Genomic DNA, 65,507 nt, shown 5'->3' with positions numbered 1-65,507 from the left:
AGGCCCTACAGTATCTTTTTACCTGCTTAAATATTCTGAACGGGGGGACGGGACTGGTCCCAATAAATGAGGGAGCATAAGGATTAAACTGACTGATGCGGGTACCGGTTGCTGTCAGAGCTTTTGGCACTTGGTGTTCTGAGCACGGCTGGAGGAGATCAGATTTCTCCTCCTCTTGTTTTGGACTGGGGGGAGACTTTGGAGAGGCCTGCGAGAGGATGGTGGTGGGGCGGGGAATGAAATCTTTTTTTTTTGAAGACAGGATTTGGGGGTACGACCCTATTCGTGCAGCCGTGCTACATTTTTCAAGTTCTCAGGGGCAGAAGAAAGCGCACTGGCTTAGCAATCAATTTTTTTTGAAATATCTTCTTTTGGGGGGGGGGGGGGGGGGGGTGGGGGGGGGGGGGGGAAGCACCAAGAGGGGAAATCAGCTACTGCTTCAGTATTTTTTTTTTTTAAATCAATATTCAGAAAGCCAGTGAGCAGCGATGTTACCTGCATATCCTTATCCTGGTAACTTTAGCAGAGACTTATTCCACTGAACATTCAGATGACCGGAAGGCTCATCTGCATACTGCTCCCAGCATCCCCCGGGAGAGGAGTCCAGAGGTCACCGCGAGCGATCCAGAGGTTGACTTCCACAGCCCAGCTTCCAGAGGCCCCGCAAGGTTTGCAGTAGAGGAGGACCGGAAGCGCGCGCCTAATGGCATGCGAATCTCGAATCCTTCCATTAACTGAGTGAAGATTAATTTAACCGTGGTTTAAGAGGATTGGTAAGTATAGGTTTCAGAAATTTGTGGGCTTATAAAAGTTTGGTGAAATTAAGGGATATATTCTTTAGAGTTTGTGTGTGCCTGAGGTAAAAAGCAATCCTAATATGAAGAAGGAGCAGAGGAAGCACTCCAAAAAGTACAATATCCAATCCACAAGGAGTGCAAACGTGATGAGGTAAAAAGCAAGCCAGAGATAGTTAATTCTAGTGTCTGTCTTTCCCACCACTCAACCCTTGATTTTTAGGCACAAGACACTTTCTCATTAAAAATCAACCAGGATCTTATCTAAAACATAATACTGTACCAGCCCTTATTGAAAGTTTAATCATCCCCTTGTAGGACACTAGCTGATTAAATTTACAGGTGAATTTAGTAATTAAAGTACTCATTCCAACTCCCTTAGTATCCTAAACTTAACTTGGAACTCAATAAAACTAAGATGAAGGCAGCAGTCCAGCAGCAAGAGGGGGGCTTTCCAGTCTTTTGCATTGAGTGTCACATGTATGATTTTTTACCCGCCGGTGAGAGATTGTATGTGTGCACTCGGTGCAAAGAGCTCCTGGCTCTCAGGGAACAAGTCCGATCTCTGGAGGCTAGAGTAGCAGACTTGGAGGAGCTGAAGGAGACAGAAAGGTACATTGACGAGACCTTCAGGGACATAGTAGCCAAGTCCCAAATCCAGTATGGCAGCCCCAGTGCTGCCTTGGATCAGAAAGGTCTCCCAATAGGAGATCATCACCCTGGTGTAGCTGGAAGTGATCCTGTAGCAAGGACCTGCTCTCCAGGTGATGTATTGTCCTCTCGCACTGAGGACAAATCTCCCAGGGCTACTGCCCAGGAGGGAAGGGTTAGGCCGGCCATCATAGTTGGTGATTCGATTATTAGAAATGTAGATAGCTGGGTGGCTGGTGGGCGTGAGGATCGCCTGGTAACTTGCCTGCCTGGTGCGAAGGTGGCAGACCTCACGCGTCACCTAGATAGGATTATAGACAGTGCTGGGGAGGAGCCGGCTGTCGTGGTACATGTGGGCACCAACGACAAAGGAAAATGTGGGAGAGAAGTTCTGGAAGCCAAATTTAGAATTTTAGGAAGGAAGCTGAAATCCAGAACCTCCAGGGTGGCATTCTCTGAAATGCTTCCTGTTCCACGTGCAGGTCCCCAGAGGCAGGCAGAGCTCCAGAGTTTTAATGCGTGGATGAGACGATGGTGCAGGGAAGAGGGATTCAGTTTTGTAAGGAACTGGGAAAGGGGAGACTTTTCCGAAAGGATGGGTTCCACCTTAACCAGAGTGGAACCAAGCTGCTGGCACTAACTTTCAAAAAGGAGATAGAGCAGCTTTTAAACTAGAACAAGGGGGAAAGCCGACAGTCACTCAGCAGTGCATGGTTCGGAAAAATGTATCCTTGAAGGATACTAATGAAACAGGAGAGTTAGGGCATCCCAACAGAGAGGTTCCATTAAATGCAAACATAGTTCATATACCTATATGTAAAAAATCACCGAAGCTAATGATTTCCGAATTATCCCAAACAACTGAAAAGCAGGTTGTTAAAACAAGCAAAACACACACTTTGAAATGTCTGTATGCCAATGCCAGAAGTCTAAGTAGTAAGATGGGAGAGTTAGAGTGTATAGCAGCAAATGATGAGATTGACATAATTGGCATCACAAAGACTTGGTGGAAGGAGGATAACCAATGGGACAGTGCTATATCAGGGTACAAATTATATCGCAATGATAGGGAGGATCAACTTGGTGGGGGTGTGGCACTTTATGTCCGGGAGGGTATAGAGTCCAACAGGATAAAGATCATACAAGAGACTAAATGCTCAGTAGAATCTATATGGGTAGAAATCCCATGTGTGTTGGGTAAGAGTATAAAGATAGGAGTATACTACCGTCCACCTGACCAAAATGGTCAGACAGATGATGAAATGCTTAGAGAAATCAGGGAAGCAAACCAATTTGGCAGTGCAATAATAATGGGAGATTTCAATTACCCCAATATTGACTGGGTAAATGTAACATCAGGACTTGCTAGAGACATAAAGTTCCTGGATGTAATAAATGATTGCTTCATGGAGCAATTGGTGCAGGAACCAACAAGAGAGGGAGCTATTTTAGATTTAATTCTTAGTGGAACGCAAGATTTGGTGAGAGAAGTAACAACAGTGGTGGGGCCACTTGGCAACAGTGATCATAACATGATCAAATTTAAACTAATAACTGGAAGGGGGACAATAAGTAAATCTGCAGCTCTAACACAATTTTAAAAAGGGAAACTTTGATAAAATGAGAAAAATAGTTAGAAAAAAGGTGCAGCTGCAAAGGTTAAAAGTGTTCAACAGGCATGGACATTGTTTAAAAATACAATCCTAGAGGCGCAGTCCATATGTATTCCGCACATTAAGAAAGGTGGAAGGAAAAACGATTACTGTCATGGTTAAAAGGTGAGGTGAAAGAGGCTATTTTAGCCAAAAAAAACATCCTTCAAAAATTGGAAGAAGGATCCATCTGAAGAAATAGGATAAAACATAAGCATTGTCAAGCTAAGTGTAAAACATTGGTAAGACAGGCGAAGAGAGAATTTGAAATGAAATTGGCCATAGAGGCAAAAACTCATAATAAAAACTTTTTTAAATATATCCAAAGCAAGAAACCTGTGAGGGAGTTGGTTGGACCATTAGAAGACAGAGGGGTTAAAGGGGCTCTTAGGGAAGATAAGGCCATTGCAGAAAGACTAAATTAATTCTTTGCCTCCGTGTTTACAAATGAGGATGTTGGGGAGATACCAGTTCCGGAGATGGTTTTCAGGGGTGATGAGTCAGACGAACTGAACGAAATCACTGTGAACCTGGAAGATGTAGTAGGCCAGATTGACAAACTAAAGAGTAGCAAATCACCTGGACCGGATGGTATGCATCCTAGGGTACTGAAGGAACTAAAAAATGAAATTTCTGATCTATTAGTTAAAATTTGTAACCTATCATTAAAATCATCCATTGTACCTGAAGACTGGAGAGTGGCCAATGTAACCCCAATATTTAAAAAAGGTTCCAGGGGCGATCCAGGTAACTATAGACCAGTGAGCCTGGAAAAATAGTGGAAACTATTCTCAAGAACAAAATTGTAAAGCATATAGAAAGACATGATTTAATGGAACATAGTCAACATGGATTTAGCCAAGGGAAGTCTTGTCTAACAAATCTGCTTCATTTTTTTGAAGGAGTTGATAAACATGTGGATAAAGGTGAACCGGTAGATGTAGTGTATTTGGATTTTCAGAAGGCGTTTGACAAAGTCCCTCATGAGAGGCTTCTACGTAAACTAAAAAGTCATGTGATAGGAGGCAATGTCCTTTCGTGGATTACAAACTGGTTAAAAGACAGGAAACAGAGAGTAGGATTAAATGGTCAATTTTCTCAGTGGAAAAGGGTAAACAGTGGAGTGCCTCAGGGATCTGTACTTGGACCGGTGCTTTTCAATATATATATATAAATGATCTGGAAAGGAATACGACGAGTGAGGTTATCAAATTTGCAGAGGATACAAAATTATTTAGAGTAGTTAAATCACAAGCAGACTGTGATACATTGCAGGAGGACCTTGCAAGACTTGAAGATTGGGCATCCAAATGGCAGATGAAATTTAATGTGGACAAGTGCAAGGTGTTGTATATAGGGAAAAATAACCGTTGCTGTAGTTACACGATGTTAGGTTCCATATTAGGAGCTACTACCCAGGAAAAAGATCTAGGCATCATAGTGGATAATACTTTAAAATAGTCAGCTCAGTGTGCTGCAGCAGTCAAAAGAGCAAATAGAATGTTAGGAATTATTAAGAAGGGAATGGTTAATAGAACGGAAAATGTCATAATGCCTCTGTATCGCTCCATGGTGAGACCACACCTTGAATACTGTGTACAATTCTGGTCGCCGCATCTCAAAAAAGATATAGTTGCGATGGAGAAGGTACAGAGAAGGGCAACCAAAATGATAAAGGGGATGGAACAGCTTCCCTATGAGGATAGGCTGAAGAGATTAGGGCTGTTCAGCTTGGAGAAGAGACAGCTGAGGGGGGATATGATAGAGATCTTTAAGATCATGAGAGGTCTGGAACGAGTAGATGTGACTCGGTTATTTTCACTTTCGAATAATAGAAGGACTAGGGGGCATTCCATGAAGTTAGCAAGTAGCACATTTAAGACTAATCGGAGAAAATTCTTTTTCACTCAACGCACAATAAAGCTCTGGAATTTGTTGCCAGAGGATGTGGTTAGTGCAGTTAGTGTAGCTGGGTTCAAAAAAGGTTTGGATAAGTTCTTGGAGGAGAAGTCCATTAATGGCTATTAATCAATTTTACTTAGGGAATAGCCACTGCTATTAATTGCATCAGTAGCATGGGATCTTCTTAGTGTTTGGGTAATTGCCAGGTTCTTGTGGCCTGGTTTTGGCCTCTGTTGGAAACAGGATGCTGGGCTTGATGGACCCTTGGTCTGACACAGCATGGCAATTTCTTATGTTCTTATCCAATTAACTTAAGCCAGGTAACTTGCCACGCACCAGCCTAATGAGTCTTAGCCTCCGAGTCTCTCTTAAGGCCTTTTAGGCGAGTACTAAAGTGTTTGATTATTTTAAACTTCAAAAGTCTTAACATTCCTTGATTCTTCTGAATTAACTCCCGCTACTTCTTATTTCCATAGCACTACTGGATGTATACAGCACTACACAGAAGCATGTAAGAGACAGTCCCTGCTCCATGGAGCTTACAATCCAACTAAGAAAAGTTTTTAATTTACCCTTTAATACCCTGATTATATGGGCACTGAGTCAGTGCTCTGGTCCCAAAAAAATGTTCCCCCTGGGCAGGTGGTATCCTGCTCTTTTTTGGGCTGTGTAATAATGGATTTGGAGTTACTCCATCTTTCCAACTCCAAGCCCAAGGTGAGTTACAACTTGGGTATAATAGTTCTAGTGTATCTGTGTAGATGTATTCTTCTCTTTATCCTTTGGACTGTTTTTCTAACATAGCATTGCCACACGGAATAATATACACTACATTACAGAAGGAGCTCGAGTACGATCCCCTTATGCTGATCATTCCCATATGGGAAACTGTAGTATCCTATGATATGCACAGGCACAGTGTGCAACATGTGATAGTGGAGGAGTTTGTACCATTAGCTTCAGTCTGAGTTTATTAGTAGATTGCTTCTTACTAATTTTTTTTTTGGATTAAGTGGCTGTGGAAGATTAATATCAGTGCCGCAGGAATTAATTTTTTTTCAGCAACTCAGGCTTCAGGGGTGGATGAAGGGAAAGATGGTGAAATGCAAACAAAAATTAAGAAAGGTAACGAAATAGACAAAACAATGATAATGGGAGCTTTCAATGCTCACAATACTGTTTGAGTAAATGGCTTGTCGGGACATGGTAAGGAGGTAAAGTTTCTAAATGCTATAAAATGATTGCTTCCTGGAACAGATGGGAGTGAGGAATACTCTAGATTTAATCATCACTTTCATGCTGGATCTTTTGGTACAAAACAGTGGTGGAACTGCTTGTCAACAGCAATCATAATCAAAATTTATCATCATTAAAAGGACATTATGGAAAACTACTGCAGTAGCATTTTTTTTTAAGGTAGAAACTATGACAAAATAAGGAAATTAGTTAGTAAAATAAAACCCCTAAAACTAAAAAGAGCACTTAAGGTTTGCATGCAACTTGGACACTGTTTAAAAACACCATCTTGGAAGCCCAAGCTAAATGTTTTCTATGCATTAAAAAGGGTAAAAAGACGACGAAATGATTGCCAGCATGGATCAACAGAGAGGTGAGAGAGAGCCTATTAAAGCCAAAAGGATGTCTTTCAAAAACTGGAAAGTTGATCCAAATGAAGAAGATATGAAAAAGCATAAGCACTGGCAAGATAGCGATTAAGCATTAATAAGGCAGGTCAAAAGAAGCATGACAGCAAGAGAAAAACTCAAAACATCTTTTTCAAGTAGATTCAGTGAAGAGTCAGTTGGACAGCTAGATGAGCGAGGGGGTAACATTTATTTATTTTATTTAAAATTGCTTGTAGCCTATCACAGCAACCAGTCACCTAAGCAGGCACTTAGCGAATACAAGACCAGAGCAGAAAAATTAAATGAGTTCTTTGCTTCGGTCTTTACTCAGGATTGTCATGAAAAGATACCTACATTGGACACAGGAACTGAAGCAAAGTATGGTGAACTAGGAAGATGTAATAGAACAAACTAAAGAATCACAAAATCACAGAGACCGGCTCATATACACTCCAGAATTCTGAACGACCTCAATGAAATTGCAGACATTAATATCAATCTATAACTTTTCATTAAAATAAGGCCTAGTTTCTGAGGACTGAAAAGTGGCCAATGAGACACCCATCTTTAAAAAGGGCTTCAGGGATGGAGTGGGAAACTACAGCCTGGTGAGCCTGACAATAGTGCTGAGCAAAAAGGGTAGAAGCTAATCTGAAGAACAGAAAAACTAAGCATCTGAATTTATTTGATTTAGATCCCACTTTTGGACAGATTAATGTGGCAAAACCACCATGGATTTAGCAAAGTCAAAAATTTTTTTTTTTAAGAGGTTAATAAATAGATGGAGAAGGTTGAGTCTGTTGATATAATTTATGGGGATTTTCAGAAGGCATTTGACAAAGTCCCTCAGGAAAAACTCATGGGATAGGAGGCAACATATGGTGGATTGGTGATGGGCTAAAAGATAGGAAACAGAGTAGAACCGAATGGTCACTGCTCTCAATAAAGAAAGGTAAATAGTGGAGTGTACCAGGGATCTATACTAGGATGGGAGTTGTTTAATTAATTTACCAATGATCTGGAAAAGGCGGTGAAGAGGGATCAAATTAATAGATGATTCAAATTTGTCAGAGCATAGGATTGTGATCGAGAGAAATTTCAAGAGACCAGGGGATTGAACATCTAAATGGCAGATGAAATTTAAGACAGACAAATGCAAAGTGATGCATGGAGGGAAAAAGGATAGGAAAAAGATCTTGCATTGTGTAGAGTACTTTGAAAACAGCAACTCACTATGCAGCAGCAGCCATCAAAAAAAGCAAACAGAATGTTAGGAATTGTATGAAATTCTGATCATCTCGTCTCAAAAAAAAGACATGGCAGAGAAAGGTGACAAAAATGATACAGGGAATGGAATATCTCACCTATGAGGAAAGGTTAAACAAGTTAGGGCTCTTCAGACTGAAGAAGAGATGGTTAAAGAGGAAATATGCTAGAGGTCTATAAAATCATGAGTGGGGTAAATAAGGAAGTTAATTACCCTTTCAAATAGTGCTAGAACAAGAGGAAACTCCATGGAGCTAGCAGGTAGCACACATTCAAAATCACAGAAAGTATTTTTTTTCACCCTGCATTCAAACTGTGGAATTTGTTACCAGAGGATGTGGTGAAAACAGTCAACCTAGCTGGGGGTAAAAATGGCTTAGATAAGTTCTTGGAAGAAAAAAAAATCCATAAACCAATATTAGCCATATAGACTTGGGAAAGCCACTGCTTATCCCTTATGAGCAAAGAGGAGTGGGTCTATTCTTTGGGATCCTGCTGGGTACTTGCTAGCTGGATTGGCTACTGTCAGAGATAGGATACCGGGCTTGATGGACCTTCGGTCTGACCCAGTATGGCAGGTCTTAGATTTCTTACTATAAACCATGCTTTATGCACACAAATATATTTGTGCACAGCAAGCACATTCAAAATCTTGTGCGCACAAAAAAATGATATTCCTGCACGTTGTGTACATAAAACGTGTTCCACACACCCTCCTTCCAACATATTTTGGTATTGCCACACATTTTTAATGCTGCAGTAATTTGCAAGCCATTAGTTTACTGCAGTTTTTTTTTGTTTTTTTTAGCACATGCATAAGGAAAATGGGTGCTGAACTTCAGCACCTCTTACCACTGTGAGTTCCACTAATTGATTCAATTTATAACTAATGAAATGACAAACTCTGGCCAGATCTTTCTTCCCCACAAGTTTGATAAAGAAAGTTAGGGTTGATTACTTACATACTTTAGTATAATCTAGGAATTCAGCTCTGTTGATGCTATCAGCCATGCCTTAAGGCCTATAATATTAGCTCTGTATGTGTAGTCAATAAGAACCAGACCATCTTCAGCTCATGAGCTGTAGTCTTAGCCTACATTGGTTGTTACAGATTAGCAGGTGGGCATGGAAGTGTTTCCTGAGTTGAGGTATTTCTGGCAGCAGTATGGATCTTCTGGTGAGCTTTTAAATTTGATTTCTTATTAAAGCTTTTACCACATTCTGGACACTTAAATGGTTTCTCTCCCATATGAATCATCTGGTGTGCTTTTAAATCTGACTTCTGCGTAAAGCGCTTACCACAATCTGTACATGCAAATGGTTTTTCTCCAGTATGGATCCTGTAGTGTTTTTTTAAATTTGATTTCCAATTAAAGCCTTTACCACACTCCATACATACATATGGATTCTCCCCCATATGAACTCTCTGATGGGCTCTTAAAAATGATTTCTGATAAAAGCTTTTACCACAATCTGGACATGTAAAGGGTTTCTCTCCTGTATGGATCCTCTGGTGTGTTTTTAAATATGATTTCTCATTAAAGCTTTTACCACAATCTGCACATGAAAATGGTTTCTCTCCATAATGGATCCTTTGGTGTGCATCTAAATCGGATTGCTGACTAAATATTTTGCCACAATCCAAACATAAATGTGGATTCTCTACCAAATGGATTCTCTGGTGTGATTTCAAATTAGATTTACGGTAAAAGCTTTTACCACAATCTGGACACGTATATGGTTTTTCACCTGTATGTATCCTCTGATGCACTTTTAAGTTCGATTTTTCATTAAAGCTTTTGCCACAGTCTGGACATGAAAATGGTTTCTCACCTGTGTGTATCCTCTGGTGAGTTTTTAAATATGATTTCTGATTAAAGCTTTTACCACAATCCAAACATGTAAATCGGATCCTTCCTGGATAGAGGGTCTGTTCTGCTTTTAAATCTAACTGCTGATTAATTTCTCCTTCCATACACAAATGGCCATTATCTCCTGCACGGATCCTCTGGTGAACTTTTAAATCCGATTCCTGAGTAAATCTTTCACCACAACCTGCACATGCAAATGGTTTTTCTACAATATGGATCTGGTAGTGTTTTTTTAGATTTGATTTCCGAGTAAAGCTTTTACCACACTCCACACAAGTGTGTGAATTCTCTCCCATATGAGTCCTCTCGTGGGCTTTTAAAAGCGATTTCTGATAAAAGCTTTTATCACAATGTAGACATGCAAATGGCTTCTCTCCACTGTGGATTTTCTGGTGCGTTTTTAAATTTGATTTCTGATTAAAGATTTTACCACATTCCCCACACATATGTGGATTCTCTCCTGTATGGATCCTCTGGTGCGATTGCAAATTTAGTTTTCGATAAAAGCTTTTACCACAATCTGGACATGTGAATGGTTTCTCCCCCGTATGGATCATCTGATGTGATTTCAAATTTGATTTCTGGTTAAAGCTTTTACCACAGTCTGCGCATGTATATGGCTTTTCTCCAGTATGGATCCTCAAGTGGGTTTTTAAATTTGATTTCTGATTAAAGCTTTTTCCACACACCATACATAAATGTGGACTCTCTCCACTGTTGGCCTTTGTATTAAACTTTCTCCCCCAGGCTCTTCCCTCCTCTGAGCCTTGGAGAAATATTCCTTCCTCTTTCTCTGGGAGGATCTTGTGGGTTTCCTGGTTTCCAGTACATTCCGCCTGGTGTTTCTTATTTTCATGATTGATCCCATAACCTGCTGGGTAAGAGAGAAAGTGCAGACATTATTTCTTAATCTGGGGGCACAGGTAAAAGGTCTCCTGCTCCATATTCAGACTCTCAGAGTTGGCTGTACAATGGAGAGCTAAGGGCACATGTTTAATCTGACAGTTTTCAGAAGGAAATTACATTTTCAACAGGCAAACCATTAAATCCAGTGTAGTCACGATTGTATAATAGGGAGGAGATTAATGACAAATTTAAGATCTAGTCAAACTGAATTCAGATGACTTGCTTCTTTATGTGATGATATCTTGTAGTAATAATGCATAATGTGATTGGTGTATCTGGATAGGACAGTGTAAGGAGTCTGCTAATGAGATTTACAGGCAAGTCTCAGAGATGCAGCCTTGGAGAATCAGTTAACCCTTTCCTTTAGCTGCAGCCTGTGATGATTCAAGGACAAAAATAAAAACTGTCTGCACTGGGTTAAATGCCTCAGGCTTTATTCATTTCTAATTCATGCTCACCTTGTCCCTATATAGATTAGTAAATGTGTGACACTCCCTTGCAACCCTTCCCATTTCTTTGTCACACTCGCCTCCATCTTCCCAACTCTCCTAAACTCTCTACTCAGACTATGACTGATTTCTTCCATGAAAAGATTCATGATTAATTTTGTCAATGTTTTACCAGACCGCTGCCTCCACCCCTGCCTAATTCCTCTCTCCTTCTTTTGGCCCCGGCCAAACTACCTTCCCTTTCTGAAATCATACAGGAGGATACAGCCCATCTTTTCTCCTTCTCCAAGCTTACCATTTGGAGCTTCGACTCCCACCCTCACCTGCAATCATCCCCCTCCCTGTGTCAAATCCTCCGTCAAATTGCTTGCCATCGTGACCGGGCCCCCCTCTTCCTTCACTCTATGATCATACCACTCCTCAAAAACAACCCTCACTGGAGCCTGCCTGTCCTGCTAACTAATTAGCAGTCGGATCAAACATAACTGATAAGACTGGTTTGTGGATTTTCACCTGGTGGATATACAGTATGAAGATAGGGCTTCAAAATTAAGGTGACCACCAGTCTATCATGTTCCACTCTACTGCAGACTGCAGTCAGTTTTTATCATCCTTGCTCTTACTGTTTTTTCATTCCGTTCTATTCATGCAATGTCTGGCGTTCCTTGTGAGGTACATCACTTTGGGAGATTTAGCATGATCTGTAAGGCAATTTATAAAAGTGTTCCTAAATAATCTCATCCAGGCCCAGCTTTAGAAATAGGCAACAGCCTCCTGTGCCAAATTGTGATCGGTGCTGGAGCGCTGCTGCTGCTATGCCTCTGTCCGGGCCTGCCAGCTGCTTGTTACCTAAAAGCAGTAGCAGCGGATAACTAATCCGGCAGCAGCAGAAACAACTTTGAAGAAGAAATTCATTTTGAGGCCTCCAGCTGCCCAATCCACACTCACGACCCTGAGGCAGTCCAGCCCCAGCTATTATTTAGAGATCTGGTAGATAGGAGGGAAGTGGTTGTGCCTTGAGGATCTGCCTCAATCAGCTTTCTACCATGGGAAGCTGAACTCCTGCTCTGACCTAGCAGTTTAATTTTCCACAACTGAAAAAGGCACACTAGGCAGCCTCCCCTACAGTGCACCTCGCTGCATTGCAGGGTCACCCATAAGCTTAGTACATTGCAGTTGGCACAGAGACTGCTTAAACTTATGGTGAGTTTTATTCCCGCTTTAACGCATGTTTTTTTCCTGTGCTAAAGCCCCCTATTACATACCAGGGTTATGTTAATGCAGAAACACCCCATGCTTGAAACAGGATTAAAAACCTGCATGAGAAATAGCTCCGTTTATTACATCGGCCCCTTTCCAAACATGCTAGGAAAATGCCCATCCATTCTTTTATCGCCTCCTGCTTAAACTACTGCAAGTTATTCAGTGGAGGCCTCCCCACTGAGCCCTCTCTATCTCCAGTGTAATCTATTCAAAAATTCAGCTGCACGGCTTATTTTATTTCCCACCTATATCAGCCAATCTGGGCAGGTTACAGAATACAACATTCATAAAATTTACACAATAAAAGCAAAGAAATAACGACTGCATAGTAGTCCTAACAGTGTAACCTGCCTAAAACATGCAGTTTAGAAAACTTCCTGCGGCCAGATGAACCACCACAGGTAGGAAGAAGGGTGCTGAAATGAAGAGGTTTGTGACCTAGCTCACTATAGCACCCATTACAAGAAGGACAAGAGATACCAATTGATGCATGAGAAATAAGTTAACAAGATATTGTACGAATCTCAATTCAACATACAGAAACATATGTGAAATGTATTTTGTCTTTGTACCTCACGTCTTATGTCCTTGATCTTTAATTAATATGTACTTGAACAATTCAATTGATAGATGTTAATTAATGCCTGTTTATGAATACTTCCTATGTATCCCACAGTTAATCACTGATTTATACCTATAAATGTCCTCTTTGTAAACCGTTGTGATCTTTACTTGGAATGATGATATATAAAATGTCTAAATAAATAAATAAATAAATACCCCCAAATTCTTGGGTAAAACAAGAGAGCCTTGAGCTTTTTCCTTAAAAAATAGACAAACAAAACACACGACTTCAAACCTGGCTGTGTCCTTAAAATCAGCTGGCAAGGCATCCCACCACCCTGGAGGTGGTGTCTCCTCCTTAAGTCTGAACAGAGGGATTCTCCACAAGGCTCTCCCGTGCAGATCACAATGAAGGAGATGGAACTCAAGGCCTTTGAAGCAGAGGCAATGCAAGCTGAACTCTCATTAGGCAGGGCCCTAGACATCAGAGCTAAAACATCCCGTGCAAGCTGTCCCACCGCCAGGGCCTTTCTATGTTATATTTTCCTCGAGGGTTGTTCGGTCACAGCACAGCTGTGCACCCTGCTGCTATGAACTGTGTTTTTTTCCCTTTGTAGACCCAACCATAGACACCATTTGGAGTTCCTCATCCCTCCTTGGATGAATGACCATGCTCAAGTGGCAAACATCTGGGGCACTGTTTCCCAGCCACCTCCTGGAGGCACACCCAGGAGTTTTCAGGATCACCACAATGAATATGCATAAAGGAAAATTAGTTTCTTACCTGATAATTTTCGTTCCTGTAGTACCAAGGATCAGTCCAGGACACCTGGGTTGTGACTCCGCACCAGTAGATGGAGACAGACTAAAACTTGTGGGCGGAGCATATATGCCCCTGTGCCAGTCACAGCCCCTCAGTCATACGTAATGTCAAAGTAGACAAAGCCAAAAGGCAACCATAGCTAACCATACAACTTGGTAGGGAAAAGAAAACCAACACCCCTACAGGAACCAGACTCCCCAACCGGGAGAGCGAATGGATCAGCGTACTGAAAAACACAATAATGAGCGGACTCTCCGTTACTATAACGCAACACTGCGGGCGGGATCCTGGACTGATCCTTGGTACTACAGGAACGAAAATTATCAGGTAAGAAACTAATTTTCCTTTCCCTGTACGTACCAGGATCAGTCCAGGACACCTGGGATGTACCAGAGCTAACTTACCGAGGGTGGGAAGCAGAGAGTCCCGCTCGGAGTACCCTCTCTCCAAAACCCCCAGCTTCAGTAGCCTGAACATCCAACCGGCAATGTTTAATGAAGGTATGCAACGACTTCCAGGTATCCGCCCTGCAAAGCGTGTCGAATGAGCCCGAAGACCCACCGGCGGCGATTTTCCACGCCGAATGTACGCAGAACCAATGGCTTCCTTGAGCCAACGGGCAATTGCCGTGCGGGACGCCGCAGCACCTTTCTTTGGACCCGAAGTTAACACAAACAGATGATCCGTCACCCGAAACGGATTAGTAACCTCCAGATAGCGAAGCCGGGACCTCCGCACATCTAGTTTTCTCAAGTCTTTTGTTTTCGGGTCCGAAGACTCCGCAACCGAGAAAGTGGGAAGTTCAATTGACTGATTCAAATGGAACGACGACACGACCTTAGGAAGGAAGGAGGTAACCGTCCGCAAGGAGACCACCGAATCGGAGATGCGCAAGAAGGTCTCCCTACAGGACAACGCCTGTAATTCTGAAAACACGACGGGCCGATGCAATCGCCACTAGGAATACGGTCTTCAAGGTGAAATCCTTGAGCGTAGAACGTTTCAGGGGCTCAAAACGGCACTGAGCATAAGGCTGAGAGTACCCAGTTGAGGTTCCAAGACGGGCAAGGGGGCCGCAACGGAGGACGGAGGTGCTTAGCCCCCCTAAGAAAGCGGGAGATATCCGGGTGGAGAGCCAGAGAGATCCCCCGGACCTTACCACGCAAACAGCCAAGCGCCGCCACTTGAACCCGAAGGGAATTACACTCTAAACCTTCGGCGAGCCCCGCCTGGAAAAAAAGCCAGAATATCGGGAATAGAAGCGGAAGTGGGGTCTAGGCCCCACTCCATGCACCATTCCTCAAAAACTACCCAGACCCGAACATAAGCTAGGGACGTAGACTGTTTTCTGGATCTCAGCAACGTAGCAACGACCGCATCCGAATAGCCTTTTCTCTTCAACCGATACCTCTCAAAAACCATGCTGCGAGACAAAAGTGAGCCACATCCTCCAAACAGACGGGGCCCTGACGAAGGAACCCCGGGAATCCCTGTAGACGAAGGGGTGCGGCCACTGACAGCTGGACCAGGTCCGCAAACCACGGACGGCGTGGCCACTCCAGCGCCACCATGATCACATTGGATGGATGCGATTCTATGCGCCGTAGGATCTTTCCGATCATGGGCCACGGTGGGAACACATAGAGAAGCACATCCACCGGCCAGGGAAGCACCAACGCGTCGACTCCTTCTGCTCCCCTTTCGCGACGTCGACTGTAAAATCGCGGAGCCTTCGCGTCGTGCCAGGTGGCCATCAGATCCATGTGGGGCATTCCCCAAGTCCGGCGAATGAAGAGAAACGCCTCGTCCGCCAACTCCCACTCTCCGGGATCCAAGCGGTGACGACTGAGAAAATTTGCCTGGACGTTGTCGATTCCCACTATGTGGGAAGCCACGAGATGGCTGAGATGCCGTTCTGCCCAGAGCATCAAGAGCCGCGCCTCCTCCGCCACTAGAGGACTTCTTGTCCCTCCCTGGCGATTGATGTAAGCCACGGTGGTAGCGTTGTCCGACCATACCCGGACCGCCTGTCCGCGCACGAGGGGTAGAAAAGCTTGCAGCGCCAGACGGACCGCTCTGGTCTCCAGCCGGTTGATAGACCACCGGGTCTGCGACTCTGACCACAGACCCTGAACCGACTTCCAGCTCAGGCTGGATCGCGCCTGCCCCTCGAGAGGTAGAGGTAGATAGAAATCCTCGGAAACCGGTTTCCAGCGGGAAAGCAATGAGGACTGCAGCGGCCATAGATGAGCGAACGCCCAAGGGACTAACGCCAGCTTGGATGCCATAGACCCCAGAACCGTCAGGTAATCGCAGACTCGTGGCCGGTGTAGCGACAAAAAACGTAGCACCTGAGACTGCAGTTTGCATATCCGGTCCTGCGAGAGAATCACACTGCCTCGCTACGTGTCGAACAGGGCTCCAAGATATTCCAAGGACTGAGAGGGTTCGAGATAACTCTTGTTGAAGTTGACCACCCAGCCCAGGGACTGCAAGAGCTGTAACACCCTGGCCACCGCCTGCCGACACAGACTCTGAGACTTCGCCCGGCTCAGCCAATCGTCGAGGTAAGGGTGAACCAGCAGGCCTTCCCGCCGCAACTGCGCCGCCACGACCACCATCACTTTCGTGAATGTCCGAGGCGCTGTCGCCAGGCCGAACGGAAGCGCCCGGAACTGGAAGTGCCTGCCCAGAATGCCAAACCTCAGAAACCGCTGAAACACTGGTTGAATTTCCACATGAAGGTATGCTTCTGTGAGATCTAGGGACGCCAGGAATTCGCCGGGACGCACTGACGCGATCACTGACCGAATGGTCTCCATTTTGAAGTGAGGGACTCGAAGGCATCTGTTGACTCCTTTCAGATCCAGAATTGGGCGGAAAGTGCCGTCTCTCTTGGGGACTAAGAAGTAAATGGAGTACCGGCCCTTGCCGTACTGAGCGGCCGGAACCGGCGAGATGGCTCCCAGTCTTTCTAGTCTTTGGATGGTATCTAGCACCGCCGCCTTCTTCTTGGGATCCTTGCAGGGTGAGACCAGGAATTTGTCCGTTGGGATGCGAGCCAAATCTAACTCGTAGCCATGTTTTATCACGTCGAGGACCCATTGATCCGATGTCACGCTGGCCCATTCCTCGAGGAATAAGGATAGACGCGTCCCCACGTTTGGAACAGCGTGCCGAGGACGCGACGAGGGATGGGCCGGCCGAACTTCATTGCGAAGGCTTGGACCCCGCACCCGACGGGGCCCCTCCTTGCCGGTCAAAACGTTTGCCCCGAAAGGACTGCTGCCACTGGGTGTACCGAGAGGAAGACGGCCTAGGGTCCAGAGGATCTTTGTGGCCTAGACTTCCTGGGCCCCCTGAACCGGGCTCTGCCTGAAAAGGAAAATCTCGACCGGGTCCTATCCTCCGGCAGCTTAAACGCTCGGTTCTCCCCCAGGTAAACCATCAAATCGTCCAACTCCTTGCCGAACAGCAATGTCCCCTTAAAAAGCAAAGCCCCGAGGTGAGCCTTGGAAGAGCCATCCGCTGCCCAATTGCGCAGCCAAAGGAGACGACGTGCCGACACCGCTGCCACCATGGACCTAGCTGAGGTGCGCAAAAGATCATGGAATGCATCCGCGCCATAGGCAATGGCCGCCTCCAATCTGTCAGCTTGGGAAGCCTCCTCTGAAGAGAGACCCGCATTCGCCTGCAGGACTTGAGTCCAGCGCAGACTAGCACGCATAGCAAAATTTGTGCAACTGGCGGCACGCACCCCTAGGGCAGAAACCTCAAAAATATTTTGAGTTGAACCTCCAACGTACGGTCTTGAATATCCCGGAGGGCTGTCGCTCCCGTGACCGGGATGGTAGACCTCTTCGTGACAGCTGACACTGCCGAATCCACCTTTGGGAGTCGGAGGAGCTCTAGCGCGTCCTCCGGCAAAGGGTAAAGTTTGTCCATGGCCTTGCTGACCTTCAGACCTAACTCCGGAGTATCCCATTCCTTGAAGAGGATATCCGTGGACGAAAAAATGAAAAACGACCGCCGGCCCTGTGAACCCAATCAGAACAGGATCCATATTTGCCTCCTGGCGGACCACCACCGGAGGAGCCTCAATCCCCAGCTCCTGGAGGATGGCCGGAATGAGTGGCGACAGTTCCTCTCTGCGGAACAGACGCACCACCTTTGGGTCATCCCCGTCGACGGCCTGCGCTCCTTTACCTGTACTGGGCTGCGCCGAGCCATCTGCTGCTGCCGTCCCGGCCCCAGGCAGGGGCTCCTCGGAGGCCTCTGCGTCCGCCCCGGAGGTATCTTCGGAATCCGAGTTCTGCGGCACCCCTCGGGGAAGCCGTTTGCCCCAGGCCGCTCTCTGGGTGGTCTTCGCCACCCTCCTTGCCATCTTCTTCTGCGGCGGGGCCCGGTGGACCCTTGAACGCGAGGCGTCCCCCCGTCTGCGCTTGCTGCGCTTATAACGGCGCAGCCAAAGCGCCAAATCTTCAGAAAACTTGCCCGAATCCGTTGCGTTGCTTTCCGAATGCCCCCGGGACTGGGGCCCCTCTGAAGGGACCTCCACCGCTGCACCCCGCTGCGGGGAAAGCGTAGGAGGTAAAACCGAGGCCCCCACCGTTTCCCGCGAAGCTACCCGGCCGGTAGACAAAATGGCCGCCATTCCCGCGCTGACCAGGAACGGGTCAGGAGGCCTATCAGGGGGACCCCCCCCTTGCGACGGCGAACGGGCCCCCCGAGGAGCCGCCGACGATCCCTCGTCTCCCGGGACGCAGGCCGAGCAAAGCCCGTCCTGGGAGAGACGCGCGCGCGCCGAGTCGCAGGCCCTGCACTGCGAGCCGCGCGGCCCTGCAAAAAAACCGCGGGAAACCAAAGACGCGCCGAAAAGCACTGAGGGACGCCGAATAAACACAAAAATTCAACGCGGCGAAAATCGGCGACCTCCCCCCTGCCGAAGACGCCCCCCCTCGAGCGGAACGGAGCGCAACGCCAGGGAACGGAGAGCCGACTGAAAACAAAAGTAAAAACACTTTTTTTTTTTTTTTTTTTTTTTAAAATAAGAAAAAACGCTGTCCCAGGTGCTGAAAAGCCCTATGTCCTGCAGGGGTGAGTGAACCGGGCTCCCCGGTGTCACCCCTGACGCTGCTACTAGTCCAGCCGGGTCCTCAACCCTAGCAGCGGCCTCAACCTGGGGAGGGTAGTCCCCTCAGGACCTCTCAACTCCCCAGGGAGGCAGGACAACTGGGACTAGAATTAAACAAGATTAAATAAAACCCAATTTGAAGAAAAAAACCAAGTTAGGCCTAATAAAATCAACCACAAAAGCGAACCTGACTAACCACACAGAATCAGGCCCGACAGGGCTGTGACCAGACCTGCACCACCTACTGGAGACAGAGTAAGACTGAGGGGCTGTGACTGGCACAGGGGCATATATGCTCCGCCCACAAGTTTTAGTCTGTCTCCATCTACTGGTGCGGAGTCACAACCCAGGTGTCCTGGACTGATCCTGGTACGTACAGGGAAGAAAGATTTGCATACACCGGGCCTCCAATGCATGCAATTCTATCTCCTACATATTCAGTACGGATGTTCTGAAAACCAAACCAGTTCTAGACTGCCTGGGTTGCTTGAGAATGGATTTGACCACCACTAATGAGCAGCTGCTGCTGCTTCTCAAATCCGGGATCTGTCTGGACACAGTATCTCTCATCCATCTTCTTATCAAATCAGAGCTACAGAGAGGAGGCTCTCCCACATTCATCTGTGCCTCCTAAAGGACCTCATGGATGAGCACAGCTACAATATCCATTGGGGATTCACAAACTGGAGGATATAATGTACCTATGGCCTAGGCTCCTCCTCCTCCTGCAATGTAGATAAAATGGCCTCCACCATTCTCTTAAAATCAGCAAAGGAAAGGAGCTCTGAGGGAGATGATCTCCTTTCCTGTACAGGAGGGTGGTCCAAGAGGAGACCTACTGACATTTCCTGATCAAAGTCCTCAGATCCTAACCATACTCTTAGGAGTATTCAGCGTCCAAGCCTGACTGGAATGAGGGGGACATGAACCCGGACCTCATCTGGCTAGCAGACAAGACCTCGGAGAGGGCAACACTTGTTTATTGGGTCCTAGATCCTGATGAACTCTTGCATCTCTTCCTTCCATGATGGGCTGAGATTCCTAATATTGACTCTCCTTCAAGAACAGGCCTCATGACTCTTCCACTGGGTGCCAGGATGGGTTCCAGCAACAGCTAGACGCTTGTCTGCAGAGACACAGATGCCAGTATACTGATGCTCTGTAACTTAGGATCCAGGTCCTCCTCAAAAACTGCTAACGCCTGGGAAGCAGAAGCAGCAACCATGTCCTTCCTAGGATACCCGAAGTGTATTGGTGGCGGACACCTGAACCCTGGAGAAAGCATGATGGTAGAGTTCTCCTCCCCATGAGGATGCTTGAAGGGATTCGAGCTGCCACCAGGAATGTCCTCGCTCCCGGCATCACACGTCAACAGAGACCAATACCAACGCACGTCATCGGAACTCCACGGTGCCAATTCCAAAAAGAGAGGAAGAAACCCTTTAAGGTGCATAAACATTAGCACCTGTATGTATAGAAGGGCATGTATGCGAGTGCATGCTATTTGAAAAATAACATACCTACAGGAATCAGGAAACTTACGTGCATTAAAAGAAGAAAAAAGGGGAGGGGGTGGGCAGGGGCATTCCGGAGCAGAGCCAACGTTTCTGTGCATGAGTTGCCATTTCACAACTGCCAAAGTGATGTGCACCTGTCTTTTACTTGCGGATATTTACTCCTGCTCAATGTTACGAACGTTTGATATTCCACTTCTTGCCAGGTTTGGTCTCCAAGTGGACTACAGAAATTAAAGATGTCAAGCTGTGTGCAAAGACTGCCCCTCCTGTTTGTCCTCGGAGAAAAACAGGTTCTAGCCAGCAAGGAGACCAGAAACAATGACCGCCACTGCCTGATACCTGCAGATGTCCTTTTGGAACCTTGTGATTTTATTTTAGTACAATAGAATGTCGCTCTTTTCTAACTACTTTGTACATGTGTCTTTGTAAAAGTACCAAACAGTCAGATCAATTTTCCTGAATCTGAGAGCTGACAGGAGATTCATAACCAGTGAAAGAGACACACAGGTGGCCAGAAATTGATGACAGAGAGAGGAGTCACGAGAGAGTGAGAGCACCCGGCTGCAACTTGACACTGAGCACATGGAGACTTTACACTTCACATTGCACAACACATTCCTCGCTGATGCTCCTCTGAGCTCTGTTGCTGCTTTTGAGAGACACTGTAAAAAACCACTTCTGATCGCGCCATTTCCTCCTGTGTGATGGAAGCTCAGCAACATTTTAAGGAGATTAGCACAGAATTCTACAAACCAGGATTATGGCCCTCCATATTTATTTAATGTGCCCATTGGTGAAATGATTATGTGGGAAATATATGACGATGTTTTCTTCTACATTTTACCAGTGGCATACTGAGATGATTTTAGGGTGACAGGCAAAGACCAAACCCCTTGGGTTTATAATACAAAAACTGAGAATTAACAGAAACAAAGCTGTTCACAAAAACACAACTTCTATCCCTTCTCCTTCAGTTGCTAAAAGGTCAGATCTGTTAATGCCAACTTAATGTGATTATGAATAACGTATAAATGCAAATGGGAAAACACAGAGGGAGGGGAAAAGCCACCGATAAAATCCTTAGGAATTAGAAGGAAACCCCCCCCCCCCCCCAATACAGACACAGTGGGCCCCCGCCCCCCCAACATCATATGGCCTCTTACACAGGGGTCTCCTCCCCTACCCAAGCTGACACTCACCTGTATAGGAGCTCTCACACCACCCACTCTCTCTTGGGTCCTGCTGATCCCAGACACAGGAATCTTCCTCCTGCTTAATCCTTATTATCAGATCAAGTTCCTCAACTGGAGAGTCCGTTTCTAGGAAAAAAGAATTACATCATGTCCTCAACTGGAGGTGCAAACTACGTTTGTGAGGCCTCTGGGGCAGGGAAGTCTCTACAGTATGCTGAGGTGTCGAAAAGCGGAATATAAAATATTAAAAAAAAAATTGTTTTGTTATAAAAAAAAAGTGACAAAGAAAATTGGAGAAATTACTTACCTGATAATTTTCTTTTCCTTAGTATAGCAGATGGACTCAGGACCAATGGGTATAGTGTGCTCCTGATAGTAGCAGTTGGAGATGGATCAGATTTCTATCTGACGTCAGCCCTAGTACATATACCCCTGCAGGATGCCATGCTCTTCAGTATTCTCTTCTAAAAGCAATTGTGGATATATGTGTGACTGAATAACTTGATTAACTTGGTTAACTGATTAACTTGAACCCGTTGATGTGGCTATAGCTGGAGACCGCCAGTGCACTCAACCGAGAAACGCCAACACCCGGCAAGTCTGGGTGTCCTAATTAGAGGGAAGCTTGGCTTACCCGTGTTTGTCTTTTTCTCGGGGTTCACTCGAGGTTTCCGTGATTGCCGGCAGCCGTGGGCGGGATGCTGAGTCCATCTGTCTACACTAAGGAAAACAAAATTATCAGGTAAGTAATTTCTCCATTTCCTAGCGTGTAGCAGATGGACTCAGGACCAATGGGATGCACAAAAACTACCTCCTCTACAGGGTGGGAGGCTGCCCTTGGCCCACTTAGTACTGCCCTTGTGAATGCCGTGTCCTCCCGAGCCTGAACATCCAGACGGTAGAATCTGGAGAAGGTGTGGATGGAGGACCATGTCACCACCCTGCAAATCTCGGCGGGTGACAGCATTCTGATTTCTGCCCAGGACACTGCCTGGGCTCTAGTGGAATGGGCCTTGACCTGTAGATGCAGTGTCTTGCCTGCCTCCACGTAGGCTGCCTTGATCACTTCTTTGATCCAGCGGGCTATGGCTGCCCGCCAGGCTGCTTCCCCTTGTTTCAATTTGGTCAGTGTGGATTCCACTGCCGTCTTCCTGACAGGGTCGTGGCAGGGAGATTTCACAAACTTGTCTGGAGGGATGTTGTGGAAGTCCAGGTAATATCCCTCTCGAATGATGGTTAGGACCCACTTGTCCGAAGTCATCTCGACCCATCTTTGGTAGAATAGGGCAAGCCTGCCCCCTATGGCTTCTTCCTGTGGATGGGTCGGCTGATTTTCATTGTGGGGTGCGGCTGGGGCCTGGACCAGAGTCGGCTGCCCTTTTGTTGTGCTTATTCCGAAAGGACTGGCCCCTGCCTGCGGGGAGAGATGCTTGATATGTACTTTTGTACGGTTTGAAGCGCTGTGATCCCCTGCCCTTAGATATTCGGGGGGGGGAGGGGCGCTGGCTTCTCTTGTTCTTGTCCTTCGGTAGCCGCGGTAGTGGGGATTCGCCCCATTTGTCTGTTAACTTCTCCAGTTCCCTTCCAAACAGGAGGGTTTCCTTAAAAAGCACTCTCGTGAGTCTCGTCTTAGACGTCGCGTCGGCTGACGAGCTTCAGAGCCAGAGTTGACTTCTGGCTGCCACAATGGACGAAACGTCTCTGGCTGCGGTGCACACCAGGTCGGAGGTCGCATCCGTGAGGAATGACACTGCTGGTTCTAGTGCTTCGACGGGCGTGGCGGCGTTCCTGGTCTTAGATAAGCAGGCGCGTGTCACCATGGCACAGCAGGCCGCAATCTGTAGCGACATAGCTGATACGTCGAATGACTGAGGATGGATTCCAGATGTCTGTCCTGGGCATCCTTGAGCGCTGCTCCTCCTTCGACTGGGATGGTAGTGCGCTTTGAGACCGCGCAGACCATGGCATCCACTTTGGGGAATGCCAGGAGATCTTTGGCAGCGGGGTCCAGGGGGTACATGGCTGGCAGGGTCCGTCCCCCCTTGAAAGTGGCCTCCAGAGACTCCCATTCCAGGTCAATCAGCTGTTGGACGGCTTGCAGCAGAGGAAAATGGCGGGAGGCCTGACTGAGTACCTCGAGGAGGGGGTTCGTCTTCGGTTTCCTTGTGGCACTTGTGCCTGGGACAGCGAGCTTCTTCAAGCTGTGAGCCATGAGGTCTGATAGTTCGTCTCTGGCAAAGAACTGCCTCATGGTTCGGTAAGGTTCCTTTCCTGGAGTGATTTCTCCTTCCTCCAGGGAGTCTTGATCCTCGTCAGAGGCGTCCGTGTCCCCAGTGTTGGTGTTTTTTGGGCGGGGGAGGCAATTCTCTGGGTCTGGAGGGTCCCGGGATGTTAGGGTCCTCTGGGGAAGGCTGTGGCTGTGTCATCAGGGGCGCCGGGGGCATGTGGACAAAGGTATGTAGGCCTTTGAAAAATTCTACCCAGGAGAAAGATGCTGAGTCTAAATTGAGAGGCCTGCGTCCCTGGGGAGCCCCGTTTGAAGGCGGCTCCCGCTGGGGGTAGCTGCGGATGCGGATCCCCGTACCGGCTGGGGAGGGCCTTGGCCTGGTTCACCCAGAGCTTCCTCGCACTGTAGACACAGAGTCGTGGCCTCTTTGTGCTGCGCAGCTCTTATGTGGCAGGCTGGGCAGAAGACCCGAGCCTTGAGCTTCTTGTCCGGTGGTGCCATGGTTTGTGCGCGTAGGATTGCAGAAATCCCCAGTTTGTGCGTTCAAGCGTACGCCGGGAGGCTTAGTTATGCGCTCCGGGTGCGCCAAAGTTGTGCGAGTAGGTCGGATGCACACGTGCCACTGTGCGCACGGGGTTTACTTATGCGTCTGGCACAGTTGAGCGTGTGGCTGTGCGCGTCTCTGGTACTTATGCGGGTGCCGGTGTGCGCACAAGTCATTTTGTGCGCACGGATCGAATTGGCGGACAGGGCGGCGATCAAGTGAAAATGGCGACTGCAACCACGCGAGCAATATGACGACCACCTTGGAGGGTCTCCATGTGGGAGGACCCTCGTATCGGACCGGATCTAGCCCGGTTAGAGCTGACCAATCCGGTGGCACTGACGCCGGCTGGCGATCTGTGCGGCTCTTCGAGCCTCGGAGACCGGAAACTTTTAGGAAGTTTTCTACCTTACCTTGTCTCGGCGTTTCCCCAGTCTCATTCCAGGCAGTCTCCGGCTGCGGGGGGAGGGGGGTGTGAAGGAGAGGAAAAAGTACGTTCACCGCCGTGCTCGAGGTTGCACCCGCTGCCTCTCAGCCGCACCCGTTGCCGGGGGCCAAGTCCATACCTGGGTCGGCTGCCAGACCGAGGCTTAACCTCTGAGGGATCGCGGAAATCACCTCAGCAATTCTCAACTGGGGGAGTGACCCGTAGGTATCACCGCAGGAGAGCGGGGCTAGTCTGTAGAGGTAAGACTTCTTGTTTTGGATTTCTTTGGTTAGAATACTCTAACGCTGTGCAAGCTTGTATAAAGTCCCGAAATGTTAAGGAGACGGAAAATACTGAAGAGCTGCACTTCCTGCAGGGGTATATGTACTAGGGGCTGACGTCAGATTGAAATCTCCAACTGCTATCAGGAGCACACTATACCCATTGGTCCTGAGCCCATCTGCTACACGCTAGGAAAGCTAGAAAAGAAAAAGATCTGAGACAATGAATGAACTGCGTGCTGGGAAGAATGTAGAGAGGCTGAATTAAATCTGTGTGTAGTTAAGATCGGAATTTAATTATGAGTGCATAAGTATGCGGGGAAGTAGACAGTTTGCAAAAAAGTCACTTGACTTGCTTCATTTGAGAAGGTGTGAGAACTAGTTTCTGAGCAAGGAAGAGACATTGGATTTCCACCTCCCACACATCCATCACATTTTTTGATACATAGATTACCCCTATTAAGAATAAAATCAAAATAAGAGGAATTTAGAACAATGTGCAATTAACCCTGATTTTAGTAATTGACTAATTTTAGTCCGATTGGTGATCAGTGACAAACTAACAAAAAAAAAATGTAAAAAATCTATTGGTTTTTAAATTGGATCACACACACCCATTCCTTAAACAGTTTTAAAACTAAACTGCTCCAATAAAATTAAGATGCCAAACAGTAGCCCAGCAGCGAAATGAGGGCTATCCAGTCTTTTGCAGCATGAACCACACGTATGATTATCTACCTGATGGTGGAGAGAGAGTCATCTGTGTAGCTGGTGCAGAGAGCTTCTGGCTCTCAGAGAATATGCATGATGATTGATATATATATATAGAGATCCTGTACCTAGTTCCTGTCTACCAGTTGATGCCTTGGATGCATGGAGGATGTGTCCTGAGCCCAGGAGGGATGGGTTAGGGCTGCTACTGTAGTTGGCGAGTTGATTATCAAGAATGTAGATAAGCGAGGTGGCTGGTGGGTGTGAGGATCGTTTGGTAAATTGCCTGTCTGTTCTGAAGGCATCACCTAGCTAGCGGGTCTATCCAGTAAAGTGCGGCCGCGTTTACCCCGCTCCTAACCCGCATTCTATTTACTTTCCGGCCGCGTTAGCCCTTCCTGCGATCCCAAACCCCCTTTAACCTACTCCTACCGCGTCCTAAAATCCCCGGGCAACCCCTTCCGCACGCAGCATGTATATTGCATGCAAACGAGCGAATTAGCTATTCCCTAGCATCCCGTAACCCGCGCCCCAACTATCGCTATTTTTCCCTGCCGTTTGTTGCACGTTTAACCTGTTAATTTACCGCCTACCTTTTACCTGGCGTTAGTGTGGCATTCGATCTGCTTCGTACCGGACAGCGCCATGGACAACCTGTAAGTTATTGCTCTGGTGCTAATTTTCGTTCGGTCGAGGAGAAGGAGATATGCTCGACTGAGAAACGCAGGAAATGATCGGCAGATTGGAGAGGTAAACGGGGTGGGGCTGTAGCAAAGAGAACCCATCCGACCGGTGAACCCAGCTGCAAGACCGGAGGTGGTACGTGCTTTTTTTTTGTTTAGCAGTAAAGAACGGCGTCCGTGTCTTCTGGCGCCTCTACCGATGCCGGACGATGGGCGCCCATCGTCCTTAAGGACGATGTTCACGGGCGCCCATCTCTGGGTGCCCGTGAACATTGTCCGTAAGGCGGAGGTGGAGATGAGAAGCCTCTACGGAAGAGAGATGGGCGCCCAGAGAGATGGGCGCCATCTTCGGGCGTCCGTAAAGGCGTCTCATCTCCACCTTATCTGGGCAATCTCCCTGGGCGCCCATCGTCGGGCATGGTCCGTAAGGCGGAGGCAGCGATGCAGAGAGATGTTTAGCAGTCTCTACGGATGCAGATAGATGGGCGCCCATCTTCTGGTGTCCGTAAAGGCGTCTCTACAGACGCCGGAAGATGGGCGACTACAGATGGGTTGTCTATAACAGTGTTGCCGATCCATGTCCTTGGCCATGCTTAGTTTTTTTTTTTTGCTGATCCATGGCCATGCTTGTAACATTACGTGATGGTGGACTATCTGTCCATCGCTCTCTAGCCACATTCATCTGTAACATTTTTGTGTACCAAGCTTCGTTTTTTCTACGTGTTATTTCCTATTTTTTTGATCTGGCCGCTATAATATATCTGCATTGAAACTATTTGTAAATGCTTGGATGTACATTACTCTCAACAGTGACGGTGGACTATCTGTCCATCTCTCTCTAGCCACATTGTACTAATTGGAATAACATCTATTTTATCAGTGTTTTACCATCTGTTGTATTCCCTGCAGGCAGGGCACCATGCCATCTGCATGGGAGGCATTCAGCGGGCCGCCCCCCCGCCGGGACGTGTCATTCGCACGCGAACAACGCTTTTTGGAATGCGTGAGCGAGATGTTGTCTGAACCTACCGGTTGAGCTCACAGGCAATCTTGTCCCTCTATGAAGACCTGCGTGAGGACCTGGAGCCCCTGGCCAATTGACACCATGCTGTGCCCGGATTGAATAAACTTCTGTGCGCCTTAAATTTTTTTGGTACCGGAAGTTTTCAAAACCCAGTGAGTGTTATTGCTGGTATGGCGCAGGCCTCCGTTTCACGGAACCAGTCACAGGTGTTGAAGGCCATGATGGAGCGGGTGAGGGAGTACATCGTGTATCCTACGGATCCAGCTGAACTGCAACAGATACGCAGCGGGGTCATGGGTATTGCAGGGATGCCTAACGTGTTGGGCGCTATCGACTGCACTCATATTGCGTTTACACCCAGGTTGGATGAAGAGAGTGCGTTCCGGAATCGCAAGCACTTCCATTCCATGAACGTGCAAAGTGGTTTGCGATGCACGCCTTCGTATTCTAAATGTCGTATCTAACTTTCCAGGGAGCTGCCATGACGCCTACATTCTGGCACATTCATCTCTGGCCACCCAATTCCCTGAAGGAAAGTACGGGGAAGGTTGGCTGCTAGGTAAGTGACAGTTGCTACTTCCCGTGACTGTGTCTGTCATGTGTTCTGTTCTCAGGATGTTAAGGGTGAGCGCCATACAGTAATGTTTAGGTCTTTCATTGTTTATGGTGTTTTGCGCTGCAATGTTGTTTTCAATGCATCCCTGGTTTTTCATCCCATAGGCGATGGCGGCTATGGCTGTAAGCCTTGGTTGCTTACTCCGCTACAGAACCCAGGCACAGCTTTCGAAAAACGCTACAATGAGGCTCATGGCAGCACCAGAAATGTGATTGAGCGTACTTTTGGAGTTCTGAAGGGGCGTTTTCGATGCCTGGATTGCTCAGGGGGTGCCCTGCAATACAGTGCAGAAAAGGTTGTGAGCATTATTCTTGCCTGCTGCATGCTAAACAATATTTGTCTGCGATTCGGTGTGCATGCAGAGGTTGACGAAGACTTGCCACCCGATCCGCCCGTGGAGCTCGCAGCTGAAGCAGACAACAGTGCACGGGGTCATGAGGTCCGACAAAGGGTCATCAACAGTTATTTCTCTTGTAAGTTTAATGTCATACATTACATTGCTGCTGTTATAGTACCACAGTGCCCCAGGATGATATTGCGCTTTCATTGATGTTCATAGCTGTGCTTTATTATAGATATTAATCATTTATGTACCTGCTTGTCCTATTCACTCTTGCCTTTTGTTCTCTTTTTGTTTCAGAATTCGAGATTGATTTCTTTAAAAATGTACTGAACAGAACATATAACTGGAAGATGACTCCCTCCATCAACACATTAGCAGTTCACATGGACTTCATTGTATCCATATTTCTCTGTCTTTAGACCTGATATTATTTTCCCTTTTATGGTCCTCCTGGCCATTACCAGCCACTGAAATATTATCTGTAGCCTTTGGTTATTTATGGTTCAATAAATATCCCTTGATGTGTAACATTAATATTATGGTTACAAACTTTAAAGCCACATCTGGTTTTCCTTTTCAGAATATGAAAGCTTTTCCCAGCACTAAAAATCTGTTTAACGTTACATAAACATTTCGTGGAGTGGAAGTGTAACATAAATAAGTGTAACGACCCAATTGTAGACAACATTACCGGCTTTTTATACTCTGGCATGTCTCCCCCTAGTGGGGAGGAGGGGAATCCTTTTGTCCCCCCTCCAGGACAAAAGGATTCCCATCGTCCCCCCAGGCCTTGCTCCAGCCGTCTGCGCCTTGTACCTGCCCAAACGGAAGTGGGGTGTCATTGACATCATGAACATGTTATGTACCCCCCCCCCCCCAACAATGAAGTTCTTATTCACACTGACTGCGAGATCTGTTCAATAGCCATGCCCAGCCTATGCTCCGTCTGTGACCGTATAAAACTTAGCCAGCAGTAATAAAAACATAAAAGTACACATAATCAAACTGAAAACATAACTTTTATTTAACTTTTTATGGGTGTTGGATGGAAGGAAATTTAGAGGCGAATGCTTGGATAGCACCGATCAGTGCTGCCATATTCTCTCGCTGAGCAGCCATCATTTCCACCATACATTCTCAAAAGTCAGCTCTCAGCGATCGCAATTCCTGGAGGATTTCCTCATGATGACGATCCTGATGTGAGGTTATTCCAGCCACTAATTGCTCGCTCAGGACATCATCGCCAAAAAGTGGCACTCTGAGGTCAGGTTCCACTGGCGCTATTTCCTCAGTCACTGGCGGGTCATCCAGTTGCTGGGATGTTTCCGGGTCTTGAAATGCTGGGGGGGTGGCTGGATCCTGGAGGTCCCCGAGAACTTCCAGTGATTCGTCGACAGGGACATCATACAGACCCAGTGTGACCATGTCCTCTGACAATTGCTGGCTGGGGGAGTCAGCGCTAGGCAGTGGAAAAACGAATTCCTGGTTCTGGTCGGATTCTTCACTCTCACCTTCGCCATTGTCCGTTGTTTCTGTGGATCGAGATATAGAAAGAGGTCACTGTCATTCCATATTTGTGAAGAGTTCATCGTTATGGATTGCAATACCAATGTGGAACCAAATCATATTATTTTTATGGAACAACAATTACCATGCCAGAAGAGACGTGACATTACCTAAATGCTATCACATACTATTGCAACAAATACAGTGATGATAGGGCAATGAACGATGCAAATTTTTATTGCTGTTTCGAAATAAAAAAAAAAGAACGATCACACACACATGGGTGGACCACTCATCAGCCATACAGTTAACATGCTACGGTAACCAGATTTAGCTAAATACATACCTGCACGTGCTGCTGTGTCCGTGATGTGCTGCATCTGGACGCCCAGGACGACCTCCTTCCTCATAGTTCGGAGCACCATCTCCTCCACCGGTGTAAGCACGATGCTGCACGGTGGCCCTCCACCGGTCCTCTTTGCAGAGGCACTGATTTTAGTGGCCTTCTCTTTCACCTCTTTCCTGGTGTCCCGCCACCGGTGCTGCACCTGTTTAACATCCCTGGGCGTCACAGAAAGGGAGCTCACATCCTGGGCTATCTTTTCCCAAATCTTTTTTCTGCTGGTCCACGAAATCTTCGACTTGAAGAGAAGGCCATGTTTTTCACATACCGCACGACACAATACCTCTTTCTCTTCATCCGTAAAGCGCGCCTTATGGGTTCACTTTTGGGGTGGCTGGCTGGCGCTTGAGTCTTCCTCTCGTTGCTGCTGCACTGCATGGTCCTCTAACTCACCCATAGTGCGCTTTCCCGGCATAGTTAAACCTGAACGGTGACAAAGAGCTCGTGATTAATGGACAGCACAGCAGACATTACATCTGTTAAAAGTACTACAAAATATTGTGGCCTCTGTATAGCCTCGATGAAGAGCCATTCCACAAATGGTTGCCGCTTTCCGTGCTCCACCTCCACCCGTGAAATCATTTGTTTCCATGGCATCTTTTCCTGAAAAGGAGAAAACAAGAAGGCGAACATGGGAACCAAAGGAACGCTAAACTCTACTCTTCATGCATGGACGCACAAGAAAAAAAGCATAGAAGACAGTAGCACAGGCACACGGAGCAAAGGTATGGCGGATTCTAGGCTTCCTCCTTGTGCGCCCAAACATAAGCGCACATGAAAGACCTGTAAATGCACCGGGATCAACCACGAGGGACACCGAATTTAAATGAAAAAAATAAAGCGTGCTTTGCACTGCTTACCTGCTTAAAGCCTTGACGATCCCCCGTTCAATTTCCGACGAAACTGTTGTACGCGTGTGTCCGAGTCCAAACAAAGTCGAAAGTGACTTCACCATTCACAGAAGCGACCTATATACACGGCCATGGTAGTAGTATGATGCTGTGCTGGCCAATTGGAAACGTGAGTTACCAAACCAATGGGAAACTCCAGTTTCAAAACCATTTGGAAACATCATTTTGGACCAATGGGAAACTCCAGTTCTAGAAAGGCGACAAAAATGGCGGGAACGACCATGGCGAACAGAAGGGCCGCTTAAGTCTAGGTTTGAGCGGCTCTTTTTTCTGCCGTTGAAAAATGGCGAACCCAAGGGCCGCTTAATTCTAGGATTGAGCGGCTCTTTTGTTCCGCCGATGAAAAATGGCGAACCGAAGGGCCGCTTAAATCTAGGATTGAGCGGCTCTTTTGTTCCGCCGGAAGCAGGAGGCACGGCGCTGGCACGTGCAATGACACGTCCGGGCGGCCATTTCTGTTCAAGATGCCGAGAGGGAGATCTCCAAATTTCTCTGACGGAGATGTAAGACTGCTGGCGCAGCTGGTGGCGGCCGATGAGCGCCACCTGTTCTTCCGCCCTGGGCGCCCGCGGGACCAGGACAGGGCCGACGAGGCCTGGCGGGCGCTCAGGGCACAATTCAACGCCCAAGCAGAGCGTCCAAGGGAGGTATGATCATAGGACTCTGTTTTTGACTATGTTGTGACATGCATGGAAAAGTAAAGGTTTAACATCTTTGATTTGTGGGTTTGTTTTGTATTGTTGTGTGTGACAGTTGGAAACTGACCCTTGACTTGCAAGAACAATTTAAATGGTTGGTCGCTTTGTAGAGCTGTGCCACTACAGGACCCATGGGACTTGACTTGTTAGATGTATTTGGGTACCAGATTTGTATTGTGATGGGGATGACAAAAGTAAAAATGACACCTGACTTGTTAGGTTTGAATGTAGTTCAGCCTCTGTAGTTCAACTTCCTTTTCCTTTTGTTAAACCGACAGATGGAGGCATTGAAGAAGCGGGCACGCAGGATCCGGAAGGAGGAGCCGGAGTACCTGAGGGCCCTGCGGGCCCACAGAAGAGAGGATGGTAGGTGCAGTTAATAGCCTTTACGGTGGAGCTGAAAGCGTTAAAGGAATTTGGTGTAATACTGTTCTCGATCTCTGCATGGGCAGCAGCAAAAGTTATACGTTTTCGCCTTTCAGAAAGCAGCAGCAGTGATGATGATGGCGGTGATCAACATGCTCCGCCGGAACAACGCCATGGTGAGCCTTTAATAGCCTTTTGTCACGCCAATGTAATTTGCACATGTACATGTGTGTAATGGTACCGGTTATGTTCCTGTTCAAAATGTTGCTAGGTTCTGTTTCTTGTTGTGCATGAATTCATGGAGGACGGGGTTAAGGCCTTAACTTTTTCTCTTTTCAGATACTTTGGAGGAAGAGATGCGGCTGCCTATTATCCCGCCCCCCACCATGGACCGTCCCACCGTGATCCTTCCCGTCCCAGTTTCCCTACCCCCCCCCCCAATCTCCCCTGCTCCCCCTGATAACCAGGCCACCCCCATTTTGGAGCGCATCCCTTTTATTTTGCCTGTCCCCCCCCCACCCTATTTTTCCTCCCCAAATCTCTCCTGCCCCGCCCACACCGCCTGCCATGGGAGATGAGGAGGACAGCGTCATTGACGTTGTCGGCCCTGCCACTCCAGGGCTGTCCATGGATGGGGATAGCCAGGAGGGCAGCATCGAGGGGCGCCTTGACGCAATGCTATACCCCTCCTGGCGCAGATCGACCGCACCATGGGCACCCTGGAGGGAATGACAGCGCGGGAGGTGACGCTCCTGTTCGACCTGCGTCATGGCCAGCAGGAGGTGGTTGAGCTCCTGCGAGCAATCGCAGGAGCTCAGTCACTGCTGGTCTTGGCGCGGGCAGGGTCACCACCGCCTGCAGACCCATCAATGACTGCGCTCCTCCTCCACCCCCATGGCACGCTCCCTCCCCTTTTTTCACGGCCCACAACCCCCACCCCCCGTTGTATATATTTTTGTATATGTTTTTGTTTTATATTGTTTATATTTATATTGTTTATAATTTCGTAAATATATATATATTTTGGAAGACACAATGGGTTCGTTTCCTTTAGCCAATTGTTTGCGTGCGATGATACTGTGGCCATATGGAGCACATGGAATACAAAGGGAAACAGAGCAGAAACAGAAGAGGAGAACATGGAATACGAGAGAAGAACATAGAATACAAGAAAATCTACAGAACACACGAAGAGCACATGGAATACAGAGACACTCAGACACTCAACAGAAACAGAATAGGAGCACATGCAATACCACGGTACAACTGGTCGGACTGGATCGTTACAGCAGGGGCAGACACAGATGGATATAACATAGGCTGGGGTCGGGCGCATACATACACCTGTGCGCCCGACCCCAGCTCAACAATGGATTTCTGTTGCAAACAGCAGGTTAGCGTAAACTTGTAATGAAAGGGTGCTATCACGCAAGATATGTGAAATTAATATTATTTTTTAGGGAAAAAGTACGAGCAGGGTTTGAACTGGCAACAGCCAGGAAATGAAGGGCTAGATCCTCTGTATTATAGCCAACCATAGAACCGGAAGTATGCAGGGCCGGGGGGGGGGCCATACAAGACCCAGAAAAGAAAAAGTTGGCCAGATCCCCCCCCAGGGGACCCTTTTTTGCGTTTGGGATGTGCATTTGGTTCTTTTCCTTTCATTTTCATTAGTGCACACTAAGTTTCATTTAGTGTGCACTATTTTGATTTACTGCATACTAGTGTGCACTATTTTGGTTTACTGCATACTAGTGTGCAGTATTTTGGTTGGGTGCTCACTATTAATGAAGAAAAAAAAAATGTTATGAAATGGGGGAAAAACACCTTTGACATTGCCTTGCTTTGTGTTCCAGTCGATTCACCTTGTCTCCAAGTTTACCAAGCTTTTTGAGTTCCGATCCTTCCAATCGTTATCATGTTCCAGTCCAGTCCCCACTCCCCTCCTCCCGAAGCGACTTACTTTTTGCAGCCCCCTCCGGACATCAGACGACCTCTCCAGCTGCTTGCGAAGATGGGCGCCTGCAAAAAATTAAGTCGCTTCGCCGCTTCACACTGTCAGTGTCTCTTCTCCCCTCCTCCCGGAGCAGGGCGCGAAAAGCAGCCTTGCTCCGGGAGGAGGGGAGAAGAGACACTGACAGTGTGAAGCGGCGAAGCGACTTACTTTTGGCAGCTCCCTCCGGCCATCAGCAGGAACGGATCGTGGCTCCCCTGCCTCCCGGCGAAGATGGACACCTGCACGGGGGAAAGCGGCCCCTGTGCGTGCAATTGGCCGCTCAAGACGTGGTGCTCTATCCAGTAAAATGGGTTGCGCGGGCCTAATGCTTCCCGGACCCTTCTTAGACGCGGTTTACGTTTGCATGAAATTAAAGTTCAGGATCGAGCGGTAGGCGAGCTGCACTGTGCCTGCGGCAACCGCGGGTGCGCCGGGCACTAACGCAGCTCTTCCTACCGCTCGGTACTGGATAGACCCGACTAAGAGTTGAAAAAGCCACCGATGACAATATCCTTTAGGAATCAGAAGGCAGTGCCCAACCTGCCTCTTCCTTCCCCCCCCCCCCCCCTCCAGGCTGCCTCTCCTGTCCCTGAACTCTCCCCCCTCACCTCTCCAGGAGCTTTTCAGTCTCGGGTCCTGCTGCTCCCCGACCCACGGGTCTTCCTCACGCTCGATCTTTGATATCAGAGAAGGTTTCTCAGACGAAGGGCCTGTGCCAAGCAAAAAAAATAAATAAAGAAATTATATCATGCTTTCCCTGCATTAAGGGAAATTATATTTTTAACCTAATAACATCTGGAGGGCTGGCAGTTTTCACAGGCATCTCTGTGAGTAAAAAGCAGCGGACATAAATGGGGTAGGGCGTGGGGGAGGAGCTCCTTGATGCGCAGGGAGAGGGGTTGGCACGCACGCATACAGTTATCTGCATGCACACGCGCCTACTTTCGCTGGAGAAAGGACCCGCGCTGATCGCGGGCACAGGGTCTGTGCGCGGCCTTCTTCCAACCCAAAAAGGATAACTGTTTCCACTTTGAAAACTTAACAAAGGCCGCAGACCTGTCGGCTCCACACACGGGCTTGATAGCTGCTCTCTCAGACAGCGAAGCAAAAAAGTTTAAAGCCACGCTTTGCTCTGAAAGGAGGTAGAAATATTACAGGAGGTCACCCCTGCGCACAGCAGATTACCATTTCAGAAAATATTAAAGCCCGAACAACTAAATGGGGACAGGAGATAACCAAATTAAATTTAGAAACTAAGTGGACTCTTTTTATAGGGGGGAGGGGTTTTGTCAGGTGCCAGATTAGAGAATTTGTGTTTGAGTTCAGCAATCGCTCCGGCTTCAGCTCTTGCAATAAATCCCCAGATTTTTGCCACCCTAGGCACAGGGCTAGGGTGCCTATCAGTGCATTCAGGCCTGTGGCTATGGGGATTAAGTACTGTGTTATGTTTAGATTAAGTATTGACCTTTAAAGAATCAGAGTTGAAGACGAGACCTGACATGGTCTCTCAGCAGAGAGGGTGGAGTCCGTCACTTTTATAACAGATTATAGGCGGGCTTGGGACAGATATGGAAGGAAGTGGTGGGTAATAAAGGATTGAGAATTCAGGAGCTGGAGAAGTTAATGCCGGGTTGCACACGGGAAATAGTGTGCTCATCATCAAAATGGAAACATTTCCAGGTCTCAACACAATTCGTGCACTTATGGTACTTATTCATTTTGTGTGGAGGTGGATGCTGACCTGTTTTGGGGACATTGGAAACTTGTTGGAAGTGCACACATTGTGTTGAGTCATGGAAACTTCATTTTGATATTATAATGGTCAGGACTTGCAGTCAAGAGTGTAAAATTCATTCTCTTGATTTGTCCATTTGAAGTCTGTTTTCTTTCAAGACTGATTTATTTTTTTTCTGTCTTTGGCAGTCATTTAATGTGAAATAAGATATTTTTCTAAAATTATGTTAACTGATACTGCATCTACGTTTGCTCTGACTTCTCTTGTTGTGTAGATAGTTTGTCCTCTCTGATTTTAAAGACCATTTCGAGCCATTTAAGCATACAAATTCTAACAGTACAAAAAGTAATCTTTACCCAGCGATGTCAGAGCTTCATAATTCTCCTGCATGGTCTCCTTGTAAAGCTCCTTCTGCCATTCTTCCAACATCTCCCACTCGTCCTCATAGAAATAGACAGCGACGTCCTCAAAGGTTACAGGGCCCTGGAACAGGAAGAGAGATTTGCTCAGCACTGCAGCACACACTCCTGACATATTGCCTCTGAAGCATGAAAATATTAAAAAATGATCTTCTATACTCACATTTGGATAGACCCCCTGGCATCATCTAGAATGCTAATTTAAGGAATTAACCTTTATACATAATGACCACTTCCTGTAAGTCTGAAACCTTCCAGGGTCTTAAATTTCTACAATGGAGAAATTACTTATTTGATAATTTCGTTTTCCTTCGTGTAGACAGATGGATTCTGGACCAGTGGGTTTATGCTCTCCTGCCAGCAGATGGGGATGGAGCAAGCTGACGTCACAGCATATACAGTCCTGCAGTGACCCCAGCCTGCCAGTATTCTCTTCAAAAGCAACTGTGGACAGACCAGCAAATAACTTGATTAAAAGAGGATTAAAAATAAGTAACCAGAACTGTACTCAACCAACAAGAAACAGAGAACTCGCGTAAGATTCTAGGTACCTCTAGAGCTAGGGACTGGATGAACACTTACCAGTAATCCCTTGGGAACCACAGCCCCACAGGAGGAAAGACAATCACTCAGCAGCAGAGGGCGGGAAGCTGAGTCTACACTAAGGAAAACGAAATTATCAGGTAAGTAATTTCTCCATTTCCTAGCGTGTAGACAGATGGACTCAGGACCATTGGGATGTACCAAAACTACTCCCCAACAGGGTGGGAGGCTGCCCGCGATCCAGTTAACACCACACGTGCAAAGGCTGCATCCTCCCAGGTTTGCACACCCAGATGATAAAAACCTATAAAAAGTGCGTAAGAAGGAGCACGTCACAGCTCGGCATATATCAACGGGAGACAACAAACTAACCGCCACCCATGACTCTGCCTGAGCCCAAGTGGAATAAGCCTTAACCTGAGCAGGCAATGGCTTTCCGGCATCCACATATGCGGCTGTGACTACCTCCTTAATCCAGTGAGCTATGTAGTCCGCGAAGCCAGAGTGCCCTTTCTCCCGCCATTGAGAACAAACAGGTGATCCATCTTTCAAAAAAGGTTCAGAAACCTCCAGATACCACAACAAGTCTCTTGATATCCAAGGAGCACAACAGGCAATACTCCTCCGCATCTCTGACTTTATCCAGGGACGGCAAGGAGATGGACTGATTCAAATGAAAGTCAGAGACTACCTTGGGCAAGAAGGATGGAACAGTATGCAGCTGTAATGCCCCCGGAGTCACCCAAAAGGAACGGCTCTCAGCAAGACAAGGCCTGCAGCTCAGAAATTCGATGCGCTGAACATATAGCCACCAGGAACACAGTCTTCAAGGTCAACAACTGCACTGAAAGGCTGCGCAGTGGTCGGAACGTAGGGCCTGCCAAAAAATCCAGCATCAAGTTAAGACTCCATAAGAGAACCGCTAACCTCAAAGGAGGCCTAAGATGCTTCACTCCCTTCAAAAAATGAATCACATCAGGGTGAGACAATGAACCACCATTCACCTGGCCCCTGAAACAGGTAAGAGCCACAACCTGCACTTTCAAGGAATTAAGGGCCCATATTCAATCCATCCTGCAAGAAGTCCACAATGAGTGGGATAATAATTGAACGAGGAATACCGCCATGCTCCTCACACCAGGCCTCAAAATCTCTCCATCCACACATAAGCCAAGGAAATGGAGAACTTGTGAGCATGGAGTAAGGTGGCAATCACTGCAGCAGAATAACCACGATTCAACAGGTGAACTCTCAAGGGCCAAACCATAAGACAGAACAGAGTCAGATCCTCGTGAAGAACTAGTATCTGCTGTAACAGATCCATGTGCGGCGGAAGGAGAAGGAGTGTTTCTACCAGGAGTGTTTGCAAATCCACATACCATAGATGCCTGGGCCAGTCCGGCACCACCAGGAGTACTAGTCCCCTGTGGCCTTCGATCTTGGAATTATCCTGCCCAGCCACGAAAGAAAGGCATAAAGTAATCTGTCTTCTGGCCAGACCTGTATGAGAGCATCTATTCCCAGGGACCACAGATCTCTCCTGTGACTGTAGAATCGAGGAACCTTTGCATTGCAAGAAGTCGCCAGCAGGTCTAGGAATGGAAGGCCCCAGCAATTCAGTAGCCAATCAGAAAGCAGTACTGTAAACCGGACGTAATAGAAGACTAACAAGATACTAAAAAGATAAAAAGAAGATGTAAAAGAACTAGAGCAGTAGCGGCTGTAAATTCCGTACAGAGTCTAGAAATTATTTACATGTAGTAAATTGTGTAAAAACTTACAAATAATTACGGACAATTAACAGAGAAACATCAACAATTTTAACATAAGAAGTATAATTACAAAAATATAAAGATTGAAAAATGCCACACATGAAGTCAACAAGAGAAAATAGTGTGGTAGATTCGAGGATCCAAATACAATTCAAGTGAAATAGCGCCATTCAATTTCCTTATTTAACCCATACGGTGTTAAATTGTGCAAACTGAAAATCCATCTTTGCTCTCTACGAATGAGAATCTCAGAGAAGTTGCCTCCGCGGTATGGAGGAACAAGTACATCAATTACACAGAAACGGAGATCATAAATGTTGTGTGACTTTTCAATCCAGTGAGGAACTAAAGGGGCATTTTCCCGAGAGTTCAAAATAAGAACATAACATGGCATACTGGGTCAGACCATAAGAACCTGGCAAGTACCCAAAAACTAAATCTATTCCATGTTACCGTTGCTAGTAATAGCAGTGGCTATTTTGTAAGTCAACTTACGGTAATTAATAGCAGGTAATGGACTTCTCCTCCAAGAACTTATCCAATCCTTTTTTAAACACAGCTATACTAACTACATCCTCTGGCAACAAATTCCAGAGTTTAATTGTGCGTTTAATTGTGCTCAATTATCCGAGTTTTTATTGATTTCGTAGTTTTTCCAACATAGATTAGTTGACATGGACAGAGAATAATGTAGATAACATCAGATGTTAAACAATTGGAGTTGAAATTGAGTGCGTAAATTTTTTTGGACTGGGGATCAGTAAACGAGGTTGCGCATAATGAAAGTGAACAAACCAATCATGCTTTACAAGGACTGAGACCATCATAAATAGAAGGAGATTGACTTAGAGACCTTAGTTCTGAGTGGACCAGAAGGTCACGTAAATTTCTGCCTCTGTGATAAGTAAACCGAATAGGAAATTTAAAAACATCATTCATGTATGGATAACAAAGGCCAATAACGACGGATTATAGAGACAATTGTCTTGCTATGAACAGCGTATGGTAGGATACAGTGTCTGGGTGAAAGTCAGATCCATAGCAGCTCACTCGGACATAGCCCACTTTTTGAAGGGAGCAAAGCAACTACGACCCCCACGCAAAGTAGTTGTACCGTCTTGGAACCTAAACCTTGTGTTAAGAGTGTTAGCAGAAGCCCCGTTCGAATCACTCAAGAGAATTTCAGTAAAGGATTTAACATTAAAAAAAAGACAGCCCTGCTGGTGGCAGTTTACTCAGAAAGAAGGGTTTCAGAGTTGAAAGCCCTCTCGTGCAGGGATCCCTACTTATCCTTCTCCGAGGAAAGGGGTAACCGTAAGGACGATGCCTTCATTCCTACCCAAGGTTGCCGCAGGTTTTCACATCCAACAATCAATTTCTTTACCAGCATTCAGGAAATCTGAACGTGCGGAGAAGAGAAAGGAGCTAACATTTCTGGATGTCCACAGGATGCTCCTGAGATATTTAAAGATAACAAATGCTTTCTGGAGATCAGACAAGCTGTTTGCAAGAGAAAGGAAAGGGGAAGCAGCATCCAAAGCATCAACTTCCAGATGGATCAGAGAAGCTATACAGGCAGCAAATATTATAAAAAAAAAAGAGGTAGATCGGCACCTGGGGAGCTACAGGCTCACTCGACGAGAGCACATGTGGCATCCTGGGCAGAATACAGGTCAGTAGATCCAATAGACAAATGCAGAGCAGCCACATGATCTTCAATGCATCCATTTTCAAAGCATTATAGACTAAACTATATGAAAGGAAAGAAATGGAGTTTGCAACAGGAGACCTAGAAGCAGCTCTGGGAGTCTCCCACCCGGGTTAAGGACAGCATAGGTAGATCTTGTTGGTGATGACTGGTCTGGTAGGATGTACAGGAAAGTTCAGTTAAAGCTCACCTGCTAATTTTCTTTCCCCAAGTCCTGACAGACCAGTCCAGTTCCCCACCCAAACACTACAAAGAAGGACTTAGAGGACAGGATAATCAGAAAGAGTTGGCAGGGAACCACCAGTATAAGGAAAGAGACGATCAGGCTTCCAAGGAAGAGTCTAGGGGGGGCGCAGACCAAGCTAATAGCTCTACTTTCTTTTTGAAGCTTTGCAAAAAAGAAAAAAAAAAAGAAAAAAATTACATATATATATTTATTAGGCAATCAATAACATTATACACACACACACACACACACTATATATTGATTATAAGGATAAAAATATAGTCCCTGAGGAAGGGAAGAAAAAGGGTTTTTGTTACAAACAAAAATGGGGGGAGAACCATTTCAGAGGGCAGGAGACCATTGCCCCACCAGTAATTTAATTTTTTGAGAGAGATTCAGAAAAAAATGGGTGGAGGGGGAGAGAAGAAAACCAGAAGGAAGAGAGCCACTGGGAAGAGGAGGCGTTGGCAGAAGTCTACCGAGTACAGTCCTGTGGCTCTGGCCTATATAGGGTCATGACATCAGAAAAGGAATCTAGCACTCTGCCTCCATCTGCTGGTGACTGCTGGTCTGGCAGGACTGGAGGAAAGAAAATTAGCAGGTGAGCTCTAATGGAGCCTTACTGTTGCATCTTGCTCAGTTGTCAATGGCAGTGTGCAGTTGGGTAATCCTTGCAATGATTTTGAGAATATTTAAAAAACTGGGCAAACAGACAAAGTTTAAAAAAAAAAAAAAAGATGATGCACGGTAAGACATGTTACTTTATATAGGGCCAAGGATGGAGGTGGTAGTTAAGATGGCGACTATGTTTTGTGATGGCGGTGGTGGTGATATTAAAAGAGTAGGCGGGGACACAGTGGAGGAAGCAGTAAGTGGAACTTTCAGTTTTGACTAAGGCTTCACTGGGAAGGACTCTGTGGGGCACTATTATAGAGATTTTAAGAATAGGGACAAAACAGAGCGCCTGACTCTGATGTGATTGAACACACACTCTTGGGATCTGGAGTTAGACGTGCTACTGTTGCGCCACGAGGTGGTTTGCCGAGGAGGGTTTCCGGCAGAATTATCAGATGGTGCTAGTTAGTGGGAGAATAACAAACTCATGTAGCCAGACTGAATATTTCCTTTGCTCTTTTGAGTCTCCTGACTATAGTGGGGCATTGTCGGTCGGCTTTCAAATCAGCACCCAGCAGCTTTAGCACAGACTTTGAGACAAGCAGTTAGACCCATGTGCACCCAGAGAATCAATCTGTCATTACTAGGGGGAGAGGTTTGCATTCTTAGACATAATGATGAAGACGACAAAATCAATCATTTTGATTTAAAATAAAGTCTGGAAGAGAACAAATCAGTTTTGCAATGGAAGACACCAAAAACTGTTTTGAGGAGAAGAATCGTTAGGTGAGCAGGCTAGCTAAAGAACGAAAACCCAGCAGAACAGAGGAGAACGCTGGGAGCTATATTGTTAGGGCTAGAACTGAAACAAACCAAATTGCTCTAAAAAAAAAAAAGCATGCAAATACCATGGCTTAGAGATTGCATCAAAGTGCTTCAGGTTGGCAAAACTGAAGGGGTGCTCAGCTCAGGCTCTTGACAGCAGTATTCTGAGCATGGAAATAAAAACAGAGGCCGATATTCAAAAGCTGTGATATTAAATGGCTTATCCTGCTAAATTCTAGCCAGATGAGTTAGCGGGATAAGTTGGGGGTGTTCCCGGGGCAGGAGCGGAGATAGCCGAATATATGTATCTGGCCAACTTTAGATCAGCCTAGGGCGCAGCCAGGGTTAGCTGGTTAACCTATCCTCCCATCTCCATTTGGTTTGTATAGTTACCTTCTTTAGGTACATGGGGAAACTAGGTAGGCCATGTGGTCTTTTTCTGCCACCATGTTTCTGTGATGGTTATCACCAACTCTTCCCCTTATTACTATTAGCCAGTAAAGAGTCTGGGGCTGATATTCAGCCGCACTGCGTCTACTTAAGTTATCCGGATAGACCTATCAGCAGCGCTATTATGCCTCTGAATATCCTGGTTAGGTTAGCCACACTCTCTCCACACCATGTCCTGCCTATTTCAATGCCTTCTCTTTGTTGGGAATATAATTTTATCCATCACTTCATGCCTCTGACGTCATGGACTCTGTCCTCAGAAGCTCATGCTTTAATAAATTGGTTAGTCTAGAAGGTGAAACCTGATGCCTGTCATTTCTGCTTCACCAGACTAACACGGCTCTCCTTCTGAAGATTTTTCACCAAGGGGAATAAGGCAACTTATACCATTAGAACTTTTTTTGTTTTTAGATAAAATAAAACTTCCTAAAATGCAGATTCAGACAGATAGATTAAAAGCTCCTATTAATGTGCTCCAGATACATACAAAGGGCTACTGGCAGGCTACTGGTAAGAAACAGCCCTGGACCAGATGAGTATCTTATCGATTTCTGCAAGAAACATATGCAAGACTTTATCCTCCAACTAGTTCAAAAACATCCACAAGGTTACTGGCAGGAGCCAAGTCCAGCAACCACACGAAGTCTACCCTGGCACTCCACTGAAAGGCCGACGCAATAAAGTGCGTCCAGACAAATGCGCGTTTCACGTGCACACAGCCAGCCAGCAACGCAGCATGGAGATTAGCGCGTTTAAAAAACGCATTCCAGACAGCGCCCAAGGCATACAAATTCAATGGAAATTAAGACATCAGCTATTAGTGCCCAATGCAGGAAAGGGCCCAACGCACATTTTTTTTTATGTGGGAAAATTACTCCACCTTCAGAGTTCGAGTTAAAGTTTATTTACAGTCAAGAGCTCACGAGAAACAAAATAATGTGGTCCTCTATGTTGCAGTAAATGTGCCCCTTGTAGGGTAGGGCTGTCTAGAATGATTAGTATAAGATGTAGTTAGTTGGGGTTAGAACAAAAAATAAAAAAAATGTATGCTGGGCAGTGTGGAGCGCGGATTAATGATCCGCCAAAGGATTTCTTTAAAAATAGCAGGCAATTCCTTTCGCTCAGCAGGCATTGCAGATTGCCTTAACTTCGTGTAAACGCTGCACTTTTTGTTAGGAACACACAATTCACACATCCATGCACCCGATGCAATAAACTAGATGTTCATTTCTACGCAGCGCGCCTCGTTTTATGCCGCTCCGACTTTATTCCCATTCGAATACTGCATCGGGCGAGGGGGGGGGAATAGGGTTGCGTGCCCGTTAGGAAACAGGCGCTTGTTATCGGATGCATGATTTTTTGCGCATGTCTCATTGCGTCGGCCTGCGAGAGAGCAGGATAAAGTTTAAAGCGCTCTGTGCTGTATTCAAACGTCTGAACTAAACAGTAACAGCATTCGTAACTCCTTCCCCCCCCCCCCCCCCCCCGGGGCAACCCAAGGGGACGCCATCCTCCCAACAGGTCCTTTTATCCACCCCTTTCACACTTGCTACAGGAGTCTCTCAGTATTTGGTTGCTCCACACCCAAGAACAATATCCCACAGGTCTTACGTAAGGAAACCTGTTGCTCTTCTTTCTGAGACAGAATCAAAACCTGGCTAGTCAGCAAAGCCTCCCCCTCCACATCTTACTGCTAGGTATCCTCCCTTAACTATGAAAACAGTACTCTACTTTTATTTACTGTGTTACTATGTGCCGTGTTTGTTTGGGTTTTTTTATTGCTAGGTATCCTCCCTATACTATGAAATCAGCGTACACAACATATTGCTACCATCACAGTTCCTTGTTCGTAGGCTCCCTCCCCCTCACACCCAGGCATATGTACTGCCGTTCGCTTTTTTCTTTGCAATCCTCTTTGTGCTTTTCCGAGGAAAACGTAGAATATCAAAACGGAAAGAGAAGTCTAAATGCCAGCACTGGAAGGCTAATGCAGCTACAGTTCTGATGCACAAAGACGTAGCTTGGTATCGGCCACGCTCATTTATTAAATAGAAGAGGAAGATTCTGGCCAAGGTCCTGAAACGGAAGCGCCAGGATCAGGACGGTCCATAAATAAGGCGCAAAGGTTATTTAACCAGGTACGTACAACGCAGGTTGGCAAGGGCAACAGTAGCCTTAGATACTGGTAAGGCATTTTGACAGGATGGCACAGCCATTTCTTTTGGCAGTTTTGAAGAAATAAGAACATAAGAATATAAGAAAATGCCATACTGGGTCAGACCAAGGGGCCATCAAGCCCAGCATCCTGTTTCCAACAGTGGCCAATCCAGGCCATAAGAACCTGGCAAGTATCCAAAAACTAAGTCTATTCCATGTTACCATTGCTAATGGCAGTGGCTATTCTCTAAGTGAACTTAATAGCAGGTAATGGACTTCTCCTCCAAGAACTTATCCAATCCTTTTTTAAACACAGCTATACTAACTGCACTAACCACATTCTCTGGCAACAAATTCCAGAGTTTAATTGTGCGTTGAGTAAAAAAGAACTTTCTCCGATTAGTTTTAAATGTGCCACATGCTAACTTCATGGAGTGCCCCCTAGTCTATTATCCGAAAGAGTAAATAACCAATTCACATCTACCCGTTCTAGACCTCTCATGATTTTAAACACCTCTATCATATCCCCCCTCAGTCGTCTCTTCTCCAAGCTGAAAAGTCCTAACCTCTTTAGTCTTTCCTCATAGGGGAGCTGTTCCATTCCCCTTATCATTTTGGTAGCCCTTCTCTGTACCTTCTCCATCGCAATTATATCTTTTTTGAGATGCGGCGACCAGAACTGTACACAGTATTCAAGGTGCGGTCTCACCATGGAGCGATACAGAGGCATTATGACATTTTCCGTTTTATTCACCATTCCCTTTCTAATAATTCCCAACATTCTGTTTGCTTTTTTGACTGCCGCAGCACACTGAACCAACGATTTCAATGTGTTATCCACTATGACGCCTAGATCTCTTTCTTGGGTTGTAGCACCTAATATGGAACCCAACATTGTGTAATTTTATTTTATTTAGAGATTTTTATATACCGCGGCACGTTACAAATATCACCTCGGTTTACAATGAACCATAATTCAGCAACAAGGTATTTATAGCATGGGTTATTTTTCCCTATATGCATCACCTTGCCCAATCAATTTGCTGATGGAAGCAGAGGGCTGCATATGAAACCCAGGGCTAAAAATTATGATTAATGGCACACTGACCACCTGCTCTTTGATCTGGCTATGGAGCCACTGGCTCAAGCAACAAGAGAATCGGTGAGGGCCTCTCGGATCAAGGTAAAGGGGGCCAGATTGTTCAGCTCATTTTAAGACGGCAGCAGAAGGATTTGTATATTTGAAAATAAGGGTCACTACAAACTTGAGAAGCCTCTATAAACTGAACAGTTCATTGACGATTGCTCAAATCTGGAAAAAAGTTTAAAAGAGTGGCTAAATTTACTGAAGACGGAGTATTGTTTTCCCCACTTTATGTACCTACTTCAATCTATCCCCCATTAAATTCCCCAAGTGGCGTTTAGCTTTCCAGCTTCATTTGACATTACAAGGTACCCTGTATTAGTCTAGTCTAAATACTAGGGGGGGAATGGAGGCTCCCGATTTCAAGGCATATTATCGGGCAGTACGCTTAGCCTGCTTGATGGAATTGTTTAAAGGATGCCTCTCTGCTCTTTTGTGGTTACAGTCAGAGAAAGCCCAAATGGAGGATAGACACACCCCATCTTCTCACAGAATCTCAAGACAAAATCCCACAATAGTTCATGCCATACAGGTTTGGAGAGTGTAATGTCAGCAGCTGGCTTCTTACCTATAGCAACAACCCTGCACTTTATGCCAACATATGCAAGTGGCAGCAGGGCAGGGTAAAACATTTGGGCAGCTGTGGAAGGATGAGGAATTTGTTTCATTCAAGTGGCCAAAAGAAACCTACAAGATTGGGCAAGATATGCACTGCCTTTATTTACGACTCAGGAGTGCACTGGGAAAACACCAAGACAAGAGATGGATCCCCCAGAATTCCTAGAGTTTTGTTAGCATTCAAAAACCACAAGGCAGAATAACATCAGCGATTTCTAAATGCATCACAGATACAGGTCGAAGACTGGAGTTAGTCCTGCAGCTCTTCGCAATGCAAAACTCTGAGACAGCAAGATTTAACCCACTCAGACACCTATAGTCACCAAAGCTAAGATGGTGACTATAGGTGCCACGAGGTGCAAAGGTTTTGGAGAGAGATTAAAACAGATCACTGTCTCACTGACTCGCTAGTGAAGACAAAAACAGTCAAGGAATTCAAAGGGGCATGGGATAAACACTGTGGATCCCTAAAGGCTGAAGGACGTAAATGAAGAAGAGTGCATGGGGGTAACCCGCTCGGATTACTACCCTCAACCAATAAGCCTTGACACTTTTGACGCAACTTCAACATCGCTCTCCGCTTTGATGGCAGGGGGTGGGGAAGGGGAATTGGATTTAGACAGCAACCAATACTGGTCCCGACTTTTACGGTCTGGGGTACTGATATGAAGACATAAGGGAAAAAGCACAGGACTGCTTCTACGGCCAAGTCCATAAGCAAAGCAAGACAGCATTGCCAGAATTTTCAGGAAGGCTCCTCACCCAGTAAAAATGTTGCTAGCTGTAAATTTTTACGGGTTTGACAGTTTCTTGGTTTTTGATTGTAAATACTACTACTCTTATAAGAACTGGAGATAACTGTATGGACCACCTTTACGAGAAACATGGAGGTAACATGCATGGCTCAGCAGATACTACCATAAGAAGCTTGCTGGGCAGAGTAGATGGACCATTTGGTCATTACTATGTTACTATGTATACGTTTGTTTCCTGGGCTATTGAGATGATGTTAACATCTCCTCCCGGGACTCGAGGCTTGTGAACCAGGCTATGCATGCCCAGTTTCAGAGAGAGACCCCCCAACTCCCCCGCCCAAAAAAAAAAAAATTGCACATTAGTAGGAACAGGAGCCTAACTGCATTATTTGAATCAAAATTTAAAAACAAATGGCTTATAGTCTCTCTCCAGACCTACTTTCATCACCACCAACATTGCTGCTTCCCAAACCAAACAACCTGAGCTAAGCTCGCCCAATACAAATGAGACACCAGGACAGAATCTCTCTGCCACTGAGGCTGGAGCTTGACATGTCAACCTCCCTTCTGAATTCAGAACTAAAATGCTTTGAGAAGACAAGGCGAGATGCTGTGAAGGGAAGCGGACGTGTTGCTGATCGGCTCCTTTCGGGCCTGCTTACCATCCACCCCTGGCCTGCTGAATTCTGCTGCATCGGGTGTCGCTTTGGGTGCCTTACCACCTGGTAACACATGCTGATCAGATCAGTAGTACTCTAAAGCTGGCATGTCGAGCCAGCTCATGAAAAAGGAGAAAGATAAATCCCAACCAGCAGATCCCAAAACGGCCGACGGTAAGATGGAGGTAGCGACTGAGATGGCTCAGACGGATGCGCTCATCAATGCGGTCACTGGGGCAGTTGAAAAAGCAATAGAAATTAAATTAGATGGGAAATTTGAAGAGGTTTTTGAAAAACCTGATGCACTAATCAGGTTCGTTCAAAAAACAAAACCAAAAAAAAAACCCGACCATCCGGTGTTTGATGGCTATGGTGCATCATGTGTCATACTTAAAAAAGATGGCATCCGTGGCCATGACACAGCAGAGGCTAAGACGGAGTAACGCCTGGAGGCTATAGGAAAGTAAGCTGGAGGATCTGGAAAACTGCTCGCAACAAAACCCCAATTACCCCCTCCAGCCTTCTCCCTTCCTCTAGTTGCCTTACTCCTCCTGCCCCCAGACTCCTCTCTCCCCTTACTTCTCACCCCTTCCTCTCCAGGACCTACCCTCAGGCAAGATTGGACACCCTACCCCCAACCTACCAAACTCATAAAAATGAAACAGATTAATCACAAAAGAAACTTAGCTCCTGCTTCATAAAAATACCATTACAATTAACATTTATCAGGAGTTCCACAAGAAAAGATCCAGAAAGCAGATCTGAATCAGATTCCTAAACGATACAGTTAGTCCTGCAGATCTTCGCAACTCAAAAACTGATTATAGCAAGATTTAACCCATTCGGACACCTATAGTCACCAAAGCTAAAATGGTTTGATCCAATGGGTAAACTTGCATTTCAACAGCATTAGAAAACTATTAACTGATTTACAGTGCAAATAAGAAATGCCCTCCTGAAAGGAACATAGCTGTTATGGAGTTGCAACTTACCAGGCCCAGAATGAACAGCGGGGTCTCATGGCACCCACCATCAATGATCAAACATGGAACAAACCAACTTCCAACATCCTTAGGAGACTGACATCTCCTCAATGCAGAGTACTAATCTTAGGGATACTTTCGCAGATCAGAGAGAGTTTTTTCAAGCCGAAATTCATAGTAGAGTCAGGATCTCTCGCATCCTAGGATCCCTAGTTAGATTAAGGCCTGAGCCTCCTAGTGCTCCACTGCATGCCAAGTGGAAGGTGGAATTATTTGACTTGGCCGATTTTCATTTTTCCCCACTCTTAAGCACATACCTGAGCTGATGGAAGATGCAAATTTGAGAGAGCCGCAATACAAATTCTTACAGAGAGCTTATTTGCCTCCATCCTGGCTGTATAGAGTGGGTTATCTGGAGTCAGGAATGTGCAGTAAGAGTGCACATTGGGCACTGTTTTTGGGTTTGACCCGTTATTCAGTCCTTTTGAGAGTAAATTTGTCAGTATTTATCTTTTTTGGTAGGACAGACAGTGGTTTTTGCTCCTGAAGGCATCTTCTTTGCTGTAGCATCCTCCTTCCAGATTCAGGGGAAGGGCAAACGCCTTTTGCTCTGGAAAGCATGTTTGATTGCGAAGACCATTCTCTTATGAAGAAATAAATTTCATGGCCTCATGCAAATGGAAAAATCAAACTACAACGTGGTCGTTTAAACGCAAACTTAAAATTTATTGACATTTGGCACCCTTATCTACAACTGTCTCCGAGGGCAGAAGAGGTGATTAATTATCCACAAATTTCTATATTCCAACAGGTATATTTTGCAAAATGTAAGACCCCAATATGAACTTACTTTCTTTTTCTCTTTTCTCATTCCTCTTATTTTACATGACGCAGGGGGGAAAATGTCTTGAACCATCTGGTTGACTGAATTGTTTGATGCTTGGCATGCTTCAGAATCATGTATGTCAACCTTTAGCTGTTGTATATTTTCAATAAACAGTCTTAAATATAAAATGTTTTGATTTGTCCCACGCCATGTTCTCAACTGAAAGGCTGTTGGCGCCTGTTTAAGATTATAGGCTAGTTTGTTTGATTTAGTTTTGTTTAAAGAAAAGCAGGGATGTAACGTCCTAGTGAGTCATGTCCCAGCAATCCTGATAAGCTTCCAGCAGATCGGTTCTGTTATCAGTCCACCCCAGCAGGCTCAGGGTCCACATGCAGGCAGACTGGGGAAGCATGACAGCGACCGCTCAAAGAATAGGATTTCTGAAAGACACTGGGACACCGCTCTTCCTCTCTCAAAGTCCTTCTGTATTCTCTCCTCTTATCATCCCCTCTCCCCCATCCTCCTGCACTGATCTCTCGTCTCACCTCCTCCTATACTCTCTCTACCTCCAATGCTCCTTTCCTCCTCAAAAGCCACCTGCAGGGCTGATGCTAGCTTTTTTTTTTTGCTGCCCTGTGGGAATAATTACTGTGCTTCCTCTCCTCATTTTTTTTTTTAAACACTTGTTACTGTGACCCCCAGTGCACGTGTGGATAGGTAGACCCGGCACTGGCTGGGCCTGTAGCACCTCTGTACAGCACAACGGTCCTGGCCAGAGCAGGCAGGCGGGCCAGGAGCAGCTGGGGCTCATTCCTGCCCCATTCTGGAATCTTGGACGGGGGTAAGAGGAGTTGGGGGAGGGAGGTGGATGGGTGCAGGGGCGGTGTATTAAATGCCCTCGGCAAATCTTATAACTTTGTGCTCTGCCCTCTCCACACACAATTAAGATTATGTATTCATAACAGATTAAGAGACAATTTGGCCTTAGGACTATTTTAAACACGCATTGGGTGCATGCTAAGCCCTCAGAAAGCCATGACTAAACTGATTTACAATATAATAAACCTCTCACACCAAAAACAGTACTAACTACCAGCACTCAAACACAAACAACCCCATCTATGAAAAGGCAACACAGCAAATATTGCACTAAGCCTTAAAACACCAATAAACCTCCTATTAAGAAAACAGAACAAACCAGGCTGCTATTGATAACTACACAGAAACTACATGTTAGCAGAATACCTCACCTCGGTCCCATATGCAGAGCACAGACAGACCCTCACCAAAAACAGAATAAAGAGACTATAAAATACAAATAAAAATGTGCAGTCAAACACTGAACTGGAAACTGCAACAAGCCACACTGTGTTCTGAGCAACAATGAAAAAACATGATTGCCACCATTCCTCATAAACCAAACAAAATGAAGAAATATAAAACAGCATATCCATACTTATAAAAAGAATATTTAAAAACAGCTGATGAATAGAACATCCAATTAAAAACTAAAAAATTTTTTTTACACATTTCTGAAACACCAGTAAAATATGCCAAAACAGCAGACACAATCGCCACCCAATAATTAAAACTAACAAGGATTTAAAAAGTTCCTCTGCTCTGCATACCTAGAAGCTTTTGATTTCCAATCACCCTGAGACTGGAATACTAGGGGGCAGGAGGGGGACACACACACACCTTTGCCCCAACCAGGCCTCTCCCTCCCTTCTACCAGCCCTCTCTCCCCCTGGGTGCAGCACCACATGCAATTGTAGTTTGCTCATCCTGTAGCACTGGTCCTGGCCACCTGCAACTGCAGTGTGGAGGGGGAGCTCCCCGGACCCCGACATGCCCAGCAGATCCTACCCCCACTCACACTGGGTCTACGTATGCCACATTACTTCCCTGATGTGCCTGCTCACTCCCTAGGCTGAGAAAGAGTAGGTCGGCCTACCCCAACGTGGGGGCCCCGTGCGGCATTCTGTGAAAGGGGGATTCCAGAAGTCAGTACCAAGTTGACTTGAGCTTGCACCTCGCCCGTTCAGCAGCTCCAGAAAATTGTAGTTGATTAAATTAAAAAATGTTTTACATACCATTTAAGTATTTCATACCCCTGCTTCAACATCCTGCGATACCAGAGGCAGAAAGCCTTCCCCTCTTCTAGGATGGTAGGTCTTGGGGAGATGGCAGTTCCTCTGCTCCCCCTTTGCAAGGGAGGAAGTGGAGTCAAGCCACCACCTCCAGCCTGGAAAAGCAGCGTTTCTTGTGGGGAGGAGAGCTCCCACACCCCCACTTTCTTCCGGGGGCAGAGAGAGGATAGGGGATAAACTGCACATTCCCCTCTTCCGGGGCAGAACGGACGGGGCGGCAGTTCTTTCCAAGGAAGGGGAACGCAGGAGTATTTTTGATGTCCGAAGGCAAGGCATATATTTTTGGAAGTAAAATGAGGAAGTGGGAATCTAGGAAGATGGGGAGAAGGGTAGGAAAGATGGAGGACTTTGCTTATAGGTTCAGGTTGCCTGGCTACCAACAAAGGCGGTGGGCTGGAAGCCAAGACTTCCATCTCTGGAAGCAGGCAGTCAGATTCTGAGCCTTTGCTAAGCCCAAGCTATATTCTTCTGGGCTTTAGTCAAATTAGCAACTTTTAATGTTCTTACATGTACTCAAGAAAAATTCACTTGAAATAAATAGATAAAGATGGGAGGAGCTTATCAGACAACTGCACTCAAAGCTGCAGAGATGCAACGTTTCAACCATCACCCCAAGGAAGGCTTCTCAAAATGCAGCCAGTGTTGGGGCAATAAAGGGTCACGCTGTTTGTGTTCATAGCGTAAGAACATAAATAGTTGCCAAACTGGGTCAGACCAAGGGTCCATCAAGCCCAGCATCCTGTTTCCAACAGTGGCCAATCCAGGTTACAAATATCCGGCAAGTACCCAAACTTTAAGTAGTTACCAAGCTATTAATGCCAGTAATAGTAGAGGCAATTCCCTAAGTAAATTTGATTGATAGTTTGTGGACTTCTCCTCCAGGAAGTTATCCAAACCTTTTTTAAACCCAACTACACTCACTGCCCTAACCACATCCTCTGGCAACAAATGCCAGAGCTTAATTGTGTGCCGAGTGAAAAAGAACTTTCTCCGATTAGTTTTAAATGTGCTACTTGCTAACTTCATGGAGTGTCCCCTAGTCCTGCTACCCGAAAGAGTAAATAACCAATTCACATCTACCCGTTCTAGACCTCTCATGATTTTAAACACCTCTATCATATCCCCCCTCAGCTGTCTCTTCTCCAAGCTGAACAGCCCTAACCTCTTCAGCCTTTCCTCATAGGGAAGCTGTTCCATCCCCTTTATCATTTTGGTTGCCCTTCTCTGTACCTTCTCCATCGCAACTATATCTTTTTTGGAGATGCGGCGACCAGAACTGTACATAGTACTGAAGTTCTGTTGAGCATGTACAACGTCGTCATTTACAAATATAGTTATTTATTTATTTAACAGTTTTATATACCGAAGTTCTAGCAACAAAGTTGCTAATCAATTCGGTTTACATTGTAACAATAAAATTGACAGAATGTAGAATAATGTCTTACAGAGAACAGGGAAGATTTAACTTGGAAATAAATAAAATAACTGAATGAGAGCAATAAATAACTTCAACGGAGCAAGTTAGGACATGAAAAGTGCCTATTCTTTTCTTGCTATTCTGTACCTAAATAATTTATTTTCTTCCCCCCCCCCTTACCTTTTCCTTCTTCCCTCACCCTTCCCTTCCTCTTTTTCTCTCTCTCTTCCCTCACTTATGTACATTAGCTTTTGTAACATAATTTTGCAATACTGTTATATAAAACATTGTTTCTTTTTCATTATTGTTACCAGTCACCATTGTTTTCTAGTTCTCTGTAAAGCACCTGTTGCTGTATTTCATGTCCCACGGAAACTGATATGATGTAACCCTACGAATGTTGGTATAGAAAAAAATCTTTAAATAATAATAAAGAAGTGCTACTTTTGAAGTACTGCTCATGTGTCCTTCAGCAGCTGCACATCTCTAGCCGAGGTTTTGTTAACACTGGAAGATTTGTCTGATAAGTCGTTAAGTTAAATTTCGATTTTACTGCATATTAAGAAAATCCATTAGAAAGTGACATTTGGGGTTTGTTTTTTTTTGTAAATGTTACATGCAGGTACTGTAGGAATAAGAAGTGTGTCTTTAGGGTGGTAGGAAGGAGCAGCTCAGCAATCGTATATAATTGCTCCTCCCATCTTTTCATCTATTTATTGCAAGTTCATTCCCAATTTGGTTGCACTATTTCAAGTGGATTTCTCTTTTTTGATTATTTGGTTTTTCACTTTTGCATGTGGTTTTGTCTTGACGCAGGTTTCAATTTAACATCCCAAGCCCAATGACCTCAAAGGACTTCTGCAGAAACAGGCGTTTCCGTTTCAGGCCGGCATACGCAAGCTCAGTCCATGTTATGCTCACAACTCATGTCCAAGGTCAGACCAGTTCCTTCACTTTAAACAACAACAACAACAGATCCCCTGGCACAGCAGACCTTGCACTGCTGGGAACAAGGCGCTGTTTCTAGAGATCGTTTTAGTAACCTCCCCTCCCCAACCAAGGACCACTGCAGACCCTCCCGGATGACTCAAACACATTTACCAGTGTCACCCAGTGGCCCAAAGGCCTCTTGTCCCAGCACCTCTGGCTTAAGGCCTGACAGAGCATTTGTGCCTCTGCACAGAGCAGAGGGAGTCTGAGGTTTTAAAGTCAGCCAAAGGCTGCTCTACACTTAAGTCTGGCCTCCACCTTGAGCAAATATTATACTTGGAAAGCATTTTCATCCGAGCTCATGCACAAGACACTGGGGGAGGGAGGGGTGTGGCTGGATAAGTGGGATCAGGGTGTGCCACTCAATCTTTCAGCCACCAAGATAAAAATACTATTCCTACTGAGCACCTTTGTTTACATTTGTGTGTACAAGTACAAAAGTGTGTGTAGGATCCCCAGGGGATAAACAATGGTATTAAATCCCTGATCTCCAGGGACTGATTAGAATATGGATATCCAAGGGCACTGTGCACAGGCTTTACAGCAAGAAATTAAATATAGCATCAGTACAATCATTAAACCACCAACTCGCACATGCAACGCATATAAGCAAACAAATGCAGCATCTGATACAGGAGCGCTTGGGTGAGTTCGGTCTGAAGTCGGGGGATATTATGGTCTAACACTTCTTTCTATGCTTCAGATTCTTAGATAACCCTGAATCGGGGAGATGCGAGTGCACCTGATCTCTGCTTCACAAAAGGAAAGAAAGCCAGAAAGAAACCCCTGGATAGCAGTGAACCGTGGCTCAAGGTTCCCTGGCCACACACCACAGGCTGGTTTCATTGAGCTGGATGATAAAAGGAGCCAGGTCAAAAGAAAGTAATTTATACTACTGTAACGTTCTAGGAGCACTTGATTAGCTGCATTTAGCTCATGCCAGTTCAAACAGATGAAGCAAAAAAACACCCAGAGAGCTGTTTCAAACTGTCAACAGGCTATTGGGAACTACTGGATTTATTGATTTGGATTTATTTCCCGCTTTTGTTGAATAAGAATTAAACCAAGGAAGGGTACAGCATATTGAACTGGTAGCATACAGGCAAAGACCCTTAGGTACAGCAACAAAAGTCTTTTTCATCCACCACCTTAGCCATCAAATCACAGGGCAACAGCCTAGGAAATGTTTTCTCTAACAACAATACTCTCAACCAGTAAAAACCAGAAACCGATGCTGCAAAGGAAGGCACTGTGGAATTGAATCATTGTGCACCATCCCATGGATCTACCATTTTTCATCCTCTCCAAAAGGAAACAGACTCCCTCCTCTCAGACAAAGTGACAGCTTGCCATGAAGACTCCTGGCCTAAGTAGTTACAGAATAAAATCAGGCCACTTAATGGCATCCAGCTCATTCTAAAAGCCTCACTGGCTGAAAAACATCTACCAGACTGCATAAAGTTAAATTCGAAAAAAAAAAAATAATAATGTGACCCAAACAATCTAGGCAACTACCACCCAGCCTCAAACTTACATTAGATCACTGAAAAAGTGGTGATAACACAGCTTTCTAATTATCTCTCAGTCCATTTCAGTCCAGTTTTAGCCTCATTTCAGCACTAAAGCAGTTCCAGTAAGCCCGGCCGATAAACTATGCTTGTGTCTGGATCATAGCCAGGAAGTTCTGCTGGGACTCCACAATCTCTATACAATGTGGATAATAACATCCTAATCTCTCATCTAAAGGCTTTGGGTATAGATAGCCATGTGTTGAACTGGTTTAAATCCTTCTTCCACAATCTGAGGGAGCTATGATATTACATTTGTTACAAGGATATTTTAATTGCTCTTTTTTGTTGTATAGGATTATTGAGTGGTAAAGAAGACAGAATAGATGATATAGATTGAGAATGGGGCAAGGAGACATGATTTATAGGGTGACGAGCACTGCAGAAACAAAACCCATTACAATAGATCACAGTAACTAATACAGTATAGAACATATTATACAAGCTTATGTAGCATGCTAGATACAAAATACCTATGTAGCATATAAGAAGCAGTGCCAGAAGCAGTGTGTGTGGGGGTGGGGGGAGTCAGACTTGGCAAAAAAACTCTTAATCATGACATTAGCTATTACTTCCAAAATTGAGAGGGGCAAGTACACTTACCTCATTTTTCCTTAATGCTAGAAATTTAGCTCCTGATGAGAGGTAGAGTAAAATCTATGGGGCTGAACTTGAGTTCATTGTGTGGGGTTCTTCTATTTGGGATTTGTGTGTATAAAACATGATTTGTGCACAAAGCATGTTCTCTGCACATGAAACTACATCAGGAATTAAAACCTTTTTAGTATGCAAGTAAAGAAAATACATGGGGGGTTTTTTGTGTCTTGTTATATCAGGCTGAAAGCATGGGACAGTGGCATAGAGGGATCTCATCAAATAAGATACAGAAAATAGAACATCTACTTGCTCTCCCACCCAGGCCCTCTTATTAAGAAGAATCGATCACATACATGGATAATATTCAGCTCTTGGTCCCTCTTGTTTCCGACCCTATTGGAGCAATAGGAGACCTAATGAAATCCTGGCAAAGATTTCTAGTTGGCTATTCCAAAATAAAAAACAAACTACATAAACATGGAATTTGCATGGCGTGCTAATTTGTGCACACGGTTTTACTCCTAGCTATGAGCATATTTTTTTGTGCGCTAAACTCCTTGTTAAATTGAGAGTAAAACGTTCCAGACAAAAATGTGTGCACAAACAAGCGTTAATACCGACCGCACCTTATTACATCAAGGCTTGTGTTACATATCTCTGATCTGTTGTAACCCACTTTGATCACTTAATGTAAAACAAAAAATAATAATGATAATGATAATGAAATTATTAAAAAAAAAAAAAATCACTCCTGCAAGAACATTTCCTCCCTGTAAAAAGTTGCTTCGGCACAGAAGAGTCTTTGTCTGCTCCCCCTCTGCCCCTCCTACCTGTGCAGGCTCTGCCTCGGCCATGCTCTCTCCTGCTCTCCTGGGGAGGAGGAAGCTGCAGGCTCTCTCCCTTCTCTCTCTTTCTTCAGGCTCTGCTTCTCTCTCTCTCAATGGCCGAGGCTTGCGGAGAAGCTGCAGGAAATCTTTCCGGGTTAGGAGGGAGGGGACGGGAGTTAGGCCAGGGGTGGCAAATATAGGGCCGTGCTCGTGCCGCGTCGGAGCACGGAATCTCAAGTGGGTTAAAAAAAAAAAAAATAGTGACAATGCCTGGCGCGCGCGCGCCCGGATTCACGCCATTATAGGGCGACGGCCAAACAAAAGCTGGCCAGCGACGGAAGCGGCAGAAAAACTTATTAACTACAGCCTAACCTGCGGTCCCCGGCCGGCCTTCCAGTTCCGCTTCCCGCAGCCAATCAGCCGCTCGGAAGGCGGCCCTCCGGCCTACCTCCCGCAGCCAATCAATCAGCTGAGCTCGAGCCATCCCTTCCACCCGCCTCCTGCACGTCCCACGGGGGGGGGGGGCGGAGCAGAGAGGGAGCTTTTGCTCTTCTTCTCCGTCCCCGCCCGCCTTCTTCCGCTTCTTGCAGCCAATCAGAGGAGTCCTCCACTGTTGTGGCGGCGCGAGCTTTCTCTCCTTCGGCTTGTCATTGTCCAGATCCCAGTGCCTTTCATGTCTTTCCTAGCTCCAGGCTCAGGAGCCGCACAGGGAAGAAGCCTGAGCACCACCCTCTTCGTTATCACATTCATGGCAATTTTACCTCTTGCCAAAGTAGTATACACAACAATTAAAGAGGAAGAAAGTACATTTAAATTACAAAATAATACCGGTGGGGTAAAATTACAGGTTACAGAAAATACAACAGGGGAGAAAACCCAGGTTTTGGTGCTGCTAGATACTGTCCAAGGTCAGGTTTCATTTGTGGCCTCATGGCAGGCTTCCATATATTTTATGCTATCACTGCTGTAAAGGGAAGGCCAATCAGGCAAGCGCCCAGGGCATCCATCAATCGAGTGCTAGAATAAGCATCTATCAGGCTGATGCAATAAAGTGTGTGCAAATAACATGCATCCAAACTAGGTGCATGGTTTTTAATGCACACACACATCCACCTCTCCTGGGCACCTGATGCAATATGTAAATAGGCTGCTGCCCTAAAACAGTCATGCTAGGAATACATTTTGGGTCCCTAGCACATCCATTGCATCAGACACCAAAGAGACGTGGCTTTGCATAGGTTAGGAAAGCGGATGCTCAATTTACAAGCATCTGTTTTTTTTCCCGCGGCAGCTCTTTATCGACACATCACGCATGCACAATAGATAAGGCCTGGAGTGGGTATATTGTGCACCCTGTAACTTTTTTTTATGTCGACTTTTTTTTTTTGCATGGTGCTGCTCTCTGCTGACTCTGTGCACTCTCCTCTCTTCTTTCATGAGCCGCTGAGTCCTGGCTTGCGCGCATTCCTCTTCTCACTCTGGCCGATGCAATAAAGCATGCCCAGCCTAGCGGATGGACATGCGTTTTGGAGGCATATTCTTAACGCCCGATGCAATAAGGAGATAGCAAATGTTGCTTACCTGATGTAACAGGTGTTCTCACAGGACAGCAGGATGTTAGTCCTCACAAATGGGTGACATCGAGGATGGAGCCCACCACGGAAAACTTCTGTCAAAGTTTAAACAGAACTTTGACTGGCCCCTACTGGGCATGCCCAGCAAGGCACTGACCCTGCAGCCAGCAGGGGTCTCCCTTCAGTCTGATTTTCAAAGCTACAGGCAGTGCCTAGAAAGTAAGAATAAAACGAACCCAACACCGCGGGGAGAGGGGCGGGTTTCGTGAGGACTAACATCCTGCTGTCCTGTGAGAACACCTGTTACATCAGGTAAGCAACATTTGCTTTCTCACAGGACAAGCAGGATGGTTGTCCTCACAAATGGGTGAGTACCGAGCTGAGGATGTCCCGACTTGCACCAAATGTACCCAACGGTGTGCAGCAGGCACAATAAGTGAGGAGAAATTTGGGAAAGGGCATCCGCACCCAACCGGGTAGGTGGAAGGGTGTTGGTACATCAGGTTGGAAAAAGGTTACGCAAGACAGACTGGCCGAAGATGGAGTCCTGTCTTCCAGCCTTGTCCAAACAATAATGGGCTGCAAAGGTATGGAGAGAACTCCAGGTTGCAGCTTTGCAGATGTCAGGAAGCGGCACCGATCGAAGGTGTGCCACTGACGTCGCCATGGCCCTCACAGAGTGTGCTTTAACACGGTCTTGAAAAGGAATGCCAGCTTGCTCATAGCAAAAAGAAATGCAGTCCGCCAACCAGGAAGAAAGAGCCTGCTTACCCACAGGTTGTCCCAACTTATTAGGATGGAAAGAGACGAATAATTGAGTGCTCTTCCTATGGGAAACTGTACGGTCTAGGTAAAAAGCTAGAGCTCGTTTACAGTCTAGGGTATGCAGGGTCTGCTCTCCAGAGTTGGAGTGGGGCCTGGGAAAAAAGATAGGTAGTATGATGGATTGATTGATATGAAACTCAGAAACTACCTTAGGTAAAAATTTAGGGTGAGTGCGGAGTACCGCCCTGTCCTGCAGGAGCTTAGTGTAAGGCGGATAGGTAATTAGGGCCTGTAATTCACTAACCCTGCGAGCTGAAGTAATAGCCAAAAGGAATAACACTTTCCAAGTGAGATATTTAAAGTCACAGGAGTGCAGAGGTTCGAAAGGAGGTTTCATAAGACGACCAAGAACCAGGTTAAGGTCCCAGGATGGGGCCGGAGGACGCAAGGGCGGCTTTAGATGGAGCAAGCCCTTAAGAAAGCGTGTTACTAGGGGTTGTACTGAAATAGGATTACCCCCAATACCCTTATGGAAGGCGGCTACCGCACTGACATGCATTCTGATAGAAGAGGTTTTAAGACCTGATTCAGAGAGATGCCATAAATAGTCCAAGAATTTGGAGATTGGACAGGAAAGGGGATCAAGGGACTGAGAAGTGCACCATGATGTGTACCTTTTCCATTTGTATGAGTAAGACTTTCTTGTGGAAGGCTTTCGTGAAGCTATCAGGACCCGAGAAACGGAATCTGAAAGGTTGAAAGGCTGAAGGACTAACCTTTCAACATCCATGCCGTCAGGGACAAGACTTGGAGGTTGGGATGGAGGAGGCATCCGTCGTTTTGAGTGAGCAGATGCGGGTCCTTTCCCAGAGGAATGTGCCTGCGGATGGAGAGATCCTGGAGTATTGGAAACCATACTTGGCGTGGCCAGAAAGGTGCTATCAGGATCATGGTTCCTCCGTCCTGGCGTAGCTTCACGAGAGTCTTTGACACAAGAGGGAGTGGAGGGAATGCATAGAGCAGACCGGTTGTCCACTTGAGGGAGAATGCATCCCTCGGCCGAGAGTGCTGGCTCCGAATGAGAGAGCAGTAATCGTCCAATTTGTGGTTCTGAGGGGACGCAAAGAGGTCTATGCGGGGAGAACCCCACTTGTGAAACAGAGAGGTCGCTACCAGAGGATCGAGTGACCACTCGTGTGGGTGGAAGACACGGCTCAGCTGGTCTGCTAATACATTGTCTACTCCCGGCAGGTAAGTGGCCCTGAGGTACATGGAGTGGGAGAGGGCTTCCGCCCAGATCTGCGCAGCTTCCTGACACAGAAGGAAGGAGCCTGTGCCTCCCTGCTTGTTTATGTACCACATGGCCACTTGGTTGTCCGTCTGGATTAAGATTATCTGATGAAAGAGATGATCTTTGAAAGTGCGGAGCGCATAGCGGATTGCTCGAAGTTCCAGGAAATTGATCTGGTGTTCGGCTTCCTCTTTGGACCATAACCCTTGGGTTTGAAAGTCGTCCACATGGGCTCCCCAACCGATGTGAGAAGCGTCGGTGGTTAGGATTACTTGCGGATCCGGTGGAAGAAAGGGTAAGCCCTGAAGGAGGTTGACCTGAGTCGTCCACCAGGTTAAGGATAGGCGCAGCGCTTGTGTGACTGTGACTATGGAGGACAGAGGCTGAAAAGCTTGAATCCATTGGTGTCGTAGAGTCCATTGTGTTACTCTCATGGCTAGTCGGGTCATGGGAGTGACTTGAACCGAGGATGCCATGTGCCCTAGGAGAATGAGGAACTGGCGAGCCGTGGCAGTGTTCTGAGACTGGAGCTGGCGAGCCAGGGACATTAGGGTGTGGACCCTCTGAAGAGGAAGGTAAGCCTTTGCCTGTAAGGTGTCCAAGTCTGCCCCAATGAAGGATAAGGTTTGAGACGGGACTAAGCAAGATTTCTCGTAATTGACGAGAAACCCTAAGGAAAGGAGTGTTTGAATTGTCAATTTTAGGGAGGATTGAGCTATCTGTTGGGTGGAGGCCCTGATTAGCCAATCGTCCAGGTATGGGTAGACGTGGACACCTTCCTTCCTTAGGAATGCTGCTACCACTACGAGACATTTGGTAAAGACTCGTGGGGCAGAAGCTAGACCGAAAGGGAGGACACGGTATTGATAATGGTCGTGGCCTACTAGAAACCGCAGATATTTGCGATGGGATTGTGTGATCGCAATGTGGGTATAAGCGTCCTTGAGGTCGAGAGAGCACAGCCAATCCCCTCTTTGTAGCAGAGGGAGCAGCGCGCCTAGGGTTACCATTTTGAACTTCTCTTTTTGAAGGTATTTGTTGAGGGCTCGAAGGTCCAAAATGGGACGTAGTCCCCCTGATTTCTTTGGTATTAGGAAGTATCTGGAATAGAATCCCTTGCCTCGTTGAGAGGGAGGAACGGGTTCTATAGCATTTGATTGCAGAAGAAGGGATACTTCCTGTTGTAATTGAGCCAAATGGGTGGATAGACTCCACGCTTGAAGAGGCGGGGAGTCTGCCGGAAGAGTTATGAAGTTGAGGTGGTAACCCTGTGCGATAATTGTTAGCACCCACTGATCTGAGGTGATCTGCAACCAAGGTTGTAGAAAATGGTACAGTCGACCTCCTACAGGGATGTCCGGAAGAGGGGTTTGGCATGTGTTCCCTACAGGGGAGTCAAAGGCCAGCCGCAGGCCCAGGAGGAGGGGCTACAGTAGGCCTTTGTTTCCTAGGCTGACGCGGCTGAGGCCTAGTAGAGGATCGAGCTGGACGAGGCCTGGCCGATGGAGGGTAATAACGGCGTGGTCGAAAGAATGACTTCTTAGAGTCTTTCTTTTGCGGTTGCTTGGAGGTCAGCTCAGGTGGGACAGATGAGAGTTGTTTCAACGTCTCATGGTGGTCTTTTAACTCCGCCACAATCTGCTGAATTTGCTCTCCAAACAAATTATCGCCTAAGCAGGGTAAATCAGCAAGACGATCCTGAACCTCTGGGCGAAGGTTGGATGATTTTAACCAAGCCCAACGTCTGGCTGAGATGGCTGTGGCTGAAACTTTTGTGGAAGCATCGAATATGTCGTAGGCAGTCCTAATCTCGTGCTTCCCTGCCTCAAATCCCTTGTGAAGAAGGGCTTGAAGCTGCGGTTGGTATTGGTCTGGCAACGTGTCAGCATAGTCTTGCATCTGCTTAAGGATGGCTCTGTTGTACTGAGTCATGTAAAGTTGATATGAAGCTATGCGTGAAATCAACATAGCTCCATGATAGACTTTCCGTCCAACACTATCTAGGAACTTGTTGTCCCTGGTAGGTGGGGTAGAAGAGTGTGGCTTAAGACGCTTGGCCTTCTTCTGCGCGGACTCAACCACAACAGAGCGATGATCCAGTTGAGGTTTTTGGAAACCTGGTGCTGACTGGACAAGGTAGGTGGAGTCAGCTTTTTTGTTAACTGGTGACACTGATGAAGGAGATTCCCAGTTTTTCTTGAGCAGATCCAAAAACACCTGGTGTATAGGGATGGAAGCGATGATTTTTGGAGCATCCAGAAATTGAAGGAGTTCCATCATCTGGTGTCTGTCATCAGCTTCAGATTGTAGTTGAAAAGGTACAACTTCTGACATCTCTTTCACAAAATTAATGAAAGATAGATCCTCAGGAGGAGATCTTTTTCTACTCTCTGTAGGAGATGGTGGCGAAGGCAAATCTGTGTCAGAAGATGTATCATCATCATCACCCCAGGTATCGTAGGGATCAAGTGGGGCTTGTAGCCCTGATGGACCTGGCTGAGGCTCTGAAGGCATCGATGGAAACCGAGGTGGAATCGGTGCCGTAGGTGGAACCAGAAATGGCATCGATGGCTTCAGTGCTGCCGATGGAATCGGTGCCTGGCGTGGAATGGATGGAACCGAAGGATATATCGGTGGAGATATACCAGAAGGCACCGATGGAACCACCCCGGAAGGGGGAATCCGGAACGGTGTTTCTCCTGCCGATGAAAATCCAGTCGGAGACGGTGGTGTTGTCGATGGTACTGGAATCACCGATGGAAGGGCCGTCATGAGCGCCTCCATGCGGCTCAGTAGCGGTGCTAGCGCTTGTATCAACGGCTCGGTGGTCGGTTCCCTCCTCGGTGGCGAAGCCGGTGCCGGTGTCGGGGGCGGCACTGGAACCGGTGCCGGAGACGGTGCCGATGGAGGTTGCAATTTCTTCATCACTTTCTCGATGGCCTCCTGGACCAGCCAGTCCAGTTCTGCCCAGAGACCAGGGGTAACCATACCCGGCTCGACGGGAGAGGGAGGCTGAGGCAGGGCCGGAGGGACCACCGTAACCGGTGGGATCACGGCCCCCGCACCCCGGGAGGGTGAGGGTTTCCTCGATGCCGGCGAACGAGACGTGGAGGGTGTCCGGTCTGTTCGCGGCTTCTTTGTCGGTGGCTCGGCTTGAGCAGAGGTCGATGGCTGTGGATCCTCGACAGGCCGAGACTTGTGCCGTCGATGGCGGTGCTTTTCCTTCCAATCCCCTCGCCCATCCGGGGAAGGGACGGGAGTCGACGGCCGAGAAGCGATCGATGGCGGACGGTCACCGGAGGGTTGACGATGATGGTACAACTTCGACGGTGCCGGTTCCGATGACGTCGATGCTATCGATGGCGTTGGGGTGGGTGCATGGAAGAGGAGCCCCATCTTCTCCATCCTGGCTTTGCGACCCTTGGGTGTCATTAAGGCACACTTGGTGCAAGTCAGGACATCATGCTCACTACCCAAACACATTACACAAACCCTGTGGGGGTCTGTGATGGACATAGTCCGGGTACAATCCGGACAACGGCGGAACCCCGTTGCCATGGCCTGAAGCCAAAATTTAGGCTGGGGATCGGTAAGTGCCAACAGGCCTCAAGGGCCAAAATCGACGGTAGTCGATGGAAAAAGGCAAAAAACTTACCGGGTTCCGTAAGATGACTAAAAATTTGTCGAAGGGAGACCCCTGAGGGGCAAATTTTCTTAGGAAATTAACTTCCAAATTCCTGTCAGGAACGTGGTTAGAGAGCTCCTTTCACCGCGTGGCAACTGCTGCACGGAAAAAAGAAGACTGAAGGGAGACCCCTGCTGGCTGCAGGGTCAGTGCCTTGCTGGGCATGCCCAGTAGGGGCCAGTCAAAGTTCTGTTTAAACTTTGACAGAAGTTTTCCGTGGTGGGCTCCATCCTCGATGTCACCCATTTGTGAGGACAACCATCCTGCTTGTCCTGTGAGAACAGCACATCCAAAACGCGCGTCCAAGTAAAGGCGTAACTAATAGCGCTCATCACATGTAAATGCCATGTAGATGAGGCTATTAGCTATTACCCCCAATACAAAAAATACCTGGGGCAGGTGTAAAATGTTATGGGTTAAAAAGTATGCCTCGGGCGCCTGGGGATTTTTTGCATTGCGGGGTAATAGCTAATAGCCTCGTCTACATGGCATTGTCTTAGGAAGGGTGTGGGTAGGAAGTAATGCGCAATCGCGGCGTTTTGGGAAAATGGAGTAGTGCGGAAGGCATATTAGAAGGTGAGCTGATTTTGTTGCATTTTATAGAAGAAGTGCTAAGAAATATGCAAGTTATTAGTAGACATGAGATTTACTATGTATTGTAGATGGGAATGCAGTGTGATAACCGACGGCAGTATTTATATCAGCGTTTGAGAAGGTGTGGGTGACAGCGGTGGCCACGGAGGTGTATGAAGCAGTGGTATTCATAAAGGATTAAGTCCTAAAGACGCTGATTTATAAAGTTAGTAGTGTTTAACATAAGAAGTGGAAGCAAATACCTCCAGGCAGGTTAGTATACATGTAA

At 46.4% G+C, this 65,507-nt stretch overlaps 1 protein-coding gene and 2 long non-coding RNA genes across 4 annotated transcripts in view; 2 read left to right on the top strand and 1 right to left on the bottom strand.

The window, feature by feature from the left end:
* Positions 1 to 5,208: 5,208 nt before the first annotated feature.
* Positions 5,209 to 57,665, bottom strand: LOC115083746 (oocyte zinc finger protein XlCOF6-like). Of its 2 annotated transcripts, none has more exons than XM_029587741.1 (5): positions 57,334 to 57,665; positions 36,438 to 36,564; positions 34,955 to 35,056; positions 21,617 to 21,736; positions 5,209 to 10,635 (listed from the first exon to the last, which is right to left on the bottom strand). In XM_029587741.1, the coding sequence occupies exons 1-5, from the start codon at positions 57,355 to 57,357 to the stop codon at positions 8,996 to 8,998; spliced, it is 2,013 nt and encodes a 670-aa protein (XP_029443601.1). In that variant the 5' UTR covers positions 57,358 to 57,665; the 3' UTR covers positions 5,209 to 8,995. The 2 variants fall into 2 exon arrangements, with proteins under 2 accessions (XP_029443601.1, XP_029443602.1); XM_029587742.1 differs by having other exon boundaries at positions 5,209 to 10,632.
* Positions 44,574 to 55,275, top strand: LOC115083749. The gene is made up of 3 exons (XR_003854397.1): positions 44,574 to 44,777; positions 54,165 to 54,283; positions 55,042 to 55,275. It is a non-coding gene; the product is annotated as an uncharacterized LOC115083749 (long non-coding RNA).
* A 7,448-nt stretch (positions 57,666 to 65,113) lies between the features above and the next one.
* The window catches only part of LOC115083748, a 1,283-nt gene continuing 889 nt past the window's right edge, over positions 65,114 to 65,507 (top strand). Inside the window, exons 1-2 of the long non-coding RNA XR_003854396.1 lie at positions 65,114 to 65,221; positions 65,308 to 65,491. This is a non-coding gene — a long non-coding RNA (uncharacterized LOC115083748). The remainder of the gene's footprint in view (positions 65,222 to 65,307; positions 65,492 to 65,507) is intronic.

The sequence above is a fragment of the Rhinatrema bivittatum genome, chromosome 2 (genome assembly GCF_901001135.1).
Source record: "Rhinatrema bivittatum chromosome 2, aRhiBiv1.1, whole genome shotgun sequence".
Lineage (NCBI taxonomy): Eukaryota > Metazoa > Chordata > Amphibia > Gymnophiona > Rhinatrematidae > Rhinatrema > Rhinatrema bivittatum.
The sequence above is the reverse complement of the archived record's forward strand: the minus strand, read 5'-3'. Positions and strand labels throughout refer to the sequence as shown.

What these genes read in the sequence shown, in the direction of transcription:
- LOC115083746 (XM_029587741.1), bottom strand. Translation starts at nt 57,357, where the DNA reads ATGGCCGAGGCAGAGCCTGCACAG. An exon ending in TGAAGCTCTGACATCGCTGG is followed by an intron (nt 35,057 to 36,437) that starts GTAAAGATTACT and finishes TGCTTGGCACAG; the next exon opens with GCCCTTCGTCTGAGAAACCT. An exon ending in GTGTGAGAGCTCCTATACAG is followed by an intron (nt 10,636 to 21,616) that starts GTGAGTGTCAGC and finishes TCTCTTACCCAG; the next exon opens with CAGGTTATGGGATCAATCAT.